We start from the raw sequence: 72,089 nt of genomic DNA, 5'->3' as shown, positions 1-72,089 counted from the left end.
TGAGACGTTTAACCAAGAATCATGGACAACATGAAGGCAGTTCTGAGGCAGTTTATTATCTAGTTGTCTCTTATTCTTTTAACATTTGCCTGGTACTCCATTGTGTAGGTTTAGCATAGCTCATTTGCTCATTTTTCTAGTATTGGATACATTACAAAACATATTGGACAAAAGGAGCATTTTCGCAATATGTGTTTATGTATTTCTATTTTGTATGTAGGTCAGATTCTGAAAGTGAAATGACTGGGGGTGTGTATTTTAAAGCTCGTGGATCCTGAAATTGTTCTGTAAAAAGCCGCAGCCCTTTGTATTCTGGTGAATGCCACGTCAGAGTGCTCATACCTGATACCATCGCCAGTGCTGGGTATTGTCACACAGTCTTATTTATCTGAACTGTTGATGAAAGCAGTATATATATATATATATATATATATATATATATATATTTTGGTACTTAATTGTGAATGAGCTGAATAAGCAGATTTTCCATGTATGTTAGGTCAATAATTTTGTTTCCGGATGATTGGAAAGGAATTTATTTATAATAAGATATGCAACTTAATTCAACTGTGGGACTGAGGACTTCCTTGATATTCTCCTTTGTTATAATGGAGACACTAATTTGCAGGATAACTTGACTTATCTGACATGTTGGAGGAAAAAAAAAGTGAAAACGTGTAAGCAATTCCTGTATTGTCTCCAACTTTATTAAGACTCGATATTAATCAAGCATTTTTGGTTCTGGGAACTGGAATTGGTGGAAATGCTTTTACACAAAGCTTAGGAAAGAACTTAATCTCAAGGAAAATGAGACTAAGATTTTAAGGGAAGAATGATTAGTATTTAAGGGAAAATAACTTTATAGCCCTGAGCTCAGACTTTCAACTGAGGAATCATTCGTTGCCGTAACAATTTGATTCTTATAGTTGGTAGTAGTTATAGGCTTAATCACTATAATTCAGGGGTTGAACAGCCTACTGAAATTTGACCTGTAGCATTTTGAAGAAGATGACCCTTTAAATGTGTTACTGTTAAAAAAAGAATCATCTCTGTGCAGACACTGCCTGATAACAAGCCTGTCTTTAAGGCTTTCACGGTCATTCTCTTCCTCTCCCCTCCCCACCCCCCCGCCCCCTCCCCCTCCCACACCTGTTCCCCCTCCCCCCCATGCCCCCTCCCACCCCTGTGCCCCTCCCCTCCCACCCCTGTTCCCCCTCCCCCTCACCCCCGTTCCCCCTCCCCCCTGTCCCCCCTCCGCTCTCCCCCTTCCCCCTCCCGGGCCATCAGTCAGCTCTGCTTCTTCCCTATCATTGTAAGAAGCAGTTTCCAGGTCTTACCTTAGACTAATAAAAAAGCGAAGAGAGAGAAAAAAGACCAGAGCATAAAAGCAACCACTTTTTAACCTACAGGAAGATACAAAAAAAGATTGCAATTAAAAAAAGGGTTTAACTTTTTTTGCTGTTAGCTCCTTGTGACTGCACTGCAGGTGCTCGAACATGTACTACTAGTTTGGAAAACCCTGTGAAAGTGGGATTAAGCAGAAATACCAACAGGGATAGAGTTTATGTCTTTCAGAAGAACCTTTACCTTGTTACTGAGGACTCACAGGTAGTGTATTTCTTTTAACTAAGCATTTACAATACTCTAATTAGCATCTCAAATCCTGTTTTGAAGAAAGGTCTAGTTAAAGCTCATCTTCCTAATCAAAATAAGAATACTCAGAACTTAAAAAAAAAAAAAAGGACTACGAAGCCAGCCCTGTCCCATCACTTCGGTCAAGGAACATGGAATTTTGTGAAAAACCAGGATGACAGATTCCAGCTGATCCTATCAAGATTTTAAAAGTTCTATCTGTGCGTCGGCAGACATCTGAATTCCACCTTGCAGTCGAGGAGAGGCGCTCCTTGTAAAATGGGAACCGCTCGCCCAGGTTCTGCCCCCGAGAGTAGGTAGAACTTGGGGGACACATTAGCGTTGGAGATGTTGCATCAAGATTTAAAATCTGTGTGTGTGTTGAGTGTATAATCTGTTAAGTGAGCAAAAAATATATGTATACGGATATTCACTGGATTAACTTTCATAAGACAAAATTGGAAACAACTCTCTAAGTAGCAGATGACCTGATTGTCCATGCTGACAATCCAAAGGAATCCACAGAAAGAAATTCTACCAGGATTCCTAAGTGAGTTTGGCAAGACGGAACAAGGTCAACATACAAAAGTTTATTGCTAGTGTATAGAAATACAATACACAGTTGGAAATAAAAATGTTTAAAAATGAGTATCATTTAAAATAGCACAAGAAACATGAAATACTTAAGTATAAATCCAACACAATATGTGCAGGATACGTATGTTGAAAGCTCCAAAAACACTATGAAAGATGACCTAATGAAATGTAGAGAGATACATCACGTTCAGGGATTGAGGGACAGTACTACGAAGATGTCAACTGTCCCCAGGTTGACCTAATGGTTCAATGCAGAGTTAAGAAATATCTTCCTGTTGTTAATAAAAACAACGGATTTGTCCCACTTTTGCTGCCGCCCCCGAGGCCTTGAGACCTTGTTGTGGTCCTGGGGGGCTTCTCCCCTCTGGGAAGCGCGTGAACGGCCCCTCGGTTGATGCCTTGGGTGCGGAGCTGGCTGCTGCCTGGGGGCCGTGTGCCGGGCTTCACGGGAATCGATGCACACGGGCACGTGTACCTCCAGGAGCTTGATGTGCAAACAGGAGGAACATTCTGTAGGTAGCCCTCTAACAACCAGAGTGTTTGTATCTGTCCTCACATCCAGTTCCTCTCGCTTCGCGTTCCTTCGGTGTTCCTCCTCTGACCTCGAGCCCCAGGAGCACCGCCTTTTCGGCCCGCTCCACTGGGCTGCTGTGCGTGCTAGACTCTTCCCAGGTTTGCATCAAGTTTCCTTGTGGGCCTCTCCTTAATTGTTCTAGCTGCTGTTATCTCTGGGCTCTGGCTGATGCGCTCCTCACCATTCTGTGTCTCCAGGCTGTCACTGCACGTCTCTGCTTCTCCCTCTGCCTGTCCTTCGGCCTCTCACGAGCCCCCTCCTTCCCTCCCTGTGTTTTTCCTCTCCCATTTGGACTCTAGGTGTCAGATAGGCCTGGGGGGTCCATCCTCCCTCAAACCCCTTAAGGCCAAAATATATGTAGTGATTCCGTATCTGGCACCAAGTATCTGTGAAAATACCGCTCATGAACATAAACTATCAAGTGTCAGGACTGTAACAGAGAACGTTATTCGGATGAACCTTGCTGTACCGCTTTGATGCCTGGCAAGAGGCAGTGCCGTACAGCGGCGGGGAGCGGACACACCGGGGCCAGGTCACTTGGACCTGAGTCCCTGTCGTGCCATTTTCCAGCCACAGGACCTCGGGTGAGCGGCCCTTAACGTCTCTGTGCCTCGATGTTCGCATCTGTGAAATAGGGATGTTAATGGCATGTCTCCCACGGTGCTGCTGGGAGGCTGGCGTTGGTTGTATGACAGTCGTTCGGGGGCGCGCGGGGCACACCGTACATGCCCCCTAAATGCCGGCTCGTACCGTCGTGGCCTAATTTCTCCTCGGAGGCCGCGAAGACGTTGACAGAAATAAGCATTAACTGCAAGTGTCCGACGTACGCTGGGGAAGGAACCAGCTCTCAGAAGAGCCTTCTCTGCGATCGGAACGGAGGCGAGCTGCCAGGGCAGAGGGCCCAGCCTCCTGAGCAGGTTTCCTCAGAGGATGACACACTCCAGGCGGCTGCCTCAGACGGCTGTTTCCTAGACAGCTTTTACCTCCGTGAGGACGGCGAGGATCCGGGGCCGGGAAGCTGCTGGTCCTGTGCAGTTTCCTGTGTGTGAGTACAAGCGTGTCCTGTGTGTGTTGCGTGTGCAGAGGGGGATGGGGACAGAGGGCCTTCCTTCACCAGCGCTCCGCGGGGTACGCAGGGGTTCTGTGAGTAACTGCCATGTAAAGTGATGCTTCCACTAACTAGGGGGCCTGCTCGAGGTCTTGTTCGGCTCTTGCTTTGACCTGGGAGAAACTCATCGGCGAGGGAACAGTTAACACACCTCATTTTGGGTTTTGCAGTGTAAACGCAAGAGCCTGAGAATCCTGTTGACCTTGCCTGCTTTGCTCTGTTCTACCTGGCCAGCGACTCACACACAGATGCGCTGTCACCTCGTTTCTGCGTAGGACAGAGGCGGCGAAGGGCGAGTCACGTGGACACACAGTACGGGGAGTGGGCTCTTTCTGCCAAGGCACAGCTGGTGGAGGACGTTTTCTCATTTGATCGTACACGTCCAGCACGCATCCGCTCAAGGCGGCGGGCTGTGCTTCCATGAGCCCTCTGCTTTCTTACAGCCGTGCTTTGCTTTTTGGATCTTTTCCCTCGGACCGGAGGATTCCTGTGCGTGCCCTCCCACCAAACAGAAAACAAAACAAAAACTCAAGCAGCTGGCAGCAGACGGGAGGAGCGAGGCTGAATCAGAAAATACTGTGCCCGGGAGGGATTTAGCTACAGATGAAACAGAGAAAGAAGGCCAGAGGGGCTGGTCAGACGGTGGCCCCTGTGCTACCCAGGAGGGCCAGGACATCCCTGTGGGAGGGGTCCCCAGCTCCCCGGTTGCAAGAGGGTTCAGGATATGGATTTAATTTTTAGGCAAAGCTTTGAAAAGTGTGTTTTAAAAAACTGAATTTGTTATAACCTTAACAAGCATAAAATAACTTGGGAATAAATGTCTCAAAAAGGCATGGACGTCCCCTACCCTGGAAATGACAAAGCACTGCTGAGAGACATTAATAAAGGCCTAAATAAACGGGGAAAATACGTATGTTCATAGGTCAGGCGTCCGATGTTGTTCAGCTGTCGGTCCTCCCCAGAGTGGTCTACAGAGTCAACGTAAGTCCCGTAAAAGTTCCAAGTGGATTTTTTGGGGGTTAAAACATCGACAAGGTGAGTCTAACATTTATATGAAAAAGCGAAGGTCCTTGAATAGCCAAAGTGATCTTGAAGAGGAAGTATTTCTTATACCTTCGATTCTGATGACTTGAGTGCTGCTGTTTAATGAGTTTAGGCTCCTTTGGGGAAAAGTTAAAGTACTAACTGATATGCGCAAGCGCCTCATTTTTTGTTTTCCTCTTCTGTATGTATTTTACTGGTGGTTAATAGTGAAAAATTGCTCAGTTATAACTGCATTTGGGTCTTGGCTGGCTGACTTCTTAATTCGAAAGCTAGATAGGGTCGAGGTGGAGGTGGGCGCCCACGAGACACAGGATTTCCCTGCATGCTTCTGTTAGTTTCCAAGCGTACAGGCAAAAATTTAGCTCTCGCATACACAGCTCTCTAAGTTTACTAACAAAATCCCTGTGTACATCGGAAAAGGCGGTTTATATTTATAACTCCCTCCCTACGTCTTCTCTCCTCTGGTTCTCTCTTTAGACATGCTAACCATAGGGTTTAGAAAACCGGGGCTGTTTAGGGAACGTTAGAGACTGTTGGATGAAGGCCAGGATGTGTTGAACTTCTAAATGTAAATATCTACCAACATCCCGTGGCGAGGGGGAGTGCAGCTCGCGCTTACATGTACCGTTGGTTCCCATAAATTCACATTCGCTGGGCTGCAAAGTTGATCTGGATAGAGAACTTGCATGGAGCTCCTTTGCCATGTACAGTCTGTGAGTGGATGTGAATGGTGATGACAGCTGCTAGAATAACAACATTGAGGAGAGGAAAAAGGATAGCACAGCTCTCATCCTGAGCTCAATTGTTGCTAATTGGAGGACCAGTCTCAATACCCAGGCAGCGTGTTCTGGGCTCAAATGGCAGACAGATGCTCTGGAGCCCTTGGGCTCAGGTATCTTATAATTGTGGACCCAGCCGAGGACACATTTGACTTGTGGCCACATCTTGACCTCTATCTAGTGCAAAGTGCTGGGACGCGCTCCCGCTCTGCCCCCCTCTCTCAGATTGTTTCCATCACGGTCCCCCACGCCCCACTGCCTGTCGATTTCCAGAGCTAGTCCATATTTTACTAACAGTCCTCAGGAGGTTGAATTCCAGAAAGAATGATGGGAAAGAAATGAGACCCGAGGAGAAGGCAGGGCAGACTCATTGTGAAGGTCACCATGAAGCTGACCCCCTGGCTATTTGGGGGCAGAAAGCACAGGCATTCACTTGGGAGGGACATGCTTCTGGGAAGACCGTGCCTGCCTCTCTCGCACAGATTTTATGTGGATAAAACCAAACGTAAAGAACAGGGAAGGCAAGCTTGAAGGAAAAGAATGTCACGAGAGCAGGACAATGTATGCTTAGTGTATGAGGGGGTTGTCTTTGGTGACAGTTGAGAAGTTTTATAAACCAAATCGTGTATTATGAGTCTCAAACTTTCAGTGACCAGATGCCACAGGTACCGCTCATAAAATCGTGAGGTCCCTGTACATGCCGTCACCCATGTGCATGCCCTTGGGTATTTACTTTAGAAATGGCTCATATTGGTGATGAAGCTCCTGGGGTGGCACCCTGAGAAGCTGTCTGTCCCCATTCGGACGCGGCCTTAGCCTCCGAGCTCCCCACCACGCACACTGAGCTACTTTGCACACAAACAGTAAACAGCATCAGGGCACCAATTAAACATTCTGCAGAGTTCTTAACTTAGGTCAGAACTAAACAGCCCCCGGCATTTGACCTTTCTCTTTAAACACTGACATTGGCTGTTACACGGAGGTTTGCTTTTCTTTTCTAAGAAAGAAGTACGTGTGAAGTTGTGAGAGATAATATGCATCTTTCCTCATACATCAGACTGATCTTACGCCCTGTAGACGCCTGCTGTTCAGTGCAGTAGTCACGCGCTCCTTGTGGCCACTGAGCTCTCAGAATATGGCTGGTCCAACATGAAATGTGCTGTAATTATACAATGCACACTTGACCTTAAAGATTTAGTGTAAAAAAAGTAAGCTACCTATGGATGATTTTTATATTGTTACATGTTAAATATTTTGGATACATTGGGTTAAATAAAATGTTAAAACTTCTTTTTTACTTTAACATAGCTACTAGAATTGTAAAATCACATATGTGGCTCCCATTGTATTTCCAGGGACAGCACTGTTCTAGATTTTTAATGTAAGAAACATGTAAAAAGAAAGTTTATCAATAGGCAAGATACTGATTCGAGATCTTTCACTTATCTAAATTAAATATTTATGTGAAACCACCTATGTGACCAAGACGTTGCCGCACGTGAAGGAGTGTACGACTGCGGTGGAAAGAGCACTGGGATGCATTAGTGTCCCGTCATCTCTCCGCCTGAGATTGGAAATGAAGGGTGAGTTTTACACCTGCAGTCCTTTCACATGAACCACCATCCACGATGAATCAGATGAGCCAGGGAAAAGGTACCAGAAGAGACAAAACCATGGGATCTTAGAGTCTGGAGCAAGCTCAGGTCTTGGTGAATACAGATTCCAAAGCTTTCATTTTAAAAAGGCCGGGGTGAGGGGTGGGAGGGGGGCTGCCAGGAGAGCCCTCTCTCTCCAGGGAGAGTGACTTGCCCGAGGCTGTACAGAAGTATTCTGGGCGGACCCATCAGAGATCGGCCCTCCTCCGCAGGTGACCCTTGGGCTCGGAGAGGGCAGGAGGGGCCTGGGTCCCTTTGGGCCAGACACCTCCATGTGCAGCTCAGGGCAGAGGCCCTGAGAGAGGTCGCTTCCCTCTGATGCTCTCATCACAGTGAGGATAGTTCCACCTTCTCAAAGGTTTGCTTTTCCTCCTCCTGAGGGTCACGGTAGGAAAGCGACATGACTCTCACCGTCCTTGTTGATTTCAGGTTAAGAGGAAATTGCTTTACTATTTTGGTTGTTTCAAAAGTTGCAAATGTCTGCTTCAAGCTTCCTAAGTGTGACATGAATCCATGTTCCTTATTAAAAGTATGTTTTATGTTTTTATACAGGCATATCATTTTATTGTGCTTTGCTTTACTGTGCTTCCATTGTGTTTTGGAATTTTTTTTATTTTTTAACAAATTGAAGGTTTGTGGCAACCCTGCATTGTCAGATGATGGTTAGCATTTTTTAAACTATAAAATATTTTTTTTTAACTTTTAAAAATTATTTTATTTATTTAGGCTGCCATTGGGTCTTCGTTGCTGTGCGTGGGCTTTGTCTAGTTGCAGTGAGCAGGGGCTTCAGTAGTTGTGGCACTTGGGCTCAGTAGTTGTGGCTCATAGGCTCTAGCGTGCAGGCTCAGTCGTTGTGGCGCATGGGCTTAGTTGCTCCGCGGCATGTGGGATCTTCCCGGACCAGGGCTCGAACCCGCGTCCCCTGCGTTGGCAGGCGGATTCTTAACTACTGCACCACCAGGGAAGCACCTATAAAGTATTTTTAAATTAAGGTGTATATATTTTTTTAGACTTAATAGACTGTAGTATGATGTAAACATTTATGTGCGCTGGGAAACCAAAATATTTGTATGACTTTATTGCGATATTCACTTTATTGGGGTGGTCTGGAGCGAATCCCCGATATCTCCAAGGCATACCTGTATTTTTAAAAGTTAAATAAAGGACCTTACAATCACATATCACAGGATTTTTGGAATAGTACTTTGCGTTATCAGGAAACCCATCAAGTTTTGGATTTATAAACCCAGTATTTGATTATAGGCCATTGAAGCACAAAGTTGAACTAACTTGTGGGAGTCAGTGTTTTGGGTTTCTTTTTTTGGGGTATAATCAAAGTTTTTTTGGTTTTTTGTTTTCTTTTAAAGTTTTTGTAAGGTGATAAACTCACTTTTTCAGAGCCCACGTTGAGGCCTGCCACTATCGTTGCCCTCAGCTTGAGATTTAACCGACACATAACATTGTGGACGTCGGAGGCTTGCACCGTGCTGCTCTGACGTACTTACGGTGGCAGAGTGCCCACTGCCCTGGTGTCGGCAGCCACCTCCACCGCGTCACGTACTCACCACCTCTTGTTTTGCGGTGAGGATGTGAAATCTGCTGGTAGCAACATTCAAGTACACAATCTTCACATTAATCTTAAGTTCTTATTTTGATTGTAGGCATTTTCACCCCCTAAAGTTAACATTTTTTCCTTCTAACTTTGAGATAACAACTGTATGTATGAATTTTCACTTCCGTGGGTTCTTCTTTGAGATCCATTTCCCTTAATAGTTAATAATTTTTTTCTGTTTTTTTAAGCTATGAATTACCATTACTCATGGTTCGTATTCAGTAATTTCTAGATAATTATTTTTGTTTCTTTGAAATTTTTGTTAATTTAGGAGTGATGATTTTTCTCTGCATATAGTGCTCTAATTCTGGATCTTACTACTTGTTTCTATAACTACAGTCTTGAAAATAATTTCTCCCATTTTCTTGATGCAGTTAAGCTGCAGAAGTTGGTCACTGATTTTGTTTGTTTGTTTTTAGAAGGCTTGTTTCTTTGTGATGAAGGGTGATGAAAACATTTTCAATTGGAATATAATTGTTTTCTGGCTTTCGTATCCTTACTGGTAACCAAAATGTTAGTTTCTTATTGGCAAGTTGCATTTACAAGTAAGCTCTGTTTCTAAACTCCAAATACCTAAAAAGTCATTTTTGAAAGGTTCTTTTAGTAATATTTAAAAAAAAAGATCTCTCAGTTTTATAATTTATCAAAATTTTATAATTTATCATATTATATAAAATATAAAATCATATATTATATAAAATATAAAATCATATATAAAATATAAAATCATATCATAGTATATAAAATATAAAATCATATCGTATTATATAAAATATAAAATCATATCATATTATATAAAATATAAAATTTTATAATGTTTCAAAATGCTTTGATAAATGCATTAGAAGAGAATGATATTCAAGAGGTTCAGGATTATGTGTTATTGCTTTCTGATAGGGTGTATAAACTGAATAAAATGTTCTGAACCTGGAGTTCAGGTCTCTTGTGGACTCCATCTGACTGACTTTGTTTTCACACTTCCTGTCGAGTAACTCTCCGTTTGCCAGAATATTAATTTAGCCAGACTATCCCATCCCCAACCCCAAGAACTGCAGAAACAACCGCCGCCCTGGGTTCAGTGATGTATTCTTCCTTCCATTCAGGATGCGCCGACGTACTGAGACATCCTGGCATTTAGATCACGTAGGTGCGTCGTCCCAGCCCAGATGTGCAGTCTGCCTGATGTGACCTCACAACTGATGCTCAGCGTCTGTAGACGCATCGTCCAGTGTGACTGCCTGACCTAACGGGACCTGGAGGGATCTATGTGGCGAGCGTCTGTTCCACAGGAAAAGAGACCGAGCGCTCTGTGATCGCTCTTAACCCCACCCCCGCCCATGACATACTGAGAGCGTCTGTTTCCCCAACCAGACTGCGAGCCTGGGGTGTGTCCCGAGGTTGATATAGTCCACGTTGTTTTCCCTGATTCATCTAGCCCAGGGCTCTGCATGTGGTGAGCACTCAGAAATGTTTATGAATTAGACATAAATAAACACTTAAAATGGGCTTTGGAAAGCACTTCCTTTACAGATGCTGCACTGGGTCCCAGCTGGTGCAGTGAGGCCTCCGGAGCGCTCTGCTCTGCACACAGCCCTGCCTTCAAGGGAACTGGAGACGATGGGACAGGGTCGGGGTACCGGGTTTGCTCAGGTCCTGAGGCAGCAGTGGAGGGACCCTCCAGAGAGGAACACACCGAGGGACGGCGGCGGGAAGAAGGGTCCTGGTGGGGAAGCCTTGGTTTCCGTCAGAACCTGGTGCTGCCAAGGGGCAGTCCTCCCCTATTTGGGGGCTTCCTTTTCACATCTGTCAACTATAGGTATATACGGTGGGCTAGTGAAGAGGATAAGAGTCCCGTATTCTGCAGACATGAGTATGTGCACAGATCCCACAGGCATCTTGTTGCGGTGCAGGTTCTGATCCGGTAGGTCTGGGTGGGGTCTGAGATGCTCTGTCTCCAGCTAGTCCTCAGATGATGCTCATGCTACTGAGCCACGGACCGCTCTTTGGGCAGAGAGGCGGGGACCTGCTTAACTCGCCCCTGCACCTCGAATCCTGTGCATGGAACAGAGCAGGCCCTCAGCAACTGCGTGCTGAAAACACAGGTTCTATGTTTCATGCCGAAGCTGTACAGCTGTCAGTTCAGAATCAGGCCCTTAGAGGAGAAAAAGGATGATTTTAAATTCCAAACACTTTACCTTTAATAGCAAAAGCCTGGTGGACTGAGAGCACAGAAAGTTTACCAGGAGGCACACCGTTGGGAATGATGGCTGGTTTGTCTCAAACAAGCTCGAGTTTATCCAACAGTGAAGAAGGAAGGATGGCAGACACAGTGACAGGTGAGGTCCTAGCAGGTGCCTAAGAAAGGGTCCCTGCAAACTACATGCTTCAGGGGTCAGACCTCAGAGGGAGTTCCAGACCAGCGAGGACCATTGCTCCAACCCCGGGGCAGGGCCTGAGAAGGGGATGGTTAAAGTGAGGGCAGCCTCAAAGAGCTGAGCCCCTGAGAGAACTTGAGCTGCCAAGTTCAAGAGTCCCAGAAGCTGGGCTTGTGATCTTAGTGCCATCCACGTTAGCAAGAGAGAAAATATTGTTACTGTGTATCTCTGTGGTGCATCAGCGAATCTTAAAGTTGCTCCCGGTGTCTGATAGGAACGTCTGACCTCGAGCGCCACCTGAGGTGGAGAACAAGAGGCAAGCAGAGGGATGCGGTAAACAGACGAGCCGTGGAACACGCCAGGCAGTTGTCGCGCGGATGAGCAGCCGTTTCCCAGGGGCCCCGCGCCCGGTTGATCTAGTGCACGGCACTTACTCGATGATGAACTTAAGCTGTTGGGAGGATGAAACATTCCCAAGAACCCCAGCAGGTCTTTGGGGACCCAGGCAAGGAGAAACGTCCACGTGTGGAATTCGCACGCCCCTCACAGGCTGTCCTCGGGGGGGACCAGAATCGATACAAGGTCCCTCTCAAAGATGGGGTTCAGACAGATGCTATTTCCGGATATGTGAAGAAGCGGGGGCAGATGTCGCAGAAAAGCTGCCTTAAAGAAATCGTCGTGAAGAAAGTGGAACGCTTTTGTTTGCTTTTTCCTCCCTGTGACCCGCTTGACGCCCACATGCTGAGGCGGCACTCTGTGCTGCGTGACGCCGCCCACCCCATCCCTAGCGGGATGCTGTGCTCCATCCTCCTCCACCCAAGGTGAGTGGGAGTCTGAGAGCCCAGCTCCGCTCCTGCTGGACTCCCACAGGCATGAGGCCAGCTGCAACATCTGGTGGCCTGGGAGGGGCGTCGGCCTGAAGCTTGGAAAACTGTGGTGACATCCCTGTCCTCACGAGAGGCAGCCGTCTACCCCGGCCTCCACGCGGACAACTGTGGGGGTGGGGGGGCTGGTGAACCCGGTGACGGCAGGACCCCGGGGCCCTGGACCTTCGGAAGGAGTGGACTCGGAGCTTGGTGCCCTGGAAGCTCACGGGACTGTTATGGTTCTAGTATTTGGTGTCCTTGCTCACTTCCTCAAGCTTTGATCTCAGATTTGTCCGAGGGCCTTGGAACTCCGGGCTCCTACTTGCACTGGGGGAAACCCTTAGCTGATAACAGTTCAGATTCCCAGGCCTTAACTCAAACCTGGTGATGGATGTCTGGGGTGGGACCCAGAAAACTTTTTCTCTCCGTCCTCTTTCCCTCCCTCCCCTTTCCCTCCCTTTTCTTCCTTTTCTCTGGATCTCCTCTTTCTTCCTTTAAAACATAAGCTGCTCAGGTGTGTCTGCAGGCCGCTTGGGAAGGGCTGGGCAGCTCTCTGGCCGCGCCCTGACTCCTCTTGGACCTCACAGACCAGACGTCGATGTCCTGCCCAGGCACGCCTAGCAACCGTCCCTTCCCCGGGTTTTCGCCTGGGCTCTCCGTCTCAGCGGAAGCCTTGCCACCTAGCAAAATGTGAAGAGAGGAGGGCTGAAGGGCGCCCCTGGGAGGAGGCCTCGATCGGGATCTCGGCGCCAGGCGCGCCACAGAGGAGGAGCCAGAGGGGCGGTGAGAGCGGCAAAGCACTGGCATTGCAGAAGGAGGAGCACCGTCGGGGGAGGGTGTCTGCAGACGTGCCGCCTGCAGCAGTGTCGGCGAGAGCGTGCACGGGGCCTGGGTTGGAAGGGACCGTGCGGTGTTCTTCTGCTGAGGAAGCGCGTAGGATTGCCGAGTGGGTGATGCAAGGAACAGCCGGGAACAGGGGTGAAGGAGCCTGTGCGAGAGCCTCACGTCAAAGGAAAGGAAGTTGCTTCCCAGGATGGCTGCTATACACACTCATCTCCATCTTTTAAGTCTCAGCGTCTTCATCTATAAAGCGAACCTAGAATAGATATGACGCTTAATTATTTGCCTCCACAGTAGCTAGATATGTAAGGTAGGGCTTGGCACAGAGTCGGAGCTCAAAAACCGTTTCTTCTTCCTCCTTCTCCTCCTCTTTCATGGCTCTTAAATCCTGTTCCAGACTCTGGACTTTGCACATAAAGGTAAGCAATGATTATATTATTATTTTAGTTGTCAGAGATATTGACCTTGAGTTAAAACTGTAACTTTTTATGAGTGCACACTTCCCACCCTTAAATTTTGCAGGTATAATTTCCTTCTCTTTCTGTGCAGCTGAATTCATTTGAATCTCAGCCTCCAGGCAAGTTCCAAGGACCTGAAATCACGCGATCGACCGCCACGCGGAGTTCGTGCGCCGCGCTGAGCCTTTCCCTGAAAGATACCTGCGTCTAAACCTTACAAGGAAGAGTCTCCTTCGCCTCTTGCGATCCTCTTTGCTTCTTTGACCAGGGTGCGTTACCTTATGTCTTAGGGATCTTGCTTATCTGCGTTACCGCTTGTTTTAGCATAGGTGGCTTTCCCCCTATTTATTGGAATCTCTACTGGAAGTGAAAGGCATGAGGGGGGAGGAAAGCCTGTTGCCTCACCAGGTGGAAGTTATTATTATTTACAATCAGAGAGAAAGGCAGAACACCGATCTGCGTTTGGTGGTCTTTACACACACCGCGGTAACGGAAAATTGGTTGGAGGTGAAGAGGTAACGTCACGGGTGGCAGCACACAATTTTCCTCCGTTCGCTTTCGTGTTAGTGGACGGTCCTTCAGGGCAGAGCTGATGGCTTCTACTCCTCTTCCGCCCGCAGCACTAGGCCTGTAGATGTGTTAACTTCATTGGTTTCTTTTTGCTTAACAATGGATATTCATCCTTTCAAACATGATGTTACCCCGTCCTTAATGTAAGCGGTGGGAACTGCCACCACCGAAAAAGTCTTGACGTGACTCAAACTTTCTGGGACCCTATCTTGGTTCCCAGGGCATCTGAGTTCTTAAGGTACCTTTAGACCTTAACGCGTTGCTTATTGCTTCCGGAGACTGAAGCCATCCTGTCCCTACTGGAAAGGCTGCGCTGTCCCCACTCAGTTGAAAGCAGGAGAAAAGGAATGCTATATTGGTGGCCTATTGTTCTAGCTTGGCAGACCCTGGAAGACATTTGTAACATGTTTTTTAAGTTTTAGATTTTTAAAGCGAAAATTTGCAGGGTCAGCTATTTCATGTTTTTTCAGTCATTAGACTTAATCCCTTACAGTTTGCCCCTTTGTGTTTTATGTTTATTGTGATCTATATAACACACAAAAACACAGAGTCTTTACTATAGTAAAAAAGGTAGCCAGTAATGAAATAACATTCCTCCTGGCCAGGGTCATCTCAGCCACATCTTCCTTCCTTTTTCCTTTTGTTTTGAAGGTCCCCAGGCCTGTGCCTTCAGGCGACCCGTTAATGGGACTCTGTTCCCAGTGGGCCCTCTGTTCTCCTGGCCCACCTCCCTGAGTGATGTATTAGAACAACCAGTAGGTCCAGGCGTTTTATCCTCCCTCAGGGGCCTGTGGTCGCTGTTGCGTTTCAGGCCTTGGATTTCCAGAAATCTCAGCGGGGGAACACTGGGTGGCCTGGCCTGTGTCTCTGCTCTAAGTGCTGTAGAGCTGTGAGCAAAGAACATCCCTGGAGGAGGGGAAAAACTGCCCACCAGCTGGGAGCTGCGGTGCAGTTCCACCCTGGGTGACAGGATTCCTGGAAAGATGATGTCCAGAACCAGGACCATGCTCTTTGTAGGGCTAACTAGGTACTGACGTGTCACCGACATCTGGTTTTCCCTGGAGATGTTTACATGCAACTGTTCTATGAAATCAGTCCACCATGCAAACTCATCTTACGGAGAAAATGTGTGCAGATGATTTAACTTAATGACTTTAGTTGAGTTGAATGGCTTCCAGTAGCATAGTAATGTGTTTTGAGAGGTTTTGAAAGAGAGAGAGGAAAAGCTGGTTTCCCATCTCATTCAAATAATTTTCCATGCCTCAGGGGGAGGAAGGAAAGTCTGAGAACCCAGCAGAGTTAGTGCAGGTTACCCATGACTTCATTTTATAATGGTTGGCAAGGAACGCATGTAAGTCAGTTCAATCTGTTTATCTGGCTCTTCCAGCATTCCATGTGCACGGGGCCTGGGTTGGAAGGGACCGTGCGGTGTTCTTCTGCTGAGGTGCCTTCTTGAGGAGAAGCAGGCCTGTTTTATAGGCAGCCCGGCGGGTTCTTCAGGGACCCCAGGGCTTACCTGGGTGTTTGTCTGCAGCAGACCCTGCTGCAGGTGAGGAACCTGGGAAGCCCATCACTGACTCCTCAAGCTGTTGTGGAAAAGCTGTGTTTGGGGTCACCTGGTTCAGTCCCTGCTCTGCTCTTCACCGGCAGGCGACTCTGGGCAACCCGGGACCCCTCTGCCCCCCCGAGGAGGAGCCTATCTCTCAGAGGGTTGTTGTAAGGGTCGCGCGAAACAGCAGATGCTAAACGTGCCTTATAATCTGTAAACCAACAGAACGATGCGTTCTACAAAAAAACATTCCTCACAGTGGGAGAAGAGCGTGTTTCTGCACAGAACGTGGTAGTGGAGGGGGCAGACGATACGTGGCGTATCGAGGCTTCTTGGAAGGAAGAGGTCGATGTTCCAGACCTGTCCCCAAAGGGCACGGCGGGTGCCTGCGGAAAGAGCGCCTCACGGGAGCCAGCCAAGCGCGGGGGCCGCAGGCTCTTTGGGCCACAGCGGGACCAGCCCCGGCCTCTCTCAGCCGAAGGTGGGAGTGCGGAGGCTGCACCGGGCAGGGGAGATGGCAGCCCTCCCGGCCCTGCCGGCCCCCGAACGTGGACCCGGCCGGGTGCCCGGCTGCCTCGCCGCCTCACCTGGCTTCTGCTCCACAGCCGTCGCCGCCGCCGCTCTCTGCATCTTCCAGAGGGGAATTCTCGGAGAGGTTAAGAAGTGGGTCCAAACTGACACCGTCAGAAAGTAGCAGAATGGGAATTCAAAGTCAGGTCTGACTCATTTTCCAACCCACACCCTTAACCTGCTGTGAAAGGGAAAGAAATACAGCAAGGCTGTTGCTTCTTCCCTGCTTTCTTTCCTGGTAGAGAAACTCCCCTTTCCTCTATAAACTCTGTCAGGAGGAACCCCAGAGTTCCTTGGGATCACCTAGGAAAATGCAGCTGGGACTTGGGATCACCTAGGAAAATGCAGCTAGGAAGGGAGGCGGAGAGGGTGCCGTGGGGCGGCAATTGTTACTTCCGATTAGCTGGGAGCCGTGGCCCCTCCGAGGACAGTTCGTCCTCAAGAAGGCCTCTGGACCCTCCCTTTCCAGGACAGATGCTGACGTGCAAGACTCTGCCCTCCGTGAGGACAGACAGGAGGAGTTTGGTTTCTAAGGGTTCCCCTCGGCATCCACTCACGCCTCTTACATCATTAAAAAATACGTGGTGATCAGTAGCATTAATAGAAAAGCAAATCAACCCCCAAATTCTCTCTAGACCCTGTCCTTTCACCACTTCTTAAAACAACAACAACAACGGCTCTGAAGTGTGTGGCTCCGAGAAGCTCTGTGGCTCAGCTCTGAAAGCAAGTCTCTGTATCCACTCTGCTGGGCAGGCAAGGCCCCACCTGGCTCCTGGCTCTGCTGGCGTGGACCTGTCGTTCCCATCTTCCTTCTGACTTGAAATGTCCACCGAACTCAAATCTGGTGGAGGGAGCAGGTGCAACCGGAAGGGAGGTAAAGCCGTTCGGCTTTTCATTCAAGACTTACGGCCCTTCGTGATTTTGTCTTGTTCCTCTCAGGTTGTGCTTACAGATAAAATAAACATGAAAGCCTCCACAAGACGGATGCAGAATGTTTGTCGGAGATGCTCACACACCTGATACTTTGTGCTGAGAGTCTCTCGTCCTTTTCTTCATTCTTTGATCAACTCCGCACACATTTGAATCATTGTGGAAGGTATCCCCAAGGAGTTTCACTGCAGAGGAGAAAACGAATGATGCCAGAAGGCAAGGGGCTGTTGTAAAAATCGTGCCTTGTCACTGGGAAGGTGATGAGCCTGGGATCCAGGACTGGTGCTCACTCAGTGGGATGCGAGAAAGGTCTGGGTGAGCTGTTGAAAGTCCTGGGGCCAAAGAGATGATGCAAAAAGTGCGTAGAAAGCACCTAACCTGCAAAACGAAGTCACCGATCCTGATTCTTTGTGAAAGGGTTCTGATCCGAGGACTTCACACTAGACGTTAGTCAAGTCTGTACATAAGAGACTATTCCTGTTGCGGGGGAGCCCACTTTCTCGTGCACAATATCCTTTCCAGTGGGTTTTGTAGCTAATTTACAGAGTGGTGCAGTGGAAAGCCAAGATCAGGCAGCCGCATCCTTCTTGCCTTTGCTACATACCGCTACTGAGAATTTGATGTCGCCACGTGACCACTCCGAGCCTCAGTTTTCTGCTTTGCCTCCTTCACAGAATGGCTCTAAGCACTTCAGTAGTGTCTGTGAGAAGATGCTGAAAGCGGTGAGGCGCTAGGCAAATCTACATTTTCCTTACAATTTTTGAAAAGGCAGGTCATTTTTAGTGAGGATTAGATGGAATGGAGAAAAAAGGTTTTATTTTTGTTCAAACGGCTATGGTAAAGTCATGTAAACTGGAGCTCTTTTTATTGTATGCACCAGTTTTGATTATGTAGGCTTCATTTATGACAAATATTATGTGACAAAAATAGAAATATGTGGAACAGATATCAGTTTATAATAAAAAAAAATCAGAAGCTGATTTATTTGTAACCACATTGTAGCAAAAGTATTAAGTATTGGCATACTTTTAATCCATGTTCGAGGTGATGAAAAAGCTGATTTATGGTTGCTTTGCACAGCTTAGGTAACATTTGTACAATTATTCTGTTTGGAATCGTTATGATCATTACATTACTATAATTACAGCTAATCAGAATGACTTAGCTATTCTGCCTATTCAGATGACTCCTTCATTAGGTATAGAGGACACCTTCCTCAAATGCCTTATATTTACATAGCACTCTGGAGTTTTCAAAGCCTTTCACAGATTCTGCTTCATTTGAGGCTTGCGTAATATAAACTTTGTTTTTCTCTCCAGGTAACACGGGAAGTGAGAACGGGTGATCCTAGCAGTCCCACGAAACCCAGCGCGAAGTTCACCATGAGGATGTTGCGAAATCAGCTTCTTGGTTAGGTGCTCTCCCAGCACTGGCTCCTTTTCCCCGTGGCTCTCACCACAGTTGTATTTATAATTATTTCTGTGATGACTTGGGAAAGAGCAAGAGCAGGCTGTCTGCACACCCCTGTGTCCCCAGCTCCTCACACAGTGCCTGGCACTCAGGGCTCAGTAACAGGCTGACGAAGGGGTGAGGCTGGGACGGTGCTTGTTATGCTATAAAGCAGCTATTTATTTGAGGCTTCTTGGGAGAAATTTCCTTGTGGTCTCAGTATTATTGCAAACAACACGGCGTCTCTGAAGCCACTTGTTCTTCGCTCACGGACACGCTCAGCTGTGTGCGCGTTCCTGTTCTCCTGCTCTTGCTGGCAGCAGGAAAGCTTTGAGATAAGTGGTGTTTGCCCCTGAGTAGACGAGAAGGACCTCACGGCACGTGCTTGGTGCACTGGCCACCTTCCTGCTTAAAATGTACGCTCTGCTCCTTAGTTCCCCTTACTTATCTTTACTCTCCTTTTGTTTAGGACAGCGCATATTTGATGTGACCTTTATTATCTTAAATATATTTGGCAGCTAGGCAGTTTATAAAACATGGTACTCTCAGGAATGACCTTTAGTGTACTGGGGGCAAGAGATAAAGTTAGAATTTCAGGAATGGGATATTTTTATACGACAGTAGCTGATTTCAAGTGTGTTTTTCTAAATTTCACGGTGAGGTGAGGACAAAAGAAAAAAAATCAGTGTTCATACTGAGATTCTCAGGTTATAGCACCGTAAGATCCTGCATAAAAATGTGGACTTCTGTGTAGAGGGTGTGTGAGAACTGAGGGTCATTTGAATAGCGTTTGGGCCAGAAAGATTGGTTTCCCTTCGTCTGCTTCCTCATTCCTCTCCTCGTGGAGACACGAGGAAGGCAGGCTCTTCTCGGGCCCCCCGGGGGTTTGCTTTGCTTCCCCTCCAGGCTTCAGGGGTGTCGGTGAAGCCGGGCCCAGCCTCCACCCTCTCAGGCGTTCTTTTTGGCTTGAGGCGGGCTGGCGACCCTTAGCACCCCCGAATTAAACCTCAGAAGTGGTCCAGCCACGAGCTCCGCAGTGCTCGGGCCACCAGCTCCGCAGCCCCGGGCTGCTCTGGGCTTCTGAGACCTTTGTGGCCCCGCTTGCGGGAGGCAGGGAGCTTTGTTTACACACGAAGCACCACTTTGTTACACTCCTGATTATGTGACTTTCGGGGTTCGCTATGTCCTCGCCCCTGGCCAACACAAATACGTTATCACACTCGACCTTCCTCACCATAAGAATGACTTTGGGAGCCCACAAGATTTTCTAATAAACAAATAATGAAGGAAATGGGAAAAATGGGAGCACCTGGAAAAGGAAGGAAGGCCTGCAACTGCAGATGAGGAGATAAGCCCGAACAAAGCCAGCCACGTTCCTGGTACGCCGCGGTCCCTTCCCCGCTCGTGTGGAATGCCTGCTCTGGTCCACGGGACCTGGCCCCAGCCGGTCAGGGAACGTCTCCTGACCCACGGCCGCCGGACGGACCCCCAAGCGCTGGCCCCAAGGCTGCCCCGCGCCCCACACCCAGGAGACAGAGGAGAAGGCTCCTGGTACCATTATTACGCGTGAACTGAACTCCTCGAGGGCATCGGTCCCGACCCTTCCCCCCCTCCCCTTGCCGCCCACTCCTTTCCACCCCCACCCCAAGCAGCGTTTTTATGAAGACGGTACTTAAACTTGGGAGGGAAGAGGCTCCCTGCTTATTTTCACCAGAGAGAAGTCAGCTTCTCTTAGCCTCAGCCTCTGAAAATAATCGTTAGACTGGGCCATCTCCAGAGGAGTTTTGTTTCCTTTTTCCTTTTTTTTTTTTTCTTTTAATACTGTGAACTCCGTTTCCCTACTTCCAAAGACACTGCCGCCTCTCACGGCTGCCCCTTTTACCTTCTCTGGATCATCTTTTCTTCCAGTCCTTGCTGCAAGAGCAGGCTCTGAGTTCAGACTACCCGGTTTCACACCCTTGCTTCGTGACTTGCTAACCCTGAGATCTTAAGCAAATGCCTTAAACTTTCTAAGCCTGTTTCTTCATTGGAGGGAAAAAAAAAATAACAGGAACAAAAAATCCTTATTCATGCCTGCTTGCCAGCTTGGTCGTGAGAATCAGATGAGGAAAGCTGCGTTCAGCGCTCAGGGCCTTTCCTTTTCCTCCCCGCCCCCGGCGCCCCCGTTTCTCTGTCCTCGCCTTCTCTCCCGCTCTGTCTGCCGCCCCCTTTTCTCCCTGCTCTCCTCACGTCTCCCCTCACTCCTCCGTACAGCCTGGGTAAAGCAGCACCTGAAAAGGACCGGCGGGCAGATGCTGGGTGGGACCATCCGAGTCCCCGCTTCTGCTCCCTCCAAACAAGGTTTCCTTGCCCGACGCCCAGCGAGCCAGAACGCGCAGACGCGAGGTCCGCAGCAAAGAGAGTTTTAACGGACAAGCGACAAGAAGACGGGAGAGCAGGGCTCAGACCTGCCTTCGGGAAGGCGAGTGGCTGGGGGTGGGAGTGCCATTTGTGGGGTAAGGAAGAGAAGCAGCAGGGCGCTCTCAGGCAGGAGAGGCGTGCGGGGCGTGGGGAGGTGGGATCGGGAAAAAGGCGCGGTGACTGTCACCCTGCACGGGTCCAGCTACCTACAGGCCTCTGCCTGGGCCCAGCGGGAGGCGCTCAGCACAGCCTGAGGTGGAGCTTCCAGGCTAACGAGGCCCAGAGGTCACCGAGCAGACACTGACGCGTGCCCGGCTGGAGGGCCGGTGGTCCTGTCCGGTCTTCACGGGCCCAGCTGCTACTAGGCACAGCTGACAGCAGGTGCCTGGAAAACAGCTCAGGGCAACGTCCTATTGTTTAGGCTACGTGCTGCCTGAAGGGACCCGGGGGCACAGGCGAAGTGGGTTTGGCTAAGAGTGACCCACGGTGTCACCTCCACCTCCCGTCGTGACCTGGGAGGCCGGCCCAGAGGCCCTGTGTCCCTGCGACCAGGAGGTAACAGGAGAGGACCCCAATGGCGTGGAGCTGCCTGGGCCAGGTGAGACGTGTTTGTTCGCACATCTTTTTAAAATGGACACAAGCACATGTAGTTGCTTACAAAGTCCTTCTGGGATGAAGCAATGACCTCACCTTAGTTCAGGAAGCTTCTTAAAGCATCCATGGACGTATAGATTCAGTAGGCTCTTAGAGTGGCCTCCCTCGTGGACCTCCGGCAACCACTCTTGCTGAGGGAAGGATGGAGAGGGAAGAACAAAATAGAAGTTTGTCCAGGTAGGTGCCTGGTGAATTCTGGAGTTGGTTTGGTAAGGAGTTTGTAGTTGAGTTTTAGGAAAGCTTCCTTTTTTCCTCTTCCTTCTTTTCTTTCTCTCTCTCCCTCTCCCTCCTTTCAAACCCTAATATATGCCGAGCCTCTGCTGCCTACGGAGCTGTGATGGTAGAACTATGTCTACGGAAGCGATGGAGAGCAGGTGACCAGGATCCCACATATGGGTGATTAACTTTCACTTCCCGAGCCCACCCTAAGGATTTGCAGTGTTGCCTTGAGAAAAATTCAGAGGCCGCACTTAGAATGGGGGAGAGAGAGTGCTCTAATTTCTCATCAGTGTCTGCCACGGGCCAGGCAAGCGTGATGGGTGTATATGGATGTGTTTTTGCCAGGTCCGGATTGCGATGTAAAATGATGACATCACCACGATAAGCAGGAAGCAGAATAAGCTCAGGCAGCCCCGCAGCCGCGTGGCGAGCCGCAAGGGGAAGCAGAGGGCGGGGAATGGAATGGGAAGACAGTGGAGAAGGCAGGGCCGCTGAGATGGATGGGGAGGGAAGAGAAATTGTTTCCTCCTAGCGAAAATAGAATATACATGAACCTTAACTCTTTGTGAGAGGAAGTCACACGGAACGCTTTTTTAACAGAAGTCTCTCCCGGCACCTGTGCGTGTTTAACCTCTGCTGAGCTGGACGCCCGTAACGCAGCTGGACGTACCTGCTGTGTGTACATGGTTTCCTAGGTTTCCCATATGCGGTTCCCGTCCTAAGCCACTGATGTTTGCAAAGAAAAGGGGGGAAAACTTTAATTCAAGTGTGTGGAAGAAGCCTTGCTTGTCTTATTTCCCTTGATGAAAAGTTCTTTTTAGATAAATTTGACAGTAACAGAGGATCTACAAAATCCCTCCTGCTTTGAAGAGTGTTACTCCTAGAGAGGATACTTTAACCCTAAGGGATAAAGCAAAATCTGGCCAGGCTACGCAGTACGAACTCAAACTGCAAATGTCCCCCTGTCTCCCACGTGCTTAGGTTCCTTAATATAGTTTAGGGTGTGTTCCAAAGGTTTTCAGTCATTCCTGCAAATGTTGGATTTGTTATTGTATATTTGATGCAGCTATGAGGACGGTTGTTTCTACATGTCCCCACTTTGCTGTTGTAAATTCATTGCTTTCTGAAGTAGCCCAGGGAGGACGTGTGTAAGGAATTATGTGTTAACAAGGCCGGTTCTCGTTCTGTAATGACTCCTCCTCCTTCCTACATCAGACCGAACCCTTGTTCCCGCTGGTTTCACCTCTAACACCTTCTCCTGTGCTCAGTTCCGAGCTTCCTCTGTTCTCATTCAGTCCATCCTTGCTTCCTTAATCTGTTTGCCAGACTCCTGACGTGATCATCTCGCTATTCCTGTATTTAAAGCTGTTCCGTGTTCCAGCACCTGTGGGGTAAAGCCCATCCGAGGCATTCACGCTTTGTCCACCTCCCAGCCTCATCTCTGCCCGCTCCATCCTGCCATCCTCGCCTCTGGCCCATCTGATTTCTTGGAGTTCTCTTTGCGTTGCCTGGTCATCGTTACCTCCATGTTTCCGCCTGTAGCATCTCTCTTCCCTTCATCTTCTTGTCCACCAGGTGAAATCTTACCCTTTGAGGTCCCACCTCAGCATGACATTTACTCCTCCAGCCGTTCTTTCTGCTCTCCCTTTGTTTTTGCCACCGTCTTCACCTGGGTGGGCTCTCCAGGCCGCGCGCTCCAGTACAGGCAGGTTGTTCAGGCACTAGCTGCTTCCTCCAGGACCACCGGGTGGTGTGGCGGTTAGAGGGTCCCTGCCTGCCCTGTCGGGGCACCTCCCGACCCGGTACTGTTTTCAGTTTCTGCCTTGGTTGTGTCATTCCCTGTGAGCCCCCCCGCCGCCAGCATTTTCTCTTTCATTCACTCACCCTTCTAGCTCTCCTTCTGCGTTGCAGCCCCTCTGAAGGCAGGGATACCGTCCTTCCCAACTCAGAATCCCCGGCCTCCGGGGCAGAAGCCGAAACAAAGCAGAGGCCCGGCGGATCCCGCGTGAGACGGAGCCTGTGTGCCAGGGTGGGGTGCGGCAGGCACGGGGTGAGCCGGTTCCTGGCTGGTTCGGAGCCTGTCCACGCGGGTGTCTCTGCGAGCAGTGGTTCTCGCTTGGGGCGGTGTGTGCCCTGCTAGGGGATGGCTGATAACGTCTGGATGCCTGTGGGGGTGGGGGGTGGAGGGTAGGGGACCAGGGAGCCCTGATGGGTAGAGACGAGGAGCGCGTCCGGCAGCCTGCCCCGCACAGGGCGGCCCCCGCCGCAAGCACCTGTCTGGTCCCAATGGAGCCCGTGCCACGGGCGGGACCTGGCCTTCGAGCCGTGGCAAAAACGTCCTGTCTTTGCTACGTCCTGGCATCGGGGTCCCATCCTCTCCCTGGGCTTTCCCTCGTTCCATGGTCCCAGTGAGTCTGAAGCACCTCACCGGAGCCGGGACCGAAGGAGAGAGGACGCTCTTGCCCCCTCCTCCCGCCGCCTTCCCCCCGCGGCCCGAGGCGCCCCTGCCATCCACAGCCTCTCCCCAGTCCCGCCAAGGGGCAGGTCCCTCCTTTTCCTTTCCGTGCTCACAAGGGAGGAGTTTTGAACACTGTGTAAAGTCAGAAGTTTACGTCACAACCAGACATGCTCAAGACAGCGTTGGGTATCTGAGAGAGAACTCGCGAAAGACTCGAAGGAGAGTCTGGCTATGTTGGGTCTAGAAGACATCAGAGCCCTCCGTGGAACATGGAGAAGAGGACCCTGTGTATGCGGAACGAGACAATTGTTTCCGCCACGTGAGTGGCTGGTTTTGTGTTATCTTCAGCCACTCTCCTCTGTTTCCCCTACAGACCAACTGGAGCTCATTCTTTTTGTGATCTCTGTTTTCATTCTGGGATTTTTTTTTTTTTGGTGTCTTCCAATGAACCCTTATTTTGCCACATAATATCAACATATTTTCTTCAAAGACAATTTCCTTTAAAAATAAACTGTTATCAGGAGAGAAGCTAAGTTCACAGCTGGTAAAGACATGATTAAATAATCACCGTGTGGGGAATTGAAAAGTAATTTCATAATATAGTTGTAGACGCCAAAGAGAAAATCGAAGGAAACATCCTAGTTCGTTAAGAAAACGTTTAATCAAATGAAGTGTTTGAACTCTGTTTGGTTTTTGGATTTTTTTTTCTTTTGGCAGCTTTCTGTATGTGCATGTTTTACTTGGTGAGAATTTGTAAGAGGTTATCTTAATACAGTTATGGGCTTCCTGAGAGTTTGGTTAACCTTCTAATTACATATAAAATAGCCATGCAAATAGTTCTACAAAATGTTTTAGACATAAATTTGACACGGGTCAAATTTATCTTTACCGCCAGTCTCTGCCATAGCTGTGTTTTTTATTTTATTTAAAAAGTTATCGTCAGTCGAAGAGGAAACAGGAATATCTTATGAGAAACTCCTGTGTTCTTCACGCTCATAAAGTGGCAGCCTCTCTCACCCAAGAGCTGCACGGAGAAAGCGAGCCTCTTTCTGACAGGGAGAGGCTGAGCGTTTGCCAGTGACCAACATGTAACGCTCAGAAATCCCCTCTCCTCTCTGGGCCTCAGTTTACGGCATCTGTAGCCTGGGTACAATGTTACCACCCTCCAGGTTTGTGCTAAGGACTAGAGTTTCCCATTGCCAAGCCCTCATGGCAGTGTATGGCAGGGCCTGGATGCTAGGAAACGGTGGATACGATAGTACCATGATTGTACTGGCAATTCAGGAGATACCAGCTTTTTACATAAAGGTTTTCACTTTGTAACCGATAAGATGTCAGAGCTACCGAAGAGAAATTTGTATAATGCTTATAAGAATTTCTAAGGGCCCGTACAAAATGCAGATTCTAAGCTGAAATACGATTTTATGCTTATCATTTTGGGACCAATACATATTGATTTTAGTTGAGAATTCTTTGATTATTTTTGAAGGCATCATTGTAAATGGAAATCCTGTACTAATACTAGACATAACCATTTACATATCTGTGATTGTGAGATGATGTATATTCCACTAGAAAATTGTACTTGATGATTACAAATATTCTTGTTATCAGCCCAAGATTTTTAAGTAATAAATTTAATTTTGAAACTTAACATTATTTAAACACATTCAAAATAATGTCGGTGTAAATTTTGAACATTTTGAACTTTGCAAGTGGATTTAATTGTACACGATGACAGCTTTCTTAAAGCTATATTAAATCTTGAAAAAAATGAAATAATTTAGAAAAATCTTTCCATATCTTGTGAAATGACTATTTTTATTGTTCACATGTAGCTCAGAATATTTTAGTGTGTGTGTATACAAATAATCAATATTAAATATTCTAATATTCAAAATCAAAATTATATATTCTAAAAACATACCTTGAACTTCTGTAACGGAATTGACATACCCTTTGGAATTGTATTTGAGTAGCACTTGCAGTAAGCCATTTAGTCAATTTACAGAATTACAAAATACGTAATATTTGAAATGCCTTTCCAAAGCGTATTGACCTGAGTTTTAGTGCCCATCAAAAATTTTAATTTTATGTAAGTACTTATATGTCGTTTTTGTATTCATCTTGAAGAATTATATTCAACATTTTGTAAAGATATCAATAATCCAATCGATTAAATTAGTGCTAATCCAATACATGAATTCCAGAGAATGGTATTTTAATTAAACTCATTTTTCTACCTTTTATAGAAGTGCTACATTATACCTATTTGTAAGGCTTAGGTTGGAGGCACTTCAATGAAAAGATAACCTAGCTTATCCACACACAACCTTACATGCACGTAGGATTTTCAAAGATGAGATGAATTCAATTATCCAGCAAAGGACAGTCTCTGATTCTTAAAAATGGAAAGAGCATCAGTGACATGCAGGGAAAGAGAATCAACCTGGTCTTAATGCTTATTGCTTTGTGTTTCCGTCTTATGAACTTTGAATAGAACTTCTGCACAGGGTCTGAGCTGGATGAAATGTCATATCTGAGGCTGATCCTTATCTCCTAAATGTTTCCTTTGTCTCTTTGATTCTTTGGGCTTTACCCTCTTATTTTGTTGTGAGTGGCCCAGAGCTTTGATCTTGCAGTACGCTCTGGCCCGCAACACAAACCTTTGCTTCGGTACGACACACAGAAGGACGCGGGTATACTCAGGATATCTAAATAGACAAGAGGTTACTTCTTCTGTGGTTAGGGCTGAAGGCAAATGGGGTAACTTCAGAATTTATTGTCTCCCATTACATTATGGGAAACTAAAAATTCACACGGGTATTTTAAGGTGAAGAAAGCACACCTGTGAGAGCAAGTGTGGTGCACGGCATGTATCTATTTCTCATTTCACTTACCATACGTTCTTGCGCTCTAAGAATTAAACATTTCCTCTTTGTATTGCTGCAGACATAAAAATTTAGAGCCATCTTTTAGATTCCAGATTCCTTTCCGGTTAAAAATTACATTAAAATCGTTTAGAAGCTATACAGTAAGTACAAAAATGTGGGGAAAAAAAAGGAAAGCTACTACACGGAGCACAGAATATATCATACATAGGCCTTTTTGACTTGCATAGTAATCAGAGATGCCCAATGCCTCATAAAAAGAGAAGTTATAGGTACTTTGTTTGCAAATAATATTTCATATTTCCTGACCATTTAAAATTTTTCTTTCAAGGAAAAAGGGAGCATAAAATTGTTCGAACCATATAGCTCATTGTATCCACAGTTTCAGAGAATGTACTCAGTCATCATGTATCAGAGGAACGTATTTAGGCTACAAACACCCTATACGTGCTAGAGATACACGTACAACGTACCTCTAAAATTAGGGGGGTCAGGGGGCCTCAGCACTCAGGTGGTGCCAGGGATGCCTGAGCAGAACTTCAAAGAGTTTCCTCCTTCATGAAGATCTACTAATCAGTTAATTATGAACACAGACACAGTGGTTTTTAAGGCAATGTTTAAACGTTTTTTCTTTGCTAAAACAGAAAGTGTGAAGCAGCAAGCCAGACCCGGCCGTATGACTATATTAATGGCAAGTTTATCATTGTGAAATGGACACGGACACTTTATGCCCTTCCAAGTAAAAGCAGCTAAGAAATTGATTTCACATGCTTCATAAATGAGGCATTAGGATGGAAAATTTTTATTTGCCAATATCAGACATTTCCCCAGCAGACATTGCAGCTAACAGCTGTCATTAAATTTGAGAAATGTCAGCTGAGAGAGCCAGGGTAGAAATATATTGGTGGACAACTTCAGGTTGCAGTGAGGAAGCCGTCTTACCGCGACTGTCACGTTGGTCTTTCATTCCCAGTGTGAGGCTTTGGTTCCATTGCACTGTCTGTCTGTCTGTCTGTCTGTCTCTCTCTCTCTCTATATACTTATATTTTTTTAAACTGGGGCTCACCCACGAGCGACTAAACAAGCACTGAACTTTGCCCAGTGGGTTCAAACCTGAATTGAGGTTGTAGGTAATGTGTGTAATTCTAAAAATGCCGACATGTGTCACTGTGAATGATGTTTCCTCTAGGAAATTCCTCTGCTAAAGAGAGGCAGTCATTTCTGACACGAATCAGAAGCCTCTGTGCTGACTCTCCTGCTGAATGAGGCCAGGCTTTCGAGGTTATTCGTACTGAAGAAGAAATGGCCATTCAGCGTAGCGTTTCGGCGCATAAGGACCTGCAGGACTTGTCAGGCATGTTCCGCAGATGTTCCCGCCCACAGCAACGATTCACTTGGGAAATGTTGCAGAGCTTCCCGGTGTCAGCTGAGCCGGGGTTGTAGTTCTTCATTCACATTTTCCCCTTAATCCGAGGGCTTTGAGTTCTTTGCCTTGCAAGTTTCTATATATAAAGATTAGAAACTGCTTTTGGCTGTGCCGAATGACATGCTTTTAGATGAAAGTCCATCCATTGTAAAAGGTTTTGTTCAGAGCAGTGCTATTTATGCCCTGTTGAATTTGGATGACACGGAGAAGAGTATTCGTTAACTGGGAACAGAAACGGTGTTACCCAATTTAAAAAAGCTGTAGCAATAATTTTGGGAAAGACTAGAAAAATTAAACACCGGTGAGTTTATTTAAGCCTTTTAAGGAAAAAAGGAAATACCAGAAGATAATTAAAAGTGCAGGGCTAACATTTTCTCTGGAATGTCTTTGAATTGACTGCCTTTTATACAGGTTATGTCATAATGAAGGTTGGGGATTGAAGAAGAATTTTTGGTATTTAAGGAAGTGATGGGTTTTTGTGATTCTTAGGACTCATCTTTGAGTAAAACAGGTTAAAAAAAATCATTAGGAGTGAGAAAAAAATATTTGAATCTCAGGAGCAATTGGAAATGGTTTTCCTTTTGCATGTTTTTCAAATACACTAGGTTAAAACCTTGGTGAAATTCTGAAAAGTGATTACTGTCTCCTAAATGTTTACTCTCTTTGACCACTTACAGACCGCGGGGGAGGCTCCTATCTGAGATTCGAGGTGAGACTCTTGGTGTTTGGTTGCAGGATTCCAAAGAAATTCCATGTTTCTACATGGAGTGTGGGGGCAGGGGTGCGGATGGGAGCAGGAAAGGTGTCCACACAAGGAGGAAAACCCTGAACAAATATTTCCCTTGTTTCTATAGCAGGGTTAAAATCTGTGTTGCCTGTGGAGCACAGGCAGAAATCCTTAGACCATCTCTGCAAAATTTGTAGAGGGATCCCTTGAACTTAAAGGTAACGAGCTCTTGTCTGTTTGAGGGTCACACGTTTACACGTCCTTATGCCCTTTCCACCGTTCCCGTCTTGTTTTCTTGCCAGATGGTTTAGCAGGTTTCTGCTCCGGTGTGTGTAGATGAGCTTCACCTCGCGGTGGCCGTGGCCCTCCCGCTTCTGCATCCTCTCTTAATGGATAACCCTGCCTTCCTGCTCCCCCTCCTCCCCCCCGCAACGCTTGCTCCTCCGCCGTGTTCAAGGTCCGCATTGGGTGTGTCTCAGGATTCATTCAAAGATGGGAAATGAGTTCTTTTTTTTTAATTGGCTTGGCTGGACGGCGCTCGTATAGAAAGGACGCTGGGAAAAGAAAATGAGCAGACATTCTAGGGAAGTGAGGTAATGGCACCGGGCCGAGGGTGGGTCCGGAAGGGCCCGCGCGGGGTGGCCTTCAGGGCTGAGGAACGTGAACCTCCCAGTTCCTGGCTCAGCCCCTTACGACGGAGAAGGGGCCGTGATATTTAACCCTCTCCTGGGGGGGCCCTCTCATCCCCGATAAGCAGGGTTGACTAATTGACTGTTTGCTCCTGGAAGATTTTAAAGAAAATTTTTTAAGACCAAAACTCCACGCTCTCATTGAGCTGAGACCCAGACCTCGGACAAATCCTGTTGAAGAGGACACTGGAAATGCTCCCCTGAAGAATGCAGGTGGCTCTTTCACGTGTACCCAGCTCGTAATACTTGGGGGAAAAACCCAACGTAGGGAACGTGTATATCACCGGAAAGAACGCAGGGTGGGATGCTCCGAGAAGGGGGGTGACCGTCCTGTCCATGCCCGCGTGCCCGGGGTGGCGGGTGTCTGCTGAAAGCATGGCGTGCACTGTGCTGCAGGCGGCGGCTGCCAAGTCCTTGGCTTGTTTCTTTTTGACGTCAGTTGTATTAGGCCTGCAATTTGCTTTGAAATCACAGGAAGAAAGACTCCATATAAACTAAACGGCCATTGTTTTTGGTAATATAATTATGTTACACCCAACCCCCAGTCCCTCCCAGACAACAACTGAACCAAAGCAACGTCTGTCACGTGACGCCTGGGGCCAAGTTAGTTCCCCTCCCTGCCTCTAGCCTGGCATCACGTGAACCACTGAGATAAAGGCAGGGAAGTCTGATACTTCTTTGGAGGTACATACTTAATAACAACACAATTTGAGGCGAGAGGGCAGAGAGGAGACATTATTCGATCTCCTCCAAAGGAGCAAGTTACGCTCAGACACAGACGCAGGCGTCTACAAATTCCTTCTTTGCTTGGATGACGTTAACAGAAAAAGGATTTCGGCCTTCCCGGTCTCTGTGGGGACGGAGGGCCTGTCCTCACTCGCACGAGGTAATTTCTGTCTGTCTCGTGGTAAGTGCTGAAGCTCAGACGTAGCAACAGATTCTAAGCGAGTTTATGCTGACATTTTGGCAATGGTCGGGGCAACGGAGACCGTACATTTCCAGCCTCCTGACACCATCCTAGGGTGGGTGAAACCTGAGTGCCTGTGTTTTGGAATTCCAAGCGAGGAAAGGAAGTGCCCTCATGTGTCCCCAGATGTTGGTGAGGAGTATTCGTGTGCGTGCTAAGATGCCACCAGGCGTTCATGGTTTTCATTTATTTACGCAAAAGAGACGTACTTGGCATCTATTATGGGTCAGGCCAGGGGCAGATGGACATGATTCCCGCCTTCCTGGTGTTCTTGTGTTTCGCACTGAAATAATTTTATCCCTGTTCATAAGAACGCTCACACTCCGAAATACTGTGAGTTCATAATGAACAATGAATGAATAGCGAGGAGGAGGAAGAGGAGAAAAGGAAGAGGAGGAAATGAAAGAACCTAACGCGTACACCAAGAACAAACCAGAAAAGAGATCCTGGGACTGTGTGCAGCAGCAGGTCAGCCCCGATCCAGGAATCCCCGGCGCCCCCTTGAGACACCCGACCACTGCTCCTGTGACGGACCCTGCAGAGGGGGAGCGCAGGGCGGCCAAGGCCCGGGTCCAGCTGCAGAAGGTCGCCCTTCCTGGGGGCGTTCCCTCCCAGCACAGACACCTGCCGGGGGGCTGGGAACTGCGGCAGCCCCTGAGAAAGCACAGACAGGCAGGCCCACGCCGCCTGCAAGGGCGAGTTCAGGCCACGTGTTCAGGACGCCTGGCCAGGGCCAGTGATGCCCGCCTAGCCGTCGGGGGCATGCAGGGCCAGTGGTGGGGACCCTCCCCGGGGATGCCCGCCTAGCCGTCGGGGGCACGCAGGGCCAGTGGTGGGGACCCTCCCCGGGGATGCCCGCCTAGCCGTCGGGGGCACGCAGGGCCAGTGGTGGGGACCCTCCCCGGGGATGCCCGCCTAGCCGTCGGGGGCACGCAGGGCCAGTGGTGGGAACCCTCCCCGGGGATGCCCGCCTAGCCGTCAGGGGCACGCAGGGCCAGTGCTGAGGGGCCCCCCGCTTGTCCCCCTTTCCTTGGTCTGTGCCCAGCAGAAGGGAGAGAAGAAGCCACCTGTGATGACCCAGGAAGTGCTTTCCTGCCCATGTCCCCGTTCTCCCAGATGCATCTGTAAGCAGTGCCGCAGACAGAGCAAGCCATGAGAAAAAAGGGTGTTGCACAAATTCATAAAAACATTGTTCAAGGAATAAGCGCAGTGCCTTACAGGGCAGATGGGAAACACGAAGAGCAGAGTGGCCAAAGTCGTGAGAGGTGCTCGAGCCCGGGCCGCGTGGCCCCGTTCCCAGGGGGCACTGCTGTGAGGGGAACGTGGATCCCGTATCGCTCAGTCCTCTTGATTTTTTTCAAGAGGACCCAGAAATCTAGGCTTCTGTGTAAAATCTCACTAAAAAAAAAATCTCCTTTAAAAAATGTGGCTATCACTATTTTTAAAACACTGTGAGGACCAGACAAACATATCTGTGGGTCAGATGCAGCTCAAGGCTGCTAGTTCATAGCTCTAGCGAAGATGAAGGCAAGAGACCCTACTGGGGAAGACAAGTCAATGAGAAGAACAACTTTGAAAGAGTTGTTTCCGGTCCATATTCATTAACCCTTGGTTTATATCACAGAGGACGCGTTAGCGGCTGTGAGGGTCCAGGCACAGCTGCGAGGTACTCTCCAGCTCCAGCATCGCTGGGGACGCCGGCCTTCCACTGCTTTCTCAGAGCGGGTACCTGGAGCCCTCTCCGTAGCCCCAGGAAGCCAGAATCTCCTCAGCGTGATTTCACCCAAGTTAATGGAAGGAGCTTACCATAGTTCTGTGTGAGCCTTTCTCTCTGGTGATCACTGGAGGTACCAGCTAGGCCCTGCCCTGGGAGTGACCATACTGAAAGCAGCTCCGACCCAGACGTGTTTAATTATAAGTTGTGGGGAAAGGGGGAGAACTGAGGCCTGATATCACTCCGGGAAGAGGCAAAAATGGACTTCTTACCCCCGTCAGTGCAAAGAGAACTTCCAGGGTGTGACCTGCGGAGAATATCTGTGACCTTCTTTATTCCAGAGGTTCCAAGAGGAGGCTCCGGCTCTGGCTCTGGCCGCCACCACCGGTTGAACTGGTCAGCAGGAAGCTTGGCCGGCCAGAAAAACAAGGGAGGAAACAAGAGAGGCGCTTTTCCAATGTATCCAGCTGCCTCAGAGCCTGGAGCTGATTGGCCAAAGGGAACGGATTGTGGTGAGTTTGTCCTCACGCGTCTGTATTAGATGTGGTAGGCTACCTGATGCTATAACAACAAAACCCCGAAACCTCAGTGGCCTCACACAATGAAAGTTGATCGTTGCTTAGGCAACCTCCACTGGGTGCTCGGGGGTGGCTTCTGTGATGCTCTCCTCCAAGCGCAGATTCTGGAAGCTAGCTCCTTCCCTTTAGGGCCTCTGCTGTCCCCAGGCTTCCCTTGAGGTCCTCTACTGGGATAAGCGAAGAGAGAGAACTGACGGGTCTGTTTTAGAGCCAGGCCTAAGCGTGGCCATCTCTGCTTCCATCATGTTTTGTTGTCTGGAACTCAGTCCCGTGGGCAGCGGTTCACCCCGCCGCCTTCCCCGGAGGGGGAAACCCTGGGTGTGAACAGAGTCACCCTAACACTCGATGTGCTGACCGTCTACGCAGAGGAGGAGGAGTGATACCAGCAGGTCCTCTCCCCTTCCCCACCCCCGCCGGTCTCCTTCTCTTTCTTTCCCTCGCTTCCCCCTTGTCTTTTCTCGCTCTCTCATGCTGACTGTGACTGGCCAACCACAAAATCAGTGAAACCCAACGGATAACAGGATGGTAGCCTGGCGTTCCATGAGTCTGGACTTTAAAAATTAGGGAAGAAGCCTGATGGTCTCATTCGGGTTGGAGCCCAAGAGCTAAGTTGTCTCTAATTCGCCTATTGCTAATTTCTCACTTGGTGGAGTTGTTTTCAAAGAATTCTTCCTTCTCCTGCTTAGTAAGTCCAAACTCACATGAACACACAGACTGATATAAGGTGTGTGTAGACGATTCCAATTAAACTAAACACACAGCTTCCCTTACACAATCTCTTTCATTTCCAAGACTAAGACAAGTTGTTTAATTCATTGACCTATTGCACTTTCAAATATTTAAGTCTTTAACCTTCATCCAAGTGAGTTTTTGAGGTAGCTGAGCCAAACACTGAGCTTCCTTCATTTATTGGGGAGAAACTTGAGTCACAGAACAGAGTTGTCCAGGCTCACTTCCAGAAGTAAGCATTATTGCCAGAAGTTCCTAAGGCCCTTAGTCACCTAATTCCCCAAATCAGACCAGAATTTGCATTGAATTCCCTTATATAACTTCTGCAAAAAATTAACATATACTTATGTTTCATGTATTTTAAATATGCATTTTTGAAGCACTGCCACTAACATTACAGGTCTTTTGTGCTAATTCAGAAATGGTTGGGACATGTATTTTAAAAGTTCTCTCAATCAGAGACAAGATTTTGAAAGCCACAAGGTCATGTTAGATGTCCCAGCAAGCGGGTCCTCTTGGTTTGTGACTCTGGCTTCGTAACGAGCCTGTGTTCCTATGAAACAAGCCTGAGCAGCAGGCTTGACCTTTGAATGCGATCAGTAAGCATCAGTAAGACGTGGTGTTCTTAGTGCAAATAGCTTCTGTGGGGAGGCAGTGATGTGCTAACCAAGTTAAGTGAAAGATGACCATGCAGCGCACTGTATGTAGAATTGTTAAACAAGAGACACAGACTTTTGAGTGGGCTTAAAGTGACATTTTGGGGGAGGGTTTATTGACCAGATGCAGTGAATCTGAGATCAATTACTTTTGCTTTGAAGTTTGTTCTTGATCCAGATCTTCAATAAGAAGGTCGTTTCCAAATCACTGGTCTGTGAACACTGCTTGTGATTAATTACCCTTTTATAATCTTAGGAATTCTTTTCTTTGCTGTATTTTGAATAACTCAGACTCCACGGGGAGTTGTATTTTGGCTGGTATATTTGGAACTGCTAATAAACACCTACTTCCTGTTTTTCTTACTACCGTGTATAGCAAGTTGTAAAATTCCTTGAATTGCCATCTCTGTGTCTCGCGTGTTTAACCGGCCCTGCTTTATGTCGTGGAATCATGTGCATCAAAGGGTCTTTGCCAACACATTTCTTGTAGCTTCAGGACGGAAGACACTGTATCTTACTATTGCCGTGTAAACTCGAAGGGTGATAGGGGAAAGTATTCCATTTCATCAGCATAGAAAAATTGGAATTTTAGTATCGTGAGCCCCAAATAACTCTTGGAAAGAGGTTACTGTATTTTTATTTTATTTCTTTACATGTATATTTTTGAGGTCAGTAGTTTTATTCTTTTAGGAAGACGTGATGGGATAGAAAGCACTTTTTTGTTTTCCTTTGAGGTGTAATTTTCCATGCTGCAGGCTAAACAGTGTATTCAAACCATAATAAGTACTATTACTTAATAGGACGCGTCTCAGGGTTTTAGCTGGCACTGTGCTCCGGCTGTGGTTCGTATTCACCTGGCCATCACTGAGCCCTCTAGCTTGTGTTACAAAGGTTGCAGGTTCGTGTCCAGGTCCAAGCAGTTGCTGACTGGGGATAGATTAAGGCTTCCTGTGAAAGGCCAGGTGCCCGGGGAGAGCTGGCCCCAGGAGGAGGCGACTCTCGCTGCTTTGCAGGTCCAGACTGTCGTCGAGTGAACGATCAACAGGTGTTCATCCTCCTTTGCTGATAGAAAAGTACGGAGAGTTAACGAGTTACTGGTGCCCTGGACACTCTGCCTGTTTCCTACGCTCCCACGAGAGCTCCACCGCAGGTTTCTGGAGACCCTGGTGGGCACGGAAGTGTGGAGCGCGGGAGGGAACGTCGCTCCGGCCCAGCCTCCAGGTTGGCACCGCAGCGGCCGCGAGGCAGGACTGCCCTCAGACCCGGGCAGCCGGACCCCAGTTCCAGAAGCCCTGCCTTCGAGAACGCTGCTCTGACCCTTCTCTGCTTTGCCCCTAGCCGATGGGGCAAGATATATGGGGGAGTTGAGGGCATCCACCCAGAGCTCAGGTCCTACTCCGGGTACCCAGGATAGAGGGTTCCTGTCCGCATGACCCCAGAGCTTCTCCCCAGGCCTCTGAAGGCCTTGTCCCTCATGCACCTTCCTGAGGGGTGGCTGGTACCTGTGTACGCTGGAAGAGAATTGGGAGACGCCGGATGGGGTGTCCACGCCCCGCCTCCCTGCCACGCCCTCCCAATGCAGGATGGAGCCGGTGATGGGAACAGAGGGGCCGGCCAATAACTGACACCTCCACTCATTTTCTCATCCTGGCCGCGAGACGTTGGGGCGGGCCTGCTGTGCAGCGCCGAGGGGAAGGGGGCGCTTCAAAGCCTGCGTGGCACACCCCAAGTTTCTTCCCTTCCTTGGCTTACCTGCTTTTAAGCTCTTAACAACATCCTCGTGTGACCTCTCCCCCTGCTGCCGTGCACTTCCTTCAAACCATCCTTCTCACCTCTCTTCACCAAACTCCAGACTCCCTCCTGCAGGTGCCTTCTTGTTTTCTCTTCCTAGAGGTCGCATCAGCACCTTGAAGACAGCAAGTTTAAAACCAGAGTCAAAATCAGACTCTCCCACAACCAGCTCCAGTTTTTGAGATCTCCGCTTTGTCTAATCACGCCAGCATCCACGATTATTCAGGCAGCTGTATTCAGAAACCAGTTTTGACTTCCCGCCCTCCTCTACTGTCCTCCTTCAATTGATTCAAAATTAATCACCTAGTTAATTCTGCAGGTGAGGTGGAAGAGCACCGTGCAAAGCCTTCAGTTCGCGTCCCATCTCATTGCTGCAGCCTCCTGGAGGGGTCACAGCTGCTCACCAGAAGGAGCTTTCCAACCACTCACCTCCTCTCGCTCTCTCTTCCAACCACCCTACACCACCCGGCCAGGCTGCGCTCATATCACTTCTCTGCTTAAGAGCCTTAAAAATTTCATTTGTTGATCAAATTTAGTAAGAACTCCTTAGCCAGTTATTTGATTCTTTTATGTTTCCATGACATACATATTCCTACATCTCCTATCAAATCACTGTGGTGCTGAGATCTACCTAAAATAACACCAAGAAAGCTATCTTGACTTCTCAATTGTATTCACATTTTTTCTTTTTTAATGCATTTTTATTGTATGATATTTCAGAACAGACAAGAATTGAGAATAACATGATGAACAGCGTGTACCTCCTCTTCCTATGAAATTCCACCATTATGCTGTATTTGTTTCAGACTTTTTTTTTTTCAATGTAAGCAATAAAACTTCACTGATATTGTAAAGGCTCCCAGGTACCCCCAATGCCTCTCCTCCCTCCTCTTTCTCTCCCAGAGACAGCCACTATTGTGAAGTCAGTGTTATTGTTTCCACACATACATTTGTGCTGCATACTTATGTATCCAAAAGTACGTGTTATTACTGTTAGGGTTTATAAACGTAATATGAAAGTGATGATTTAGCAATTTTTTTTGCCTCACCTATTGTTTTGCAGCCTTATCCATGTTTATTTCCTTTAATGACCGTAAGTTCTTCCACTGTATGAATAGTCTACCGTTTATTAATCCATTTGCCTTTGATGGACGTTTATGTATATTGTTTCCAATCCTTTGCTCTTATAAACAGTCAGCACCTACTTTGTTGTATGGCCTCCTCATGTCGAAGAGTGAGAGTTTCTCTAGGGTTCATACCTAACAGTGGAATTTCAGGGCTGCCAGTGTGCCTACGTGACTTGCCAAAGTGCTCTGTAAGTTGCACCCATTTACCTTCCCCCCGGGGGGGGTGTGTGCGCGTGTGGTGGGGGGTTCATGCTTCTCCACATGCTCCCTCACGGCTGTGATCATCCGACGTTTTAAATCTCGTGAACACAGTTGGCGAAATTGGATCTCATTGGTTTGATCTGCATTTCTCTGATTTTCAGTAGAGAAGGCGTTGCTCGATAAGAGGCGTAAAGGACAAGCGTGGTAGATCCACGAAAGAGCCATACATCTGACAGTCCAAAGAGGAAGAGCTGCGTAGAGCAACAGGTACCAGAGAGTTAAAAGACAAGCTGTGCGCGGGAAGAGTGGCTAAAGCAATGCGCGTGACTCACGTGAGATTAGCAACCAGGATGCGTCAGAGAGCTCCTGTGAAATGCAAAGCACCACAGCCCGACAGAAAATGAACAAATGCTGTGACCGTGCAACGCGCGACGGAAGAAACCTCACACGTTCCTGGAGTTCAGCGAACGTTTGCCGGTTATTAGATGGCTAGAGTGAGGGCTGAAGCAGATCTCTGCCGACGCCAGCGTCTCTGGTGGGTTCCTGGCACTCAGCCCCGGAGACGGAGGTCTGTGTGTGGGATGTGACTTAAGGGGAAGTGTCTCGGGATTGGGAGGCAGGACTGGACAGAGTGAGAAGTGGATTTGGGAACTCGAGGAGGTGGGCCCTACACAGGGATGCTGAACTGAGGCTGGGGCTGGGCCTGCCTGTCCGTGCGTCCCCCGGCTACTGGGTACCGGCGCCCCCGAGGAGGGGGCGGGGCCGTTGGCGGGCAGATGCCTCTGGCAGAGGGGACGTCTGAGGGGAGACTGAGCTGTGAGCCATCGTGGCCTGGGCTCCTGGCAGCCGCGGGAGTGAGGCGGGGCCTGGGTGGGCATAGCCCAGGGTCCGCTTCTTCCACTGTCCAGACCCAGGGAATGAATCCAAGGGCCTGCGGTGACTCAGGATGCTGGCCTTGGAGTCAGAGTCCTGGGAGGGACCCCCAGACCCCGACGTACCCAGACAGGTAGCCTCGGGCAGGTTACGTGATGTCAGTCTCAGTCGTGATTGTCTTTCCACGAGTGCTGAGCCCCTGGGGGGACCTGCCTTGAGGTTGCCGCACGGGGGACGCGAATAAATACCACACACAGCGTAGCACAGCTCCCGGCGCACATGTGACGCTTGATAAACAGGGGCTGTTATTTTTTCTTATTAATACTTGTGGGGAAGAGGCTGCCTCTCTCTTGCTCTGTCAGCGAAGTACAGCCAGAGACGCTTTTGGAATGTGCTTCCGTGGCTTTCTTAGGTACGCGGAATACTCGTGAGGTTCCTGGGATTTACAGCAGGCTGTTCTCTAGCCTAAGCCAGTAATGCCTTCGCTGTTTAATAAAACATTTCCTGGTTTCATGTTTAAAACTCCACGGACTTCCTACTCCTCCAGGCCAATTGTTATTTTTCTCTTTCTATTTTCATGTGACTTAATTCCTATAACAAACGGACACTCTCAAGCAAGAGGAGCCAGTCACATGCCCCATCTCTACCTTGACTCTATCGGATCACTGTGGCCAGTGGCTTTGGATGTTAGAAAAGCCTTTGTTAGAACTGGGTAGAATAAAATAAATTTTAAAGCCAGAAGGATCACAGACCTTGAAGATTATCAAAGGCAATATTTTTTGTTTGTTTCTAAAGTAGTGGAAATCTCCCTCCTCCCACCCCCGGCCACTCTTTTTATAAACGAAATCTTATGCAGCAAGCTGTTATTCGGAGCAAGAAAACACAGACTGGCTGTGAAGTGGGTGAGGAGACTAGAGGTCACCCTCTCTATCTGCTCTTTGCAGTTCACCTTTTAACATAGCTGTCCCTAATGTGTCTCTTGGTCATAGTTTAAAAACAAGTCACGGGTGTAATGTAACAAATTCATGGTGAAGGTGAAGACATGCCTGGTTTTCCTCCAGCATCCCTGGCCACTTCTTCCCAGCCTCCTCTGCCGGCCCCTCCTCCTCTCCTGCCACTGGGACTCCTCAGGGCTCCGTCCTTGCACCTTTCTTCTTTCTACAGTCACATCTTTGAGGATTCTTTTCAATCTCATGGCTTTCAATTCCATCTACATGCCATTGATCCCCAAATTTATCTCTCTAGCCCAGGCCTCTTTCTTGAACTCCAGACGTATTTGCAACGGCCTCATTGACACCTTCCTTGAATATCTAGCAGCTCAAAGTTAACAGGCCCAAGGGGGACTCCCGGCCCTCCTGCTCCCTCGTATGGAATGGCACCTCTGTCCTTTCCGTCGCTGCATCCCCCACATCTTGAGGGCGATCCTTGACTCCTCTCTTTCTCTTATGGTCCACGGCTAATCCATTGCTATTAAGCTCTCTCATACCAGCACCATTTCTCATCTGGATTCTGAAGTAACATGGCCTCTGAATTGGGATGATAATTTATCATCCAAAGTGGGGCACGCTGAAGACGCAGAAGGGAGGGGCATTGAGAGGAGTACAGGGAAGCGCGGCTCAGGATTGCTGCGGGCCGGCAGGCGGGGCAGCCACCCTCCTCTCAGCTCATCTTCCCGTCTCTGCTCTGGCTCCCGGGAGTCTGCTGATCCTGACGTGGCCGCCACGGTGTCCCTGGCCCTGCTCAAATCTAACTCTAGATCAGATCATACTCTTCTAAACCCTGCGCTGGGCTTCATTTCACTCAAAAGACAAGCCAGCGTCCTTACAAGGCTTTGTGCCACCTGCTGCCCCGTGGCCCTCCAGACGGAACTCCTATTGCCGTCTCCTCCTCTGCCTCTCCCTCCAGGAAGCTGTCTGCTGGCTTTCAATCATACCAGGTGTGCACCCGCCTCAGGACCTTCGCACGGGCTGTTTCTCAGTCTGAAATGCACTTCCTCTAGGCATGTGTGTGATCCCCTGTCACCTTCAGTTGTCACTTGGTCATTGAGATCTACACTTACCATGTTACTTTAAATTATAACCACCCTCTTCTACTCCCCATTGGCCTTTGCTTTATTTTTTTTCAAAGGATTCCTCTAATATTTTATGTAACTTACTTATTATATGTATTTTCTGTCTCTGGCCAATAGACTGTAAGCTCCACGTGGACGGAATTTGTTTTCACTTGGTTTCTGCGGCACCTCCTAAGCCTAGAACAGGGCCTGGCACATACTTGGAACTCAAAAGATACTTGTCGGTAACTGAGTGAAGGAGATGAACGCTTCCGAAGGTTAAAGAGCTTCCTTCGGTCACTAGATGAGCTTGCGGAAAGTCTGAATCTGGAGCCGGAGTCGCTGACTTCCTTGGGTAGGGTCGTAGGACTACAACGTGTGATGAGATAACAGACCACTGATTGTTCAGCTCAGCTCTGCTCTAACTGGGCACCTCACCTTGTTCAGATCAGGGTGTCATTTCTGCAATCTGGATATCAAAAATAATGTTGGATGCGGCTTAGAAAAGAACCAATTCTTCGTAGACGTGATCCTTCGTTTTGAGAGCAGTGATGTGACAACAAATGCAATCCTGTTCAGAGGATGATCTGAGAAGGAAGTACGCCTCAGTCCTATTGAACTAGAGATTGAAACAGCACTTTTCGTGGTGACTGCCTCCGAAAACAGAGTGTTTGTAAGAAATTGGCTCTGTTTGGAGAGGAGAGTGGGAGCCTGGAGGCTGGGTCTGCAAATGCTTGGAAATCTGGAAGCCTAGGCTGCTCTGTAGTTACACTTCCACCTCCTCTGTCTCTCTGGAGATACAAATCTTGCCTTCCTAAAAATAGTAGGGTGAGGAGTAAGTCAGACTTTCAGTATTAATATGAGCACTGATGCTGCTAATGTGTGACTCCTTCCATTTCTTAGGCCTGACGTGTCCTCCCCTCACTCTCTCCTAGTTCCTTCGAAATAAGAATCCAAAGTTTAATTATTTTCCATAGTTTGAAATATTCACACGCTGCTTTGTATGGTGTATGTTGTTTTCAAAATGTTGTTAAACTATTTTCGTGAAAATCTGTCTTGTATCTCCAGTTAAAGTCTTCTGTAGGTGGAGGATGGGTGCTTGTGTATTTTTTTGTTTTTTTTAAGTTTCTCTTAAAGTTATTTATCTCATAAGGGCTGGTGAAGGGAATGAAAAGACCTTGATTCTACTTTCAGTTTTACCTTTATTACCTATATAGTCTCTCTGAAATCCAGTTTCCTCCTCTTTAAAATGGGAATAATAATAATAATGATGATGCAAACCTCAGCAGGTGGGGTACCGGATCGGGTGAATAACTGCGGCGCCGGCGTGCGTTGGTGTGCCTCTCCTGGACCCTCACGTGTGGGGTAATCGCCTCCCCCATTGCCCGGCCCTGTCCTGTCCGCGTGGTCATAATGGCTCACCAGCCGTAGCTGAGGAACACGACCCAGCCTCCCACCCCAGCAGACGGACAAAGGACGCCTGGGCACCTGACCAAGGAGGCCCTTTAAACACTTGCAATTAAGACCACAAAATTCCAGTCTCATCTGGCCATCCTTGCAAACAAAGAGGAGACAAACTCAGAAGCTTTTGTCTGGTGACATGGTTTTCAACCGTGTGGTCGAATCGTAGAGAAAGCAGCCCGGCAGTTAGAATAAGGACAGAAGAGAGACAGGGTCTGGGGCTGCCCTGGACTGGTGTGTTCCGCTTCCTCGTTCTTGGGGCCGGCTGCCTTCCTGCCCTGAGCTCGCTGAGACGCCCTGGCGTGCACATAATCAACGGTCACGAGTGTCGTTTGCTTTATTTAGCTTGAGTTGGTTTCTGTTGCAACCAAAAGCAATGCTGGTTAATGCATTATATCTGAAAGTGAAGTGTACATCACACACGATTGATAATTACTGGGTAACTGCTTTTTCATTGTGTTCCATAGTCTCTTATGCTCGAGCCCCAATGGCAGCAGAAATATGTCAAGATTGTGAGGTGAATCGACATACAACCTCCACTGCCATCCCCAGCACGCACCGAGGCATCTTTTGTTACCAGCAGTGACCACATATCCAGTGTACTACATCAAGCGGATACCGTTGTTTTCTGGGCAGGAAGGGAATGGAGACTTTTGTGGTCGCAAGCTTAGACTGAGTCAGGGAAGTAGGAATGCATAGACTCTAAGAAGGGCGGCTTCGACACAAGGTTTCCTAGAGCAGTAATTCTCCTGGGGGGCGTTGGGGGGCCGTATGCTGGCACTGGTGGGTTAGAGACCAGTGAACCTGGGTGACACTGCTTCACAGCATCGCTTTCAGACTCACCCGAGACCAGCACTTGCAGGGACACAGGGCTGTGCCCCACGTGTAACACTCGTGTGCGGTCGGTTTTGGCTTTGCTCACGCCACTTCCTCACGTGACCTCTACGAGCCAAGATGAAATGAGACAGATGTGCTGGATGGTCGGATGCAAAGATCTGTAAGTCGAGCTCTTTTCCTTTCATTTCATGTTGAACTTTTAAAACTTTTAAAAGAGATGCTAACGCAAAGGACCCGTTCGCGTTTTCTACCCTTGTAGGGGGTTTGAGAACACGCGTATGCCAGCATCCTGGCTGTTTGTTAGCCATAGAGGATGTGGTTAAGAGCACCACTGAGCCTTTCTCCACACCTCCGACGTGCAGAGTCCATAAATGAGGATAATTGCAGGCACCTACATCAGAAATAGCAACCTTGCCCTTCAAGAGGAAGGTGTGGCTCAGTGTGGCAAATGTCACAGCGGACGTGGCGTGCCGCGGAAGCCGTATTCCTCTGTCATCTGTTCTTTCAGGTTAGAACTCGGGTGTCTTGCCGACAGCTGAGCTAGAGCTGTCTCCCATCCCTGGGGAACGTGAGGAGGGTCTTGAACACGCCTCCTTGAGCATTGTGGTTGTTTCTAGAATGTGGCAGAAATGGATACACTGAAAAAGTGGGTGGCAGAGTACCATGACTTAAGCCACCTTCTGCTGAGAGGTGGCCGGTTAGCAAAGGAATAGGGCGGTCAAGCGGAATCCGGTCGGAGTCAAGTGAATGACGCGGATGAGACGCACCAGGACTGCCTCAGCTGCCGTTTTGCTGTGAGAACGCCCTACCATCCCTCACAGGGTTTGCGGAGGAAACTTGCTCCGCTCCCGACTTACTTACACCCCTCCCCCAGACTCGCTGATTTTAATAGCTTTAAAATATCCTGAAAAATACAGGACCAAATGATTTTTCTCTCCCCAAAGTTCTCTGCTAGGACATGTTCTCTTTTAAATTTTTGATTATTATTAATTTTCATTCCATACGAGTTTCGGTGACATGCCAATGTGGAAAGACCCAATAAAAAGATTTATGGTATTGCAAAGTATACATAATTATATTGCAATTCAGGGACGTAAGAATGTTCTAAAGCTAAAAACGTTCTTTAATTGATCTGCGTAGAAAACAAGTACCAGAACGCGCTCACAGCGTTAGCCGTCCACATACAGGGTCAGACCCCAGGATAAGTGGTAATGCTCTCGTATTGACCTCTTTGCGAGTTAATGAGTATCACACCGTTCAAGCAGCACACACTCTGGAGTTAGATTTGGGGGTGGACCCTGGCCCCACCACAGCAAGGGCGCCCTTTGGGGCAACTTACATAACCTCTTAAGACCTCAGTTTCCCTTCTGGTAAATTGAGACTAAAACCCACCTTACAAAGCTGTGATGAGGATGAGGCCAAAGGCTCAGGAGCTGGAGCTGCGTCCCGGCGAGCAGGCATCACAGAACAAGAGCGGAGAGCCGCGGGAGGGCCATGCCCCAGGAGCAGGTCGGTTAAGCACTGCCGGTTATTCCCAGCGCTGAGTGTGGTAGCTGATGCTGGTGGGTACTCGAGGTTTCTGATTAGTTGACTGTTCACTAAATACTTTAAAAGTTCAAGCTTCCCTTTAAAAGGAGCAACCAGCGTTGCCAAGCAAGGAATTAAGACTGTCTTAGAAAAATATCGCTCTGTCTGAAAGGGTGCCGTGATTTGTCCCAGAGAATAGAGCTAGGGACAGAAGTTGAAAATCACAGGGAAGGTAATTGCAACTCACTTTAAAGAACTGTTTACGACCATCTTGGAATTTCAAAGCCATGTGGCTTTCTGGACAAGCATTGCGAAAGCCTGGCCTTGTCTTAGGTGAATGTAAGATGTCCGGGATGTGGATGTGAAACCAGCGCGTAGGGATCTCTACTTGTGCGTCAGTCTTGGAAGGGTCAAGAAGTGAGCATTCAGAATTTCACGGCGTGCCACAGTAGGTAGCCAGGATCCAAGAAAAAGTTTTCTAAAAAAATGTCTGGGTCCTTCTGCTGAGTGTTCTTCACGAGCTCCCCAAGATAATTTACTCAGGGCTCTGCTGGTGACCAAGTGGGAACCTGACATTGGTGGCAAGTGAGGGCCAGTTTTATGACATTCTTTGTTTGCCATCAGATGGACTTTAGGAGCCCAGTGGAGTCTCACCCTGGAGGTATCCCTGTCTCCAAGACTGAGGGGTAGAGTGGAGGGAGGAGGAAGAAAAGACTATACTGAATTGGCTTTTCTAGTCATCTTTTTTTTTTCCCCAGATCTTTATTGGAATATAATTGTGTTACAATGTTGTGTTAGTTTCTGCTTACAGCAAAATGAATCAGCTATGTTTATAAATATATCCCCCTATCCCTTCCCTCTTGATCTATTCATCTTTCATCTTCCATCTGTTGTAAAAGACCTGCTGCTAAAGGACACTGACTTAGTCTCATTCCATTTGGGAAAGAAATTTGAAATCCTAGTGACTTCTGAGAGTTGTATATTTATTAACTTGGACTTGCCTAGAGCCGTCCGGAGAGGTGGTGGAAGCTCCCGTCCTTGCAGAGATTTTACAAGGGCTGAGGCAGAAGGTGTGAGGGTGAGCAGGTCAACTCTGTGTTATTTTACAATTTGGGGAAATGATGAGAATTTCCAAGACAAGGGGGAATGAATTCTGGTTTTGGAGGTGAGGAAGTTCTGGACTAGAAGATTTTACCACGTGATCCTGTTGTAGACCCTCTGCTTGCTGTAGCTATTAGAATCTCAATCCAGCGGCTGGGTGAAATCTGTACATTTTGTCCAGCGCTACTAGAGAAAAAAGGGGTCGACTAGAACTCTTACCTCCCAGCCTAACGTTTAGCTGTTCAGAAGGAAGCTACAGAAACACCTTGGATTTAATCACGGCAAATGATGTGTTTACCTCAAGACATTTTAAGTTAATGAAAAACCTGGAAAATATCAATTTGGTCATAACACGAAGTCCAGAAAGCAGTAAATAATTCTAGCACCTTTCCGTGTCCGTGAAACACAAAACTAGCTTTGTTTTATTTTTTTCTATCTAAATCTATTTTCTGTTTTAAATCTCAGTGGGATATATTTTCAGCTTTGAAAGGCTCATTAAATCACTGATCCCTAAATTAGGTTCTTTCCAATGGGTTTGAGAAACACAAGCACCCGTAAGTTCTACTAACTCACACTGTCTTGAGTCGTCTGGGGGAACACATTCACCTCCAGACAGAGAGACTTGGTCAAACTACTGATGCATTACAGGCAAAAACATGTCAGTTTATCCATGTGTACGTGAAGGAACTTACCCATATCTACGTTGGTCTCTTAATCCATATTTATTTTATAGTCTTCACTTCATGGCGGGTGAATTAAACACTTCGTTTACATGCTTTAAAAGATCTATAAAGAACCACTCATGCTGAAAGTATTGCTGTTTGGGGCATCTCTTGGGCGGAAGGAAGTGTTTAGGGGTCAGTATGGTACGCGTAGTGTTGCCTCCTGAGGCTGGTGCTGCGGTGGCGGTACAGGGAGGGCACGCGTCATGCAGCCAAACCCTACCGCGTCCCGGCCGTGCGCCAAGACCTGTTCTGGATACTACAGATACCCCCGTCTGCCCCATGGGCTTGACAACTGTGTCCGGTGCTCACGACCGTTAGGGAGGGCTCACAAGCGTTGTGTGCAGGGAAGTGTGAAGTCAGGTTGGGGTGCTGGTTGGATTGGGACCGGTCCCAGCTCCATCCAAGGGGGCCGACCTAACCGTCTCCTAGCATGTGGGCTCCCAGGGGTCAGCTTCCCAGGAAGCTGCGTGGGCCTTTCGGTCAAGAAGCCAGGGGTAAGTCCTCAGACGGTAGGCCCATTCAAGAGCAGTTTTTGTGTGTTATGTTAGACATGCCTTCGCAGAAATTCAGATTAAGCTAATGAAATAAAAATAGCAAGCAAATGTTACGTGACCAGGAGAATAAAAAGCATTTTTATCTCACTGCATATTTTGTAAAACGTTGCTGATTCAAAAATGGCTCGCGTGACTGAGTTCTTACTGTCTACCAGGAGCTGTGCTAAGTATCCTATACACTTGCTCTCATTTAATCTTCAGTCTTAGCCTTATGAGCTGGATACTCTGACCATCTCAGTTTCTCCACTGTGGAACTGAGGCTCAGAGAGGCTAACTCGTCCAGCAGCTTGTGGCTACTGAACGGGAGGGAAGGCAGTGCGCTTGAGTCCTAGTCTCTGTTCAAAACTCGTGCTCTCGTCCGGCCACGGTCACTCAATTTAGCTCCTGGTATTGGAGGAAGGATGAAGAGAAACCAACGCCCACCGCTCTTCCTGTTTCTCCGGCCCATTAACGGCCCTGTTATCTTCTCCAGCCAGAAACCCGGGAGTCACCCGGACCTCTTTTCTTCCTCTCTTGCCTCTCCCCCTCCCCCATCAGTCATTCAGTCCTGGTGGTTTTAATTTCTAGTCTTTCTTGAGCCTGACTGCAGTCCTCATTTTAAGCCTGGACGACTGCAGTCATTTCCTAACCAGCAGCTCTTTTGCAATCCAGCCTTTACATCTGCCAACAGCATTGACAAACGGAGGTGTTCGTGCCGCATCTCTGCTTAAAAACCTTCAGTGACCTTCAGCCCGGTTGTGGTCTGGGCGCCCTGCTCGCCGCCCTCTCCTAGACTGTGCTGCCGGGACCTTGAACGAGCTGCGGGTGGCTGGCTGCGCTGCTGCTTGCACGCCTCCGCCTCTCCTCTTCTCTGTGGCCAGGGGGACCTCCTCACGGTTTTCCGCTCAGGGAACTGGCTCTGGTGCCTCCTCTGGAAGTCCTTGCCGGCCCTCCCAGGCAGAGCGGGTTCCCTGCCTCATCCGTGCCGTAGTGATGGCACCGCCACTCTGAGCTGCAGTTCAGCACCTACCTGTTTTCCGCACGACATGGGGACTATTTCAAGGCAGAGGAACGCAACCCATCAGCTAGACACGGTGTGTCAGGAGGAGCTGTCCACACCAACAGGAGCACCGATAACAAGCTCCTGACGGACCCTGAGTCCCACGGAAGTCCTGCTCCGGGTCCTCAGAAGAGAAGCTTGCCGTTCAGGGCTCTGTGACGCTTGGACACCTACTTTTCTGCCGCGATCAGCTCGTGTACCAAATGCTGGCCCAGTCAGTATGGTCCCTCTATTTCTCTGCTGGAATGTGCTCATTTCAGCTTTCCACTCGTGTCCTCAACCATGCTGTCCTCTAAGTCAGCAGCAGGGAAGGTTTTCCCAGATCTGGTGTCCCTCCTCACGAACTGGGCATAGTCCCTTTGTCCCTGCATGTGCAGAGACATCATAGGAACATGGTCTGTTTTTGCCTCAAAATAATCTTAAACGACAAGAAAACCCATATGTCTGTTCTTTGAGGTGGGACTGCAAATATTCAGCCAATTGAGGATACATTTTTAGCTTTAAAACAGAAGCGTATTAGGGGGGAGTCGCGGGAGGGAGGGAATACGGGGATATGTGTATAAAAACAGATGATTGAACTTGGTGTACCCCCCAAAAAAGAATAAAAAAAACCCAAAAGCATATTAGAGGGCTGTAGGGAGATGAGCATCCGTGATGCAATGTTGAACAGCAGGAAAGACGCTCAGCTGAGGGTCAGGGAGATTAGGAGTTCATCTTGTCTCTTGCCTGTGGCCACTTGTGTGACGCTGGACAGGTTGTTGGATGTCTCCGAGCCTCACCCTCTGCGTGTGTAAAATGGAGATAGTTACAAGACCCACATGAATATACGATGCTGTAAGGCCCTTCAAAAGTTTGGCATATAAGTAGCACTCAGTCCGTGGGGGTAATATGTGACAAGTAGACCTATAATAGATGACAGTGCCTTTTATTATTTAAATTGCAGTCAGCATGACTGCCCTTCGTTAAGATAATCTCTTACTTCTCTGATAGGTTTTTTGCCAGGAGACCCTTACATCAACTAAACAGCAGACTTGAACTATAGGGAGGATTAACTCTGAACAAACGACTCCAAGTCTGATATGACCTTAAAGGCAGCACTGACTGCATTTGCTGCAGCTGCTCTAGGTCTGCCCTAAGGCCACCAACACTGCAGGTGCTCAGCATCCAGCCCAGGAAGGGCTGGAGCCAGCCCTCTGAAATATCACCCCTGTGGCAAAGAATGCCATGATCAACCCAGCTTCTAGCATGAGGCATCTTTTCCTGGTTACAAGATTCCGCCTTTAGCAGCGGCTCCGGGAGCCGTCGTAAACAGGCCCAGAGAACTTCTGTGTTTCCCCCCCACAGCCTCTCAATCAACATACACTTGGAGAACAAGACAGAAATGATTATCAATTGGTCTTCAAATCTAAGGGGTACCTCATATGGGCAAATAGAGTTCTGAGTTTGACAACCCTCACTGCAGCTCCCAAGGAAATCAGCACTGCTGTTCTTATTTTATAGGCAGAAAACCCAAGGCACCAAGGGATTAAATAATTTGTATTGGAACGAGATTTTTACTAACTCTATAGAAAATTGACCTAAAACGTAAACATGGATAAACCACATCCTTTATTTAAACAATATTTTATAGCCTCTGATGAAAGAATACTTCGAGATGGAATTTCCAGATTGGCTGTTCATGAACTCACAGAGAAATTATGCAACGTTCCATTCATTCAGCAAACATTCATTCAGCACATACCGAGCGCTAGGCGCTGTGATGGGTGCGGAGGAAATAAGCTCATATGAGACTATGTCCTGCCCTCAGGGAAATCAGAAGGAGACACACATGGGACGCAATGGAATAAAATGGTATAAACGCTGTGAGAGTGACAAAGGTCTTTATATATTACAGCAGGGGCCCGAGGAGAAGGCAAGTCCTGAAAGGTCACTCTTGTTTTGCCCTGGGTAGGCTTGGCAGCAGGAGGAATGCTACGAACCCTAGAAGAGTGGCGGTACCTGCCAAGTGTAAAGCCACACGTTGGCGAACACAACATCTGTCTAAGCGCTGGAAGTCCGGAGTGCGTGTGCACAGGGAATGTTACCGTTCACGTTCAGGATCTGAATTGAGATGTTAATTACGTTCCAAATCCTGAAAAACCAGGCCTTTGAGTCTCCTATAAGTTGACCTTTAAATAATAATTTCTCGCTAATATCTATCTTGCCAGAGTAGAGGCTTACCATGGGGAGGGCCCAAAATCCAGCCAGGGCTTGGGTGGTTGGGAGGAAGATGGGGTCCCGGGCCTCACCAAATCTAAACACAGCTTCAGCTCACTCCCGTGCTCTCTTCTCGAAAGCCCCCCTTGCCCTGAACTTGCCGGCACCCCATTTGCTTGTGTCCTCTCTCACCTACCAGCGCTCCCCCCTCATCGCCTTTGCAGACCCGCCTCCTCTCTCTTTCATGAGGGGTTTTTTCCCGGGTTCGCGCTCTGCTCTCCCCCGGGGAACTCCCTATCCTGCCACGACTTCGTCACCGTGTGCACGTCCACCCCTTTCACCTGCCTCCAGTTTAGACCTTTCCGCTGTCATCCAGACACACACGTCCCACTCTAAACTTGGTACATCTCCTGGGCTCCTTGGCCAACACGCACGTGAGACGGAAACTCACAGAATTTCCCCTCACACTCCCTCCCTGTCGTGTTTTCTGCCTCAGGACGTCTCATCCACCTAGTTCAGGGATTCCCTAACCTGACTTCACCTTTGAAACACCTGAGCGACACGGAGACCATACCTGCGCCTGGGCCCCCTGCTTACCCCATCAAATCAGATTCTGGGGGATGAAGGTCTTCAGATGAGTTTAGCGAGCAGCCCGCTTAAGAACCGTGGCGCTGTTTGCTCAGGTTGGAAGGATGTCAGTTATCTTGACTCCTCCCCTTTTTCATTATCCTTGAATCGTCAGCCATGTGCTGATATTTTATCTACTAAAGCACTTGACGTCCTCTACTGTTTGCCATTGTCAAAGCCACCACCCCAAACCAACACGTCCTCCTCTCTCACCTGAAATACGCTTCTAACTGTCCTCCTTGCCTCTACTCCTGTTTCCATCCATACCATCATTCACAGTGCGGCAGGGTGACTTAAAAAAATCTGATCACATCACTCTCACTTAAGATATTGCACTGGCTTTCTGCTTGCTTTTATAATAAGCCCCAGACCCTAAGGGCCTATAAAGATGTGGATATAGGGCTATAACCTCTTGCTTTGGTCTGATCAGCACACTTACCAATCTCCAGTCTTCTGATAAGATGTCTTCCTGACCACGGACACAGAGGGTGGGCTTATGATCTGCTCTTCCGGGGGATGGGGGCTTGCTGATCCACGCCTACTAGGTTAACCAGGGCTCTCTTTCCTTACAGTTTTTGGAGCTAGAGTAGAAGCAACCTTGGGTTCATGGTGAAGGGGTATGATTGGGAGTTCTTGGCAAACACGGTTCCTCCTCCCCAACTCACAGACTCAAATCCAATGGTCCTGGCAATAGGGGAAATCCTCTCTACCATTAATTGATTATTTGAGTAATATTTTGTTTGCTGTCTATCTTTCCTGCTCAGCTGTTATTTCCATGAGGGCAAATGCCATGCCTTTTTCATCCAAGTGCAGTATCTTAATTTCCTAGCGCAAAGAAAGTCAACGTTCTTTGATGGATAAATGAATGAATGGGTGCCGAGCCTTGGAGACGTCCGCGTCAATAAAGGTCAGATTAAGGAAACATGTCAATGGAAGATTTGTGGACGCATTTAACCAAATGTCACTGTGCTGACTCAGCAAAGGGGCCTGAAACAGAGGTATGTGTGATGTGTGAAAGCCTAGCCGCATGCCTTGGTACAGTCGGGGATTTCTTTAGCTTTCTCTCATCGGGAGATGTCCCCCTGGCATTTTTAGACTCCTCTTCCCTAGTAAGGTGAACTTTCTGTCCTAAAGCACCCCAGAATGAAATAGTTACTGTGGGCTGCTTTATTTTATAATCTGACATCAGAATGGAAGGGGAGAGCATGCTTTTAAAGTTCCTTAAAATGCATTTCTGTTGGAAGTAGCTGTTGAGCACTGATGAGAGAGGTGGTAACAGTTGTAGAAATGTGCTTTGGTAGTCTACCTAGAAATATTGTGCAATACGAATATCAGTTGATTCCTTAAGAATTTAACCAAAATGTACTCACCCTCTATGACTTTTGCCTCATAATTTAACTCACTAAGCTTTTTGATGTTGGCATGTAGCCATTTGATTCAGTGATATTGAGGTGGAAATATTTTAATGTAGTCTAAAAAGTAAATCTGAAGTGTGTAATCTGTTTTTTTTTAAGCTCTTTATTGGAATATAATTGCTTTATACTGTTGTGCCAGTTTCTGCTGTACAACAAAGTGAACCAGCTGTATTTATACATATATCCCCATCTCCCCTCCCTCCCGCTCTCCCTGTCCTGGCCCCCTAAGGCATCACCCATCATCGAGTTGATCTCCCTCTGTAATCTGTTTTAATTATGAATAATACATGAATCAGATGTATCCCATCTTTGAACTCCACTTCATCTCCAATCTATACTTCCTGGGGTAGGGATTAGGGATGAGATGAAATCAGGGATGGGTTAGTATCAAGGCTGGGAGAGGGATGGTGTGGAAATATGGTTCCAAATGGCTGACATACTACCTGGAAGAAGCAGTCATAGTCTCATCACACCTGCCAGTCTCAGAAAGGGCCACCCATCTTCCTAAGTCAGGAGGCTGCTCATTTCCTGAGACTTCAGTTGCATCATCTGTATCTTCATATATTAGATTTATTTCTGGAATGACAATTGTCATTGTCATGTGCTTCTAATCAATAAATAGATCTGTTTATTTAACTGAGGTACTCCTGTTCATTCATTTGAAAAATCTCTAGGATGAGCACGTTTACGCTGACTTGATTCTGTAACTCTGTTTTAGTGGGTGTTTCCTATCCACTGGGCAAGGGGAATGTGGGGATGTGAAGAGAATATTTTGTAGCACAATAGGATATCATATTCTCCAGGTTTCACAGAAAACACCCAGTTAAGTTTCTAATTTTTTTCTCAGAAGTCCGCTGTTTCCCAGCTTCTTACTAACTGTTAAGCTCTTTCACAGTGGAGGCTGAGGAACAGGTGATCAGCCTTAGAGGCTAACTTGATCGATTGCACTCGACTTAGAAAACCCATGCTGGTTTTCTGACTTCAAAATTAAAGCTTTTTCATACAGAATAACACATTCTATATTTAAATACTACAGAAGTGAAATCTGAAAAGAGGAAAATTCTCCATGATCAAGCCTGAAGTTAGGGATGGAGTATAAGTCAGGGTCAAGGCAGATGCATTGCGAAATACTGAAGCATCAACTTCACGCCCTGGGAGGGCACTAGTAACATGTAGATATAGTCATTTAGTTTCATGGAGTTTGTAAAAGTAAAACACCTTAGCTTCAGTTGATGAAGCGTCCTTTCTCTTCACTCCTTCCTCCTCTGTTTTTTCTCATATTAAAAATGGGGTTGTCACCGACCTTTTGGAGAACAGGCTACAGGAGAATTGCGTTGGGGGTCCCTTTATGTTTAGGTCAGGGAGGTATATTTACACAGTTTGCAATTATATCCATGTCGAGCTATTCAGCTAGCTGATTTGGTGTAGAAATTACTTCCGGGGCCGCTCCTACCATTCATGGCTTTGACTTATCAACATTATGACACAGAAGTGCACGGCTCGCGCTTGCATGGGAACGGGAACGCGCTATAGCTCCTACCGCTGAAAGGATGTGGGCGGTGGAGGAGAAACAGGGTTTGGAATATATAGAGCTAGAAACCAGTCTGCAGAAAATTCTTCCAATCGTCAGGCAGGCAGAATTGAAAGTGAATCGTTCAGTTTTCACCAGTGCCTCATCAAAACAGAAGTTCTTTGCTGCCAGTAACATACTTGATAATGTATTTGATACATTTAGAAATATTTTGGAAATCTCTCAAAAGGGAATTTTTATCCAAATTACTGTATTTGTAGGACACACACATGTAGCAGTACAACAAACTGCAGTACTGTATGTCTTTGTGAAGTTACATGTTTTCTGCATTCCAAAATATCACTGAATTACATGGATATATTGGGAAAATGTTTACATTTCTAACTTATTTAAAATGAGAGAATGATATCAACAATTACATTGTTGTGATGTATCATGATAGCAAGTTTCATCGATGAGTCATTAACTTCAGTTCATTCAAAGGCTGTTTAAGATTGCTCACTGCACAGAACACCTTGACGTGCCCTGAAACCTTACAGCTCGTACACGAGAGAAACTTGGTAGAAGTTTTCCAATATTTGGCGACAGTCCTAAGAATGTGTGTGTCTTTTCCAGTAACAAATTGTGATGCTAAACTCTCAGTAACTATCAGCAACTTTCCTAAACTATCAAAAATTAAAAACAAATTTAGGTCAGTGATGCTAGAAGAAAATTATTTTTCTATTCTCTCTAAGATCTGATATTGCAAAGTCATTGGCATATGAAGGGATGATCAAGAAGTATATAGTCAAAAAATATAGGAAAGTATTCTGTAAAAGTCTGCTAGGTAGTTCATAAAAAATTGTTATTTTTCTGTTTTTTTTTAAATATTTGTGCTTTTGCAGCTTTTTCAAATGTGCAGTTTGCTGTATGTTTTTAACTCATTCTAAATAAATACTTTTTCCGTAATAAACTTATTCTTCTTGCTTCAAATGTAAGACCTAGGCCCCATGATACCTGAATCCCATGCTGGTAGGGAACATTGCTTTTATGTTTTTTAAAAAGCAATGATTTTATGGTGGTCAAGGCGGTCTGACATCACATGGCTGCATCAACGCGTTGGGTCCAAATGCCCCGCTTTGAACCAAGCCCATCCCAGGGTGGGGCTGAGGCCCTGCTGTCTCACACCTCACAAACTACGCCTTTGACGTTATCTCCAAGTGAGGTTATACCTGCAGGTACCAGGACATGCCGAACTGAAAGCAAAATCTTTTCGTCGCACACCTTTATACTTGGGAACTGCTATCAGAGCACATGCCCTGGGGTGCACTTTGAGTTGATATTAAAAAAAATAATTATCTTATGCCTAGTATAATTATAATGCATTGGATTTTTTTTCCTTCTTAAAGACATTCATTTGTTAAATGTAAATCATTTAAAAGAGGCCACAGTTTCTCTAACTTTGCTGGGACCTTGGGAAGGTTCTGCCACACCTCTGGTCCCGACTCTTGGGCTATGAAAGCTGTGCTGGACTTTTCCCCCTTGGTGTCTGGCATCTAGTAAGCCTTCAAATAGTTTCTGTTTCCCTTCTTTCTTTATTGTTTTTCTTGGGGTACTTTTTTTTTTTTTTGTCTGTCAGGTATGAGGAAATTTTTGAAAAAAGAAAACCTAACACATTCCAATTGTATTACCAAATGACTGCCTTTATTAAGCTGTCTAGGGTGACAGAGTCCAGGTCTGTGACAGCATAGCACCTAGGAACCGTCTTTACAACGGGCAGACGTTTTCACTGTTTCACACAGGACTGCAGGTACACTAATCAACTACAACAAAGCGCAATGAAGCATATTTCTCTAGATGAAGACCTTCGTTTAGCGGAGAGATGATGTGCTTGAACTCTAGTCCTTATCCTGACAGAATGGTAGCAATTAATAATAGTAATACTAATAGTACCAACACACAATTGTACACTCTTTTCTTGGCATGCAGGGCCCTTCTACACTCGTTGCTTCATGAAGAACTTTGGAGGGTAGGTAAGACCTTTACCCAGGTTTTTGAGAGAACCGTGCCAACGGGGAGCAGATTAAGCGACGGTCACGGTATCTCGGCGGATGAGTGGAGATCCAGGACTGTACGACTTCTGTGGCTCGTGGATTTCTTATGGCGTTTAGACTCATGGTGTTCAGGGATGGCTGAATACTATGTGTATATATATCTCCACACATACACACTTACGTAAAACACCTGCCTTGCTCACAGCCTTTCCTTACACTGCTGAGACAGAAGCCATTGTGCGAAAAACTTGGATGTTGTACACAGTGTTATCACTTCAGGAAGTCTCTGGTGGCCTCTGGGGATAAAAACAGGAGGAAATGACAGAAAAGCCAGAAAGGAGGTGAACGCACCGAAGCAAGAAAGAGCTTGGCATTTGGAAGAAAATAAAGGAAAGCAGAGGGGTGGTGAGCCACTGGGAGCTGCGTAGGAGTGAGCCACCCGTGGCTTCCTGAGAGCCTGTATCTGCTTACTAAACACTCGCGTAGCATTTCACATGTGCCAGGCACTGTTTCAGTCCTCAGGTGGGTTCTGTCAGGTCGAGCTGTTTATTACCCACGTTTTTCAGACGGCAGAGCCACGCACACGGAGGCTGGACCGCTTGCCGGTTGAACTCGGGCGGTCTGGCTCTGGGTCTGCTACCCTCTCGAAGGGCGATGGGGTCAGCTGATTACGGAGCATCCAGGTGGGACGTCGTAGACCCACTGGATGTAAAGCCTGAAACGTAGGCTTGAGGTTCGGATTGACGGTACAGACATACCTGTTGCGTATGCTGTAATCGATGATTTTTCATCACTTTCTTTGGTCTGTTTTACACCAGCAGATTTAAGGATGATGTTGTTTCTGTTTATGCAGTCAATTCAGATAAACTTCTCTATGTGTTACAGTACTTGGCTTTAAAGCCTCCTGGTTTTCCATGGATTTCTTTGTGACTAGATGTACTGAAATCACAATACCCTTTCACTTACTTTTTTTATTAAATTTTTAAAAAATTAAAATACTAGTACTGTTTCGATAGTACCAAATACTATAATGATGATAGTAAAACAGTATTAAAATACTACAATTACTAATGACCATTAAAAAAGCATATATAGAGTAAAGCAAAATACATATATATTAGTTAAAAATGATACAACATAACAGCCTAACAAATCCATATATAGTGTCAAAATTTCTTTCCCTAATCCTGGTTTTGTTCATTTTTGGAGAGAATCCCCCTCCTGTCTTGGTTGTTAATAACTGTACCTGACAAGGGTTTACAGGTACAGGCCTAACGTCCGTGCACCGAAACGTCACTGCTAAACTGGTTTTACAATTCTTGCTTTAACTCATGGGCAAAAAATACCAAACTTTACTATGAATTGAAAGGGAAACATTGGTTTGCTCTTGCCAAGGCTTCTCTTGATTTAGCAGCATGAATGGGAAGGAGGAAGAAGTGGTTTCAGCTCTGGAAGGGTTTACCGTCCGGGGAAGCGCTGGCCCTGCAAACGGCTCACCATAAAGACAGAATGTACAGGGCTCTAAGGGCACAGACAAAACACCCCGGGAGCAGGGACCACGTGCTCTATCCCGGCATCGCCCGGTGGGACACCCGTACTAGGTCCAGTTCTCAACTTGCATAAAAGAACACGGTCGTAGTTAACAGTCACTTAGAATGATTATTCATGAACTGCTGCTGTGTCTTAAAGTCACTAAGTTTATAAAGCAAATATGCCTGGAGTTTAAGGATTTAAATGAGATAGGATGACCTTTCCCCCCTGTGCTAATGTGTTTTTCCATTTGCCATCCTAGTTATCTGAGTTCTTTGTTTATGTTGCCTCTCTCAACATTTTTTCCTTTGTATCTTCTGTTGCAGTTAAGTCCTTGTCCTTTAGGTCTAAATAGGTCATTTCGTGTCATCCAGCTACAATTAGGCCTTGAGTCGGACTCCTGGCTGGAAAGGATTAACCAAATAAAAGGCTCAGTCCTCTCACTCTTCCCATATTTAATCTATTTTTATTTGATTGTGTGTCACCTGCAGAAATGCATGGAGTTATGTAATCTATTATTTGCTTCCCATGAAGAAAAGTAAAAGCAGGTACTACTGTATCAGGTAGAATTATAAAATCCACTTATGGGGACAGAGACTATTTCTTTGCCTGAGATTATTTGGGGGGTTAATTTTTTTGTATTAAAATGGAATTATATGCTTACATTGTTTATGCTTGTGTCTGTCAGCACGGAGTCTTAATTGTGAATGCATTCAAGCATTGTGAATTTTGTGCTGGCCCTTTTCCCAACTCTGTGGGATTGTTTGCTGGTAGTAATAGTTTCAGATAGGTTTTCTAAGCTTGTTCACCAAATAGCAGACTGAATTTAACTTCCTAACTTGAATATTGAGGCAAAATCCTAGGTTTTAATGCCTCTTCCCATTTAAAATTGTCCCAAATATGCCCTACGTTGAAATGCTTTGTCCTATTCCACTCCCATTCTGGTCTTCTTGCCTCTTTAAAAAATGTAGCCTCTTCCACCATTCCCTCCCTGACAACTTAGTTTGGGGAATAAACCTCTGTTCTCATATTTAAAATTTTTTTCTATTTTTCGAGAGCAGGGGCACTTGTTCCAGTTTGATTTTCTCCTAATGAATCTCCCCTGTATTGTGTCTAGCTTCACTTAGTTGTTGCTGCTGTTGTTTAAGCTCTTTCTTTCCCTGATATCATTAGTCCTGCCCGTGGATTAAGGACCAATCTTCCTCCCCTCCAAATTCTCTTACTATCCATGTGCTATGCTCACAAAATCAGTTCATGCTTAAGTGTAAGCTGGAGACAAGATCGATGGCCTTGGGGTTACGTGTAGCTCTACGTTAGGATATTTTTCTGAAATAAAAATCGTAATTTACACAGGCTTAGGCGAAAAACAAAATACAAAGAAACAAACAACAAAAAAAACAAAATGCAAAAGGAATCATTGACTCACATACCTGAAAAGAGTGGGGGTGGAAATTTTGGCATGGCAGGATCCGGAGGTACACATAACGCAGCCAACTTCCTCCATGTGGTGTGCCCTGGAAAATTCAGTTAATTCTGGGCAAATCTAATCCCAGTAGCAGACCTTTTCTTTTCTGATATTCCAACGCAACCTCTCAGATCAGCTCTCGATTGGACCAGTTCTGATCACGTACCACCCCTGAGCCAATGCTTGTCACCAGAGAGACACAGAGTATGTCAACTGGGCATGCTTGGGTCATGTGTCTGTTCTTGGAAGCTGGGAATGGGGGGTCGCCCCTATCAGAAACACAGGGATTTGGGTGGGGAGAAGTGGTACCCAAATGAAAATCAGGGCCCTCATACGGAAGGGGGAATGGGTGCGGGCCAAGCAAACACAGGTGTCCGTCACCCTCTCCTTCCCAGGCAGACTCCCGTCCTCTCAGAGCTCTGGTTTCCGCAGCTGGAGTTTGAATCCGACCCACCTCCACCAAGAATGCCGTAGACTATGGTGTCTTCACGTAACACTAATAACACATCGTAACTGCAGAGTAACAGAACAATGATTTAGATTTCCCTATGTTTGCAAACTTGGCAGGACGTAAATATCTGCTACTTCTCTACCTCTGCCGTTACTAATAGTAGCTCGGGGCAATAAGGAAAGTTCTTCGTGGAACAGGTGCCAGGACTCCATTGCCGACCCCGTGTCCCTGAGCCCTGATACCCGTGCGCACCCTTTGGTCTCAGCATTTTGCTTCACTCCCGGGCACGCCTGACACGGTTCTGGCCCATCTCTGTCTGTGGAGGGCGTGCTGGGCACCTTGCGGGTTGGATTCTGCCCCTGTGACTGTGACAGCATTTGTTGCCGGATGTATGTGGTGAGACTCACTAGCTGTGTGGCTTTGCCTGAGACCAATAGCCTTGCAGACATTCATTTAAGGCCCTGCTTCATAGGGTGATTGTAGGAGTCTTTTGAGGTAATGTGAAAGTGGAGTGGCCTGACAGCTGTCAGTAAGTGGAGGTTATTTCTGGAAACCCATCCTCAGGGGACCCGCTTCCTGCTTGGACCTCTGACTCTGCTCTTTTAGAATTTCCCTCTGTTTCGTTTCTTCATTGCTTCTCCTTCACCTGTTTACGTCTGGTTAATTTCTTTCCTTCTCCTCTTCTTTTCGTGTGGAAAGAACACGTATCATGAGATTTACCCTCTTAACAAAATGTTAGTTATGTACTACCTTATCATTGGCTTTAGGTGACTTCTTCGCAAGTTTACTATAATTTCTTTTGCGTTAATTGAGGGTTAGCCATACGCCTGGGCATCTTCGATCATTAATCATTTGAGCCTCTCAAAAAGACTATAGGTAGTTACTTATTGTCTTCATGTGACAGATAGGGAAACTGAGGCTTAGAGCGCTTTACAGAAGGAGGGGTCAAAATCACAAAGCTGTGGAGACGGTCCTGGGACTCAGGTCCGCATCAGCCTGACACCAGCGAGCGGTTCAGACACTTCACCGCGCACGAGACTCCCCCGCGGGGTGTTGGGAGGGCACGTCCTGAAGCTCAACGTTTCAGAACCCGCAGAGGTTCTGGCGTGACGGCTCTGGAGCAGGTCAGAGCAACACGCGTTTACAACAAGCTCTTCAGGTGATTCTCCCTCAGGGGGTCCACAAGCCACACGCTTACAGGTGGGCGGCGATGACCGAGTTCCCTTCCTGGGTTTCTCAGCTCTCCTGGCTTCTCTAGTGGAAAGGGTGGCTATGCGGCTACCGGAAGGTTCTGGCCATCTGCCCTTCTGCCAGGCAGACAGTGGCCCTCTGCCGGCTTCCCGCTTTTTCAAGCAATTCCTTAACCCTTTGAGTACCCAAGCTGATTTGATCCCCTTTGAGCCACGAGCACTTGAACTTATGTTGAGAGTAGCTGTATTTGCCCTGTTCAGATGAGTATCTGGTGTGCAGTACGCCTGTAACAGGAGCTCAGTGTTTATTGATTAGTTTCCTATTGTGTAAGTTTCCATTTAGTCCCCTTCAATGTGTATGTTCCATTTCCCTCAAGGAGGTTGTAAGACACTTAGGAAAAAAGACTGACTGGTCTTCCATTGTCTCTGTATTAGCCAAGCTCTCTTCATACATGCTCAGCAAAGAGTGCTGACGCATTCAAATATAACAGAAGATTCTTAATACATGTTTATTGAATTAATTAACCATAGTGACTACTAGGCTTTCATAGGTGATGAGATTTTCATGACAAAATCTTTCGAATGTTTACACTTGGTTTTCACCTTAAACATTCGAGGGGAGGAAAAAAAATAACCCTGTTTTAGCCTCAGAGGTAAAATATTTAACTACTCGACATTCTTTGTTTTGCATAAAGAAATGTTTAACCAAGATTCCTCAGGTTACAGATGGTCAAGCTTTTAAAAACAGATGAGCACACACAAAGATGCAGGCAGCATTTACTTCAAAACGCAACTGCTTGAGGATTATGTCTCCACTTCTGCTTCCTCATAGGAGCTCAGATTTTCTCTAAGGCATGAATCTACTAGAATAAGTGGTTTGTCTTTTGGCACAGAGGCCCTCATCAGAAACAACCACTGAGATCCCCAAAGTCCAGTCATAGCACCAGGAGTTAGAAATGAAGCTATAAGATAAAATACCTGATGTACAGCATGGTGACTATAGTTGAAAACACTGTATGATATAATTGGAATTATTAAAATTTGCTAAGAGAGCAGAACTTAGATGTTCTCACTAAAAAAGTGGATATGTGAGGTGATGGATGTGTTAATTTGGAGGGACGCCTTTTGCAACGTTATGTGTATATCAAATCATTGCACACTTTAAATATCTTAACATTTTATTTGCCGATTATACCACAATAAAGCTGAAAATAACTAAATAAAAATAAGATAAAATGCCTGCTTTCAAGGCGTCTGCAATCTAACTGGAGTGACCACAAGTGTGGACAAGAGACAGATGTAGTAAAACATTGTTGTTTATGGTAGGGGTTTCCAGAATATTAAAATTATCTAGTTCAAACCACTCCTTTTTCAGATAAAGGGGTTGCAAGAAGAGATGCAGTGATGTGGCCAGGTCATAGAGAATGGTAAGTACATAGCCTGAACCAGAGCCCTGCGCCTTTCTCTCCTATTTAGGAGCCCTTTCCAAAACATGAGAAACACTAAACTTCTCAGAAAAAAAGAAGCATACATTTCACCAGATTATTAGCAACCTGATGGAGCTGGCCAGGAACACAAGGCTTGATTAATTACATCAGAGTGAATATCATGAAACTGCCACCGGGAAGCTGATTCGCTGGGGAGTCGTGTAATTTCAACTGGGGAGGCGGAAGACGGGGTCTAGAGCAGTGCTGCCCAGTAAAGGTGTGATGTGAGCCACAAATGCAAGCCACGTGTGTCATTAAAAATTTCTGGCAGCTGTAATAAAAACTAAGAAGAGCCAATTTTAATAACATTTGAATTAACCCAATATCTCTAAAATATTATCATTTCAATATGTAGTTAAGATGAAAGATAATATATTTTACATTTGCTTTTGTGTGTTAAGTCTTTGAAATCTACTGTGCGTTCATGTTATTTACTTGTTTACTTTTGGCCACGCCATGTGGCAGCTTGCGGGATCTTAGTTCCCTGGCCAGGAACTGAAACCTGGGGCCACGGCAGAGAACATGTGATGTCCTAACCAGTGGACTGCCAGGGAACGCCCCTGCTGTGTGTTTTATACTGACAGCACATCTCAGATGTTTAACAGCTACAGTTGGCTCGTGGCTGCTGTACCGGGCAGTGCAGGTCTAGAGGATGCTCACTGATGTGAAGGGTTGGGAGAGTAGCATGACGCCAAGTAGACTGGCCTGACCCATCTCCTAGAGAATGCTCCTCAAACATTAATAGGCATGGAACTCACCTAGGCATCTGATTAAAATGCACACTCTGATCTGCTAGGTCTAGGATTTGGGGGCAGGTGTAGCATTTTGTCCACCTAACAAGATTTAAGGTGGTGGGGATGCTGCTGGTCTGTGACCCACACTTTGAGATTAACCATGCGGGGTAAGTGCTGAGAGGGCCAATCAGAATTTTATTGGCAGGGGGGAGATGTTTTTCCCCACTGAGTTCCTTGAAATGGGAACTTCTACCAACACGTCTGCTCTCTCAAAAGAGTTGAGGCAGCCATTCTGTCTACGGCTTTCCCCTCCCTCCAGCCCGTGGCTGAGGTCTGAAGGGGTGTGCCTCCGTGGCAGAGGAAGTGAGGGCAGAACTTTCCACATCACGAAAGCAATATGTCTTTTAATGTATATAGAGTTCATTTAATGTATTTCAAAACCTTTTATGGTTTGCTCCATGAAGGTCTTGAATATAATTTGGTAGATTTATTTCTGGGCAGAATTTATCATTTTTGTTGCTGTAGTAAATAACATTTTAGAAAATTATATGTTTTTTTCTCAATTTGTTGCTGATGTCTTGAAATACAATTGATCTTGATTTTTTGTCTAGAAAACCCACTAAAGTCCCTTATTAATTTTCATAATTCATATATATTTTTTGATTTTCCAAGTAGGCTATCATATCATCTACAAATAATACCAGTCTTTTTTTTTTTTTTTTCCTTTCTAATCCTATTACTTTATTTCTTTTTTCTGGTCATGTTGCATTGTCTAGGTTTTTCACTGCATTGCTGAGTTGATGAGGTGAGAGTCGGTATATTTGCATTGATTTTGAAAGATTTAATAATCACCATTAAGTATGCAATTTGTTGCAGATGTCCTTTATCAGTTTAAGGGCATTTTATTCTGTTCCTGTTTTTTTTTTTTTAAATTATGAAAATCTATGCTAAATTATATCAAATAAATTTCTTGCATCTATTGAATGGATCATATGTTTTTCCTTTTCTAAACTGTTAATGTGGTAAATTATATTAATACATCTTCTAATATTGAACCCACTTTTCATGTTTGGAATAAAAACTACTTAGTTATGAGTTATATTTTTTATTCACTGCCAGATTTGGATGCTAATATTTTGCCTAGAATTTTTATTTTTTTGTGTATTACTGAGATTAGCCTATGATAGTCCTTTTTTATCCTTTCCTAATTTGTTTTCACATCACAAGTATCGCTAATACAATGAGGTATAGGTCACACAATGAGTTGGTGAGATTTTCCTCTTCTGTCACTCTTAAAAGAATTTGTCTATATTTATAATGATCTGTTCTTTGAATGTCAGAAAAGGCTTTCCTGTAAAGTTTCCTGTAAAAAGACTGCTGTTTTCATTTTGAGAAGATATTTATCTACTAATTCAATGTCTTCAATTTTTATAGTTTTGTCTATTTTTCTATTTCCTCATGGGTTGGTTTGGTGATTTGTATTTCCTTAGTAACTTCTCCGTTTCACTGGTTTTACATTTTTTTGGCATAAAGTTCTTCATTTCTCTTGTTATCATTTTCCTGAATTATTGACAGTTTCCCTATTTTCATTTCTAATATTGCTTATTGAGACTTCTTTTTTCATGATCAAGTTTGTCAAAATATTGTCAGTTTCATGAGTTTTTTTTTAAAGGACCAACTTTCAACTTTGTTAATTCTCTCTATCATGTGTTTGTTTTCTCTTTCATTAATTTCTGTTCCTGTCTTTGTAGTCTTTACTTTCTTTGGGTTTACAGTATTTTTTTTTAACTTCTTAATTTTTAGTCTTCTTTTCTCTGTACGTTGTTTACGGCAATACATTTTCCTCTAGATACCACTTTATCTTTGTCCCATATTTTTTAGCATTTAGTTTTCTAATTTCCGCTGTGTTTTGTATCTTTGATCCAAGAATTATTTAGAAATATTTTTAAATTTCCAAATGTATGGAGTTTTATCAGCTATCTGTTAGTAACAGTTCTTAACATTGTTTTCATCATGGGGAGTGTGAGGGATTTCATGACGCCAGTCCTTTACTGATTTGTAGAGGCTTGCAGCAGCTTGTGGTTAATTTTTTAAAAATATATGTAAAAGTCAATTCATTCTCCAAAATTTGGGTGCATTATTCTACAAAAGCTGGTTTCAAATCTTTACTGATTTGTTTCTGTGTAGTGTATCAATTACAAGAGGGTCATTGTCTACTGTCATGATGGATTTATTAAATTTCCTTGTAGTTTTACCTATTTTTAAGTAATATTTTTAAGGCTATATTTCCATTTCTCTAGGAGACAGCTCGGAAAACATATTGCCACGACTTTTGTCAAAGAGTTCTGCCTATGTTTTCCTCTAGGAGTTTTATAGTATCTGGTCTCACATTTAGGTCTTCAATCCATTTTGAGTTTATTTTTGTGTATGGTGTTCAAGAATGTTCTAATTTCATTTGTTTACATGTAGCTGTCCAGTTTTCCTAGCACCTTTTATTGAAGAGACTGTCTTTCCTCCATTGGATAGTCTTGCCTCCTTTGTCATAGATTAATTAACAGTGGTACATGGGTTTAATGGTGGGCTTTCTATCCAGTTCCATTGATTCACATTTCTGTTTTTGTGCCAGTACCATACTGTTTTGATTACTCTATAGTCCAAAGTCAGGGAGGCTGATTCTTCCAGCTCTGTTTTTCTTTCTCAAGATTGCTTTGGCTATTTGGGGTGTTTTGTGTCTCCACACAAATTTTAAGATTTCTTGTTCTAGTGAAAAATGCCATCGGTAATTTGATATTGTGTTGAACTTTTAATTATTATTCAGTTACTTTTTAATCTTCAGTAATGCTTTTTGCCTTGTCTATTTTGTCTAATATCAATAGCTATAGAAATCTTTTTTGGGAAGATATGCATGTGCTTGCCTGGTATATCTTCTTCCATCCTTTAACTCTAAACACTGCTGTGTCCTGATGTTTGTAAGTATGTCTTGTGAACAGTATTTAGCTGGAGTTCTTATTTTGTCTAGACTGACAAGCTTTTTCTCTGCACCAGACTCTTTCAGTCTATTTACAGTTATTTGATGACTGATGGGTTTGTTTCTATTGTATTCCTTGCTCTTCTTTCTGCCCTTTTAGTTCCTCTCTCTTTTCATGTTTCCTCTGTATGGTTTTTCTCTTTATTTCCATTCCATATCCTCCTTCTACTAGGTTAGAGAACTGAACTTCTAAAGTGTATATATTTACTAGTCACCTTTACTATTTTAATATGGTCACCTAACTTGTCAAAGTGTACAGTTACTCAGTTTCTTCCACCCAAGTTATGCAAAGACCTTAGCACACTTTAATCACCAGCCTCCCTATTTATATTCTGTTTTTGCAGTATATTTTAGTTCTAACTCCACAAATAAATTATTCTTACTGCTGTACACAGTGGTAATTTGGATCAGCATTTCCTAACCTCAGCGCTGTTGACATTTTGGGCGAGATAAATCTGTGTTGTAAAGAGCCGTCCTGTACCTGGTAGGACATTTGTTTAGCAGTGCCCCTGGTCTCTATACACTCCCCTAGTTGTCTCAGACGAAAATGTCTTCAGACATTGTCTCATATCCCCTGGGGGCGGGCTGGGTTGCTCTTGGTTAAGAACCGCTGATTTAGCTATGCCCACTTATTTAACAATATCTCTTCTCAACATTCTGTCACATCTCACACCTTGCATCATTTCCTTTCTGCCTGTAATAATAATTTAGAATGTTCTTTAGTGAAGTCTGTATGGCAAAAGGTAACAAATCTGGTATTGTTTTGTTTTTGGTAAATCTGAGAAAAGTCTTTTTCTTTGTTGTTGCTCTAAAAAGATAATTTATTGGGTATAGAATTCTAGATGAAAGTTGTTTTCTTTTAGCACACTGGATAAATCATTCCACTGTTTGGTGACGTTGTGGCTATTGGGAAGAAAGAGCTATTGATTTAATTGTTATTCACATTTAGATAATATGTCTTTTCTCTGTGGCTCATTTGAAGAAATTTTTCTGGTCTTTTCTATTAACTACTGCTACCATGTGTCTAGGAGTATATTTCTTTTTATTTTTCTTGCTTGTGATTTGTTGGGCTTTTTGAACCCAAGAATTGGTAACATTCAACAGTTTTGGAAAATTTCCAGCTATTACTTCTTTAAAAGTTGTTTCTTCCTCATTCTCCGTTATCTTTCTAGAAATGAAAAACAGATTTTCTCATGTTATCGTCCATTTTCCTTTGAATTTTCCTTTATAGTTTCCTTCTCTTGGTCTCTCATTTTCATATTTCTTTATATTTATCTTCCAATTTAGTAGTTACCTCCAGTGTTGTATAATATGCTGTCTCACCTGTGAATTGAGTTTTTACTTTTAGTTTTAAATTTCTATTTGGTCCATTTGGTTCTTTTTCACATGCTCTTGAATTTTTAAAAATATGTCTTCATTCTACTCACATTCTAAAGCCACTCTTTAAATAAATAATTTATGTTTAAGTAAATAATTTAAACATATTAAACTTATTTACTCCTTTGTGACGATTACTGTATCTTTGTGGGTCTCACTGTTGCATCTACTTGTTCTTTCTCATGGTGCTTTGTTTCCTTGTGTGTTTTGCGTGTTTGAAATCTTGGGGATTCTGGCAAGCCTGGATTGATATTGATTTTTCATGATGTCTGCTAGTCACATTTGGGTTATCACTGATCTGTGATCTTAAAATTAAATTCTCCATTTAAGGGTTCTATTTTTTTTTCCCACCACACAAGCAGGTAAAATTGGTCTGGAAATCTGTGTGAGGGAGACCTTATGGTTATGATTTCTTATGCATGATTTTCCATCTTTGCCCAGTACCTAGTTTCCTTGCTGTCTCTTGTACACTATGGGTTTATTTCTAATAGAGTGTAGACCTTTGGAGTCTCAGCCTTTCCATATTAATGCCCCTAGGCCTTTTGTGTGTGTTTTATTACCACGTAGCCTTTGTTAAAAACTATGAAGGGCCTGAGATGTTTATCTTGCTTTTATTCTACTTTCCAGCAATCAAGTTTCATGGATTCTGGTACAAGACCTGAGACTCTTGAATCAAAGATGAAAAAAGTGTGTGTGTGTGTGTGTGTGTGTGTGTGTATTTAATAGCAATAGGAGTAACCAGAGTATCAGCATTTTGCACTGGTTCCTTAAGCCTCAGTTTCCACAGGGTGACATGAAGAGGTGACATGGCATCTATACTGCAGGGGGTTGTATTATAGACAAGAACCCTGAGGTTAGGGAGCCCAATTCTTTTATAATAGGCATTTAATCATGCCTATTTTTCAGCTCTGCAGAGAGACACAATCTCTATCTTCCAAGGCTGCTCAATAAGCAAACATTCTTGAGAAGATAGTTTAGAACAAAGAACAGCTAGTGCCTTTCTCACAACTCATGTAGAAACAAGAGAGACCTGTGGGGAATTATCTCCCCAAAGTCATCAAAATGGAAGTTCAAGTTTCAGCAGATATCCTTAAGATAAAAGTGACTAGTGCTAGCTAACCTCAGAGAATTCCTATTTCATTTTAACCTCTGCAGCGTCTTTACTTTTTTCCTGATGAAATGTTTATGATATTTTATTCACCATTTTTTTAAAAAACAAAAACATCTCAGATTTCTAGTCTGTGATATTGTTGGAAATTGAAATTACAAAGTTAATCTATAGAACTCATCATGAGCCAACTACTTATAATAAGCTTGTTTCTTACCGTAATTCTTTAATTGGTCTCTAATCTCTGAACTACAAGCAGTTTCTTTATATTTCCTTTTCTACTTTGGGATCACAAAATATAGCTTTCCATTAATAAAAAGAATAACTTAACATGCAGAGGAAGGTTCTGCTCTTGTGTTTTATACAAAAAGTTTTCTCTACACGAGCATTTATAATCTCCTTCTTGAAGACAGAACAGAGGAATAGCTGTGTGCAGATCCCAGCTAAGAAAGGCATCTCTGTGGCTGGTGGGGTTCCTCATCAAGAATAAAACTGTATTGGGTTAGTCTCTCATTTGAAATGATGTTTCCTCAGTTGATCGGGAGTACTTTGGATGTGTACATATTGGCAAAATTGTCTTTACTTCCTTTTTGTATGTTTCAAATGCTCATGCAGCTTATTTCTCATGAGGTTTTTGTTGTGTCCATATGTCTGTGGCCTACATGTAGATGTCAGGAGATACGTGAATAGCCAACATTTAAGACATAGTCTTGTTAAATTCCAGCCTGAGGGGTGGTTTGTCCTTTTATTTTGCTATCTACGATGGTAGTATTTGGTAGTGAAAAGTACAATAAGTACCACAAGGATACACTTATGTAAGAATAGAAAATCTTTCAGACAGAATTTGCCAGAATTGATTTTTTCTACCCACCCCCTGAGGGTATTTCTTGCCACTGTTGGTGAGGTTAAATGATTTCTAAGAGGTCACTGGAAGGTATTTACAGGTCACTCAAGCTGTAACTGTTAGTTCAGTTCCAGATTTCTATGCTATTTAGTTTTGTGCACTAAAGATAGGGCTAATTTCCACATTATAGGTAAAACACCAAGGCCCAGAGTAGTAAATTATTTAGTATCACATTGCTGAGGAATAAAGAGCTGAGACCTAAACTAAGATCTTTTCCAAGTTTAATGCTTTTGTCAGAATATAAATTTTCCCCAAATTGTGCCCATGAATCTTTTTTTTTTAAAAATAGATGTCAATATGTGTTCCTCTAAATAAGTCAAAAGATTTTTTAAAGTATTGGTTTAAATAAAAGTTAGATTTTTTTTTCATGAATTTTGGATCCTAATTCTTTGTTGCTTATATGTTTTATAAAAACCTTTTCTCATTCTGGGCCTTGTCTTTTTACTTTGCTACAGTATCTTTTGATGAATAGAGGTTTTAACTTAAACTGTAGACTAATTTATTAGTATTTTGTTCATCGTTTAATCTTTTGAGGTTTGGTTTTAGTGATTCCTTCCCATTCTCATATATTCTCATATATTTTCTACTAGAAATTCAATGTTTTGTTATTTACATTTTTGTCTGTCATGTATCTAGAACTGATAATATATGTGAAACTGGGAATATGGTGTGAGGTAAGGATTTAAATTTTTTTCTGCATGAATAAATAATTGTCCCTGCACCATTAGAAAACTGATCTTCAGGAATTACTTCCATTGCGTGTGAAATTTCTACACGTATGTGAATCTGTTTCTGACCTCTCTCTTTTGTTCCATTTGATTACTCTGTCTACTCATACACGAATACCAATACTGTTTGTAATTGCAAAAAAGAAAAAAAAAAAGAAAGAGAAAGAGAAAAGGGAAATGGTCTAAATGTTCGGCAGGAGGCTAGATGAATAAATTGTGATATATTCATAATTAACTATTATTTAACAGTGAAAATAAACAGTTACATTTGTTAAAGTCTCATAAAAATAATACTGAGCTCCCCCAAAAGGATAAGCAAAACAATATCTAGAATATTATACCACTTTGAGAGAAGCCTAAAAACATAAAAAACGGAACTACTCATTGTTTAGGAATATGTGGAAATAAAATAAAGATGTTAATAAATGCACAGAAACAATCTCCATTTGAAATTTCGTCACTTCTGAGAGATGGAAGGGGTATGAAGAGGGAAAGACACACAGAGGCTTCCACTGTATTTGTGGTATTTCTTTCTTAAGCCACTAGGTGCGTACATGGGTTTGTTTTATTATTCTTTACACCTTTTCACATCTTAATTTTTTCCTAATTTTTTACAAATAACAATATAAGATGCCTTTACAATAGTTTTCAAAGTCTTTAATTTGCTCATAGACCTTGCCTTTATCCAAAAAAGAGGGCATTCTATGAGTATTTCCCAAATTTAATTGACCATGGAAGCTTCTTTTCCCAGCAACACCGATTGGTACCTTGGGAATTAGTCTGTTTTATGGCTCCCAGATTCAGAATATGTACGTTAGACCATACCACTTATAAACAGGAGACAAATCCAAGGTCTAGTCTTTCTTTAGTGTGTCATCGAGTTACAAGAAGGGCTTTGAACCCAGCAGGATGTGAAGGGAGGTGTGGTGCATGTGGTTTTTACCTTAGTGTCTTTCTTGAAGTTCATGGATATTCCCACAGCCTTCAGCTGTTGGGTACATTCTCCTCCCACCACACCCTGTGGGGACAGTTGGAATGTTTGCAGAAGAGAAATCAACAAAGGATAATTTCCACATGGTGAGCGTAAAGCTATAACATGGCCTCGTCTTTGTTTCCAAAGTGCAGTGCAAATCGCACCCAGCATGGAGAGTGTGTGTTACCAGGACAGCAGCCACCAGAGGCGTCCGTGGATCGTGAGTCACTTACAGAGAGTTTATCATCACCCTGCTAATAGAGCATGCTTTAGGATGGGTCACCCGAGGAAATAACATAATTACACAGAACACATCTTCTGCCTAATGAAAATCATTGTAATGGGACTGTTCTAATTAATATTTTTTAATCTATAAAAACGAGGCTGATTCCTACCTCTTTTGCAATAGGAATGCTTTATTTGGCAGACTTTATGTATAAAAAAAGAATATATAAATAAAGCAGCTGATTTGACCTGGCAAGCTTCGGTTCCAATTCAGCGTACTTTCCCTATTTATAAAGTGCAGTAAAAATGTTGACCTTTAGAAACTGATATTCCCTGGGTGAGCAAGTGTGGTGGGCTTTTTTTTTTTCTTTTTTCTGTTGTTGTTATTAGTATCACTCTTTCAAAAAAATGTAGCAGTATTGTAAGAGAAAAACTCCAAATAAGAGCTAATATAATGTTTCTATGCTTATAAAAAAGGGAAGGAATTATTTTAAAATGACTTTTTAAAACTTGTGGCCCCAAATGGCAACGGCAGGCCTGGTGCAGTCCAGTGTAGGTGCTGCTATAATCTTGCTTGAGGCTCATAAATCTTGCATTATTTGGGGTAAGTGTAGACACTCCGAAGTGAATTTAGAGGCAAACGTGCATGTGTTTCTGGGCAGAGGCTGGGTGGAGGGAATGCTGTGATCATGTCTCAAAAAATTCTAATCATCTGGTCCTGTAATGAATGGATTAGTTCCTCCATTCTGCCAATAGAACACGAGCATAAGAAAGCTTTGAAGTGCGGGAGGCAACGGCAAAGAAAACAGTAAAGTGTTCGTGTGAGACTGGCTTGATGCTTGGTGATTAAGAGATGAGGACACCGCGGGTCAGCTCCCCATAGGTACAAACAGATGTTTGCACTGTTTCGCAGCTGCTAAATATGATATAAATCCAAAGAATTTTTCTTGTTTTTATAAAGGCAAAAAATACCCAGACAGCAAATTTTTGGTCATTCAGATACTCTTACCAAATGACATCTGGTTTCTGTACTGCTTGTTTAAGCAATCCTTAAAAAAAATGTTTGCCAAGGGGAGTAACTCTAA

The sequence above is a fragment of the Hippopotamus amphibius genome, chromosome 2 (genome assembly GCF_030028045.1).
Source record: "Hippopotamus amphibius kiboko isolate mHipAmp2 chromosome 2, mHipAmp2.hap2, whole genome shotgun sequence".
NCBI lineage: Eukaryota > Metazoa > Chordata > Mammalia > Artiodactyla > Hippopotamidae > Hippopotamus > Hippopotamus amphibius.
Note: the sequence above shows the minus strand (reverse complement) of the source record.